Source organism: Lolium rigidum, chromosome 4, assembly GCF_022539505.1.
Source record: "Lolium rigidum isolate FL_2022 chromosome 4, APGP_CSIRO_Lrig_0.1, whole genome shotgun sequence".
Classification (NCBI taxonomy): Eukaryota; Viridiplantae; Streptophyta; class Magnoliopsida; order Poales; family Poaceae; genus Lolium; species Lolium rigidum.
In genome coordinates this window covers 29,960,176-30,032,097 of record NC_061511.1, presented here as the reverse complement: position 1 = coordinate 30,032,097, position 71,922 = coordinate 29,960,176, and the positions used below count along the sequence as shown (strand labels likewise).

Below are 71,922 nucleotides of genomic sequence, written 5' to 3'. Positions count from 1 at the left end.
ACTAGATAAAGTAAATGCAAGTAAACTAATTTTTTTGTGTTTTTGATATAGCAAACAAGATAGCAAACAAAGTAAAACTAGCAACTAATTTTTTTGTATTTTGATTTAGTGCAGCAAACAAAGTAGTAAATAAAACTAAGCAAGACAAGAACAAAGTAAAGAGATTGAGAAGTGGAGACTCCCCTTGCAGCGTGTCTTGATCTCCCCGGCAACGGCGCCGTGAAAAAGAGCTTGATGGCGTGTATTTCACACGTTCGTTGGGCAACCCCAAGAGGAAGGTATGATGCGCACAGCAGCAAGTTTTCCCTCAGTAAGAAACCAAGGTTTATCGAACCAGGAGGAGCCAAGAAGCACGTTGAAGGTTGATGGCGGCGGGATGTAGTGCGGCGCAACACCGGGGATTCCGGCGCCAACGTGGAACCTGCACAACACAACCAAAGTACTTTGCCCCAACGAAACGAGTGAGGTTGTCAATCTCACCGGCTTGCTGTAACAAAGGATTAACCGTATTGTGTGGAAGATGATTGTTTGCGAGAGAAAACAGTAAAAACAAGTATTGCGGTAGATTGTATTTCGAGTAAAGAGAATTGGACCGGGGTCCACGGTTCACTAGAGGTGTCTCTCCCATAAGACGAACAGCATGTTGGGTGAACAAATTACAGTTGGGCAATTGACAAATAAAGAGAGCATGACCATGCACATACATATCATGATGAGTATAGTGAGATTTAATTGGGCATTACGACAAAGTACATAGACCACCATCCAACTGCATCTATGCCTAAAAAGTCCACCTTCAGGTTATCATCCGAACCCCTTCCAGTATTAAGTTGCAAAGCAACAGACAATTGCATTAAGTATGGTGCGTAATGTAATCAACAACTACATCCTTAGACATAGCATCAATGTTTTATCCCTAGTGGCAACAGCGACAACACAACCTTAGAACTTTACGTCACTTTGTCCCGGTGTCAATGCAGGCATGAACCCACTATCGAGCATAAGTACTCCCTCTTGGAGTTAAAAGTAAAAACTTGGCCAGAGCCTCTACTAGAAACGGAGAGCATGCAAGATCATAAACAACACATAAGCATAACTTTGATAATCAACATAACAAGTATTCTCTATTCATCGGATCCCAACAAACGCAACATATAGAATTACAGATAGATGATCTTGATCATGATAGGCAGCTCACAAGATCCGACAATGATAGCACAATGGGGAGAAGACAACCATCTAGCTACTGCCATGGACCCATAGTCCAGGGGTAGACTACTCACTCATCACTCCGGAGGCGACCATGGCGGTGTAGAGTCCTCCGGGAGATGATTCCCCTCTCCGGCAGGGTGCCGGAGGCGATCTCCAGGATCCCCCAGATGGGATCGGCGGCGACGGCGTCTCGATGAAGGTTTTCCGTATCGTGGTTCTCGGATGCGGAAGTTTCGTCACGGAGGCTTTAAGTAGGCGGAAGGGCAAGTCGAGAGGCGGCACGGGGGGCCCAAACCACAGGGCCGCGCGGCCAAGGGTGGGGCCGCGCCGCCCTAGGGTTTGGCCACCCCGTGGCCCCTCTCCGTCTCGTCTTCGGTCTTCTGGAAGCTTCGTGAGAAAATAGGCCTCTGGGCTTTTATTTCGTCCAATTCCGAGAATATTTCTTTACTAGGATTTCTGAAACCAAAAACAGCAGAAAACAGCCAGCGGCACTTCGGCATCTTGTTAATAGGTTAGTTCCGGAAAATGCACGAATATGACATAAAGTGTGCATAAAACATGTAGATAACATCAATAATGTGGCATAGAACATAAGAAATTATCGATACGTCGGAGACGTATCGGTGAGGTGCTTATTTATATCTCTTTAAGATTGCAATATGTTTTGTATCACAATTTATCTATGTGCTACTCTAGTGATGTGTTATTAAAGTAGTTTTATTCCTCCCGCATGTGTGCAAAGGTGACAGTGCGTGCACGTGTTAGTACTTGGTTTATGCTATGATCATGATCTCTTGTAGATTGAGAAGTTAACTATTGCTATGATAATATTGATGTGATCTATTCCTCCTACATATGCATGAAGGTGACGGTGGTGCATGCTATGCTAGTACTTGGTTTAGTCTCGTTGATCTATCTTACACTAAAGGTTGCCAAAATATGAGCATTATTGTGGAGCTTGTTAACTCCGGCATTGAGGGTTCGTGTAATCCTACGCAATGTGTTCATCATCCAACAAAAGTGTAGAGTATGCATTTATCTATTCTGTTATGTGATCAATGTTGAGAGTGTCCACTAGTGAAAGTGTAATCCCTAGGCCTTGTTCCTAAATACTCGCTGAGTTACTACCGCTTGTTTACTGTTTCTATCGCGTTACTACTTGCTACAATACCACCACCATCAACTACGCGCCAAGCACTTTTCTCGGCACCGTTGCTACTGCTCATATATATTCATACCACCCGTATTTCACTATCTCTTCGCCGAACTAGTGCACCTATTAGGTGTGTTGGGGACACAAGAGACTTCTTGCTTTGTGGTTGCAGGGTTGCATGAGAGGGATATCTTTGACCTCTTCCTCCCTGAGTTCGATAAACCTTGGGTAATCCACTTAAGGGAAACTTGCTGCTGTTCTACAAACCTCTGCTCTTGGAGGCCCAACACTGTCTACAAGAATAGAAGCTCCCGTAGACATCAGGGATATAGCTATATGTTGTCCCGGTTCCATTTAACTTTGAAGTAGCTCACCCCAGCCATGTTACTACCCTGCTAATCACCCTTAATTTTGGCGGTAGATAATGCAACTCCAACCCTAACTGTTTGTCCGGGGTTCCGACTCCGCTTAAATTGGATAAATTGCATTGCACCATATTTTCCATATCATGCATGCATATCATATACGGAGCATGCCGATTCTTCTTCCGTAGTAGTAAGACTTGCATGTGTTGTGTGTTCCGAGCATTTGCTTCTTCCGGATAGGATCACGAAGCTGTTGATGTGAGATACGACGAGTTCTTCGACAAGTTCTTCATGCAGCTTTTCACGAGGCGAGCCCTCTCTCTTCACCTATTTTACTCTCTCCTCGCAATGCTACCCTTATGTTGCGATTCTTTATCGAGTCACGTGTCCTATTCCACTTGTTTACCATAATAATCCTATATGTATCATTCCTTACCCTCGCTCGTTGATTGATGTTTGAGCCTTGCGAGTCGTAGGCATGTTTAGGTTTCATTGTTTATCTCGATCTCGTTATCGGGATATGTTGGGTTGTTGGGAGGTTATCACATGCTATATCAGTGGTTGGAGATACACATGCTTTACTTATTTGTTAACAACTAAAATTGTAAGCAGAGGCATCTGTGATCCCCTTTGCGAAAGCATCGGAACTTTGACTCGCTAATGTCCCCTAGGACCCGAGTTCTTGTTATCTGTTCCGAGATTGAGCGCTCTACCCATGCGTGGGGACGATTATTGGGACTCCCCCTCACCCATTACCTTTTCTCAAGTCAGTTGAAAAGGGGGGCACAACCTTGGTTTTATTTGCCTATGCCATGTATGCCATGCTTTACTTCCTGTTGCCTTCGGGTGTTTACTTCCTGTTGCCTTCGGGTGTTTATATTCATGCTCGTACCCCGCGGGACGTTTAGCGAAGCGTGTGGTTCGCACGCCTCAGCCGCCGTCGCAAACCACGAGTCCGCTTCGAGTACGGCCGGACTTCGTTACGGGTAGCTTAGTCGGGTGGCCCCCTAGACTTTCTTGTTGAACTGGGAACGGTCTTGTTGTGAGACATCCACCTGTCGTAAGTGGGTTGAGCATGCGTATGGTTACATTTGGGCAACCCCTGCAGGGTGTACATCTTATCGATAAGCCGTGTCCGCGGTTATGGACGACTTGGAATTGTATAGCTTGATCATAGAACAACTTACACCGTTATCTTGTTGCTAATAACTTGCGTAGTAATATAGCATTATTACAATGGCTACCTAATAAAACTTGTCCACCGTTGAGTGCCTTTTACATTGCCTCTTCGCAATTGTTGAAGGGGATATGTGTAATTGGCTGGGTTATGTTTGTGTAGTATTTATCTGTTACCTTATGCGCTCTCTTATCTTATCTGAGTAGACGGATGTTGTAGTGTGTCTCTATTGGTTATAGTTTTGCTGCCGCTAAACCTACCATATAGCCCTGTGCGATATATATATATACTCGCTCGGCGAGCATAGCCATTTCTAGTCTCGCTAAGTACGTGCCGGAGTTCGTTCCTTGGTACTTACTCTCGCCTTTTCCCTTTCTCTTTGCTTCCTCCCTTTTGTCTGCAACCGATGGCCCGACTTTGACAGTGTACGAGATGACGACGTTAGCAAGGTTACCCTTCCGGCTTGGCCTGGGCAGGGTTATGGACGCCATCGGTTATCTTCAGGACTCTTAGTCCAATTTGTATCTTGTCCGTACTCGGACGCATTCGATCTTCTGTATGATTTGGATCTTTGTATTGTATATTTGTATCTTGACTCGTTGGAGTCGTTGTTGTAATATATGTATCTTGTGGGCTCTATTGTAATCCTGTTGTAATGTTACCGCTCGTGTTAATTCCTCTGGCATCATGTGTGTGATTCTTCGCGCACGTCGTGTCGGAGGGCGTCTCTGAATCGATATCGTGCGGATTTCGGCGGGATCGCTGGAATCCTCATGGTACCGGTTCCGGGGCGTCACAGCAGATCCTGCTGCACCGGTGCCTCCGGTGAAGGGGAAATCGACGCCATCGACATACACACTCCTCCTTGGCTTGGGAAGAGGCATCTCCATCAACATCCCCATCAGAACCATCACCACCATCTCCATCTACGAGATCGACGTCTTCCCCCTCATAGTTTGTGTTGAATTGAACCCCAGATATTGTTTATAGTGCTATTGCATGTTCATGATTGGTACTTTGTGATTATTTTGTGGGAATATTATATATTCAGATTGTGTTGAAGTGAGTATGGCTCTGGTCCATATCATATTTGACACTTGTGAGTATATCCCCACATTCCCGAGGGCATAGGATGATCTGGCTATGATTCTATATGATGTGCAATGCGTATTTAGTCATGTTTTATATCGTTTATGTTGTTCTATGATGGTTTTATGCGAACGTTGACTGGATATTACTTCACCTATATGGGCTCATAGGGCTGCACTTTAATGTAATGCATAAGTTTTGGAAGGAACGTACTGACATAAACCATTTTCTAATACTATGAGTTGCATTAGAGGAGTTCATGTCGGGGACCAATGATCTTATTGCTATGATAGGACATTTATGTCTTAATGATTCCTATACTTGCTCATGGAAATGGTTCTATGATCCATCATAAGGGGTGTGTTTGCACATATCCATGGTTGCACCTAAATTAGGCTCCACCCCTAATTGTATTAAGCTTGACAAAATATTTACCATGTTGTTTAGAACTCAGATGCTAGTGATTTCATGCCGCCCTCGGGAATTTTTGTCTCATATAAGCACACACACTTGAGCTTGTCCTCTTGCCGCATAAAGGATTGGGATTTTCTCTCATCGAGAGCATTTACTTATTTGCTATTTACTTTCTGCACTTTATTTTTATTGCAAACTATACACCGAAAAATAAAAAACTGCTACTTTATTATTATTGTTTTCTTGTCGATTCTGCTAACCAATACCTTTAGCTCCTCGTGGGTTCGACAATCTTTCTTATTGAAAAGTACTACAATTGATCTCCTACACTTGGGTGTCATATGTCGCCGGTCTCGATGTCGACCATCTCGGCCTCTTCCTCCTCTTCTACATCGTCGTCCTCCTCATTGCCGTATTTGTCATCGTATTCATCCTCATCCTCGTCGTCGCCGATGACAGGCTCGATGTTGTGGCCGCGGTGGATCATGTCGCTCAAGATCTCAGCGCCGATCACCTTCACGGACAAGAAAATATTCAATCATTTACACACAAGAAAATGTTGAAGCAATAAAACTATAAACTTTACCTCGTCCTCGCCCATGCGCGCGTCGAACACATGGCGGCTCTGGATGCCATCGTTGCAGAACAGGGAGCGAGGCAGCTCAGTGTCATCGTTCATGTGGCCACCGCTGCTACTGGACCCACGACGCATGCCTGATGAGTCGTTATAGTCGTTATTTAGGTCCAGCCAGTGGCCGCGACGTCTTGGCACAGTCACCAGCGAGAACGAGGCGTTCGGGTCGACGATCACGTCGCTCTCGCCGAATTCGGGGGAGTAGGCCGCGGCTGTCCATCTTGGAGAACTGCATCCGCAACACCAACTGTGGTTCCGTGAAGAACGCCGACGATGAGGGGGGGAGCTCATGCGTATGGTGGTTGGGTAGCACCCGCTCGCAACTTCGGAGTACTGCTGCGTCCTGCCGAAGCCGAGGCATACCTGCGATATAGCTGCCTCAGCCGCCACCATGACCTGGTTCACGTAGTCGGCATGGCGACACCTCTTTTGGTCCATCGTCACAACGGCTCAGCGACGCATGTACCCATCCCACTCCTCCTCCGGCATGTGCGCCGGCTTCTCCTTCAACGTAGCCTTGCGCGGCTTCCGTGGAGCCCTTCGCAGTTGCCTTCTTCTTCTTCTCCGGATGCATGCTAGAAACGGTAAAGGCGTAGCAGACGCTCGCTGGAGAGGAGGGCGGGAGCTCGAGTGATGGGACGGGATCTAGATAGGAAGGTGGGAGAAATGAAGTGGTGGGCGAGAGGTAAGAGAATTGGGAAATAGAAGTAGAACGTCTGGGCCTAGTGTCTGTCAGGTGGGGCCGAGGGATGAAATCCTACGCGACGCGAGGCGCCGGCGGCGCGCCAGTTCAACGCCCCGGCGCATAGGACCGACACGTGGTTACCGGCGATTGTATTGAGCTCTAAAACTAAGTTTTAGCACGCCGAACCCTCAAATTACTATTGGGTGAAGATGAAGTGGAGGACGAAGTCATTTTCGTTGGTTGCAATACGATGATCGTTGTCGTTGGTTTATGCAAAGTGGAGTCATACTTCAACTTGCATGGAAATCATATAATTGGCGTTTGAGAACTGTTGTTGATGTTTTGTGTGATTCTGTGGTATAGTACTATGGTCCTGGTGGCGGTAGTGGGCATCATCTTCTACCGAGGCCACGTAGCGCCCATAGTGGCACGCCACGCCACGCCACAAAGCACCGCTCCCACTCATCGCCTTTCTCACTTGATCCCTCCCCCCACTTGCCCGCCCGCCTCCACCTCCTAAGAAGAAGACCACGCCGGCACTCAGCTCAGCCCAGCTCACTCGACGGCGACGGCTGCCATGACCATGGCGACGGTGTCAGCTCTCCTGCATCGTCTGGCGCAGGAGGTGGACCCATGGGCGCCGGGGTTCTGGCGCGACTTCGGCATCGGCATGCTCAAGCCGCTGGCCGCCACGGCGGCCGTCGCCATGGCCGTGGCGCTCAGCTCCACGCAGCGGCTGGGCATCGAGGCGGAGATGCTCTACGCCATCGCGCGCTCCTTCCTGCAGCTCTCCGTCATCGGCTTCGTGCTCCACTTCATCTTCACCCAGAGCAGCCCGCTCTGGATCCTCCTCGCCTACCTCTTCATGGTCACCGTCGCCGGGTACACCGCGGGGCAGCGCGCCCGCCGCGTCCCGCACGGCGGGTGCATCGCCGGCGCGGCCATCCTGGTCGGCACCGCCGTCACCATGTCCCTGCTCGTCGTGCTCAGCGTCTTCGAGTTCACGCCCCGCTACATCATCCCCGTCGCCGGCATGATGGTCGGCAACGCCATGACCGTCACCGGCGTCACCATGAAGAAGCTCCACGAGGACGTCAAGTCCCAGCGGAACCTCGTACGCAACAAGATTTCGCCGCCATCTTCTTGCAGAAAACTCAGAAACAATCAGCCTGTTTATGATTCTGAATTTTGCGTTGCCGTGCACTGCAGGTTGAGACGGCGCTGGCGCTGGGCGCGACCCCGAGGCAGGCGACGGCGGGGCAGGTGAGGCGGTCGCTGGTGATCGCGCTGTCGCCGGTCATCGACAACGCCAAGACGGTGGGGCTCATCGCGCTGCCGGGGGCCATGACGGGGCTCATCATGGGGGGAGCGTCGCCGCTGGAGGCAATCCAGCTGCAGATCGTCGTGATGAACATGCTCATGGGGGCCTCCACCGTCAGCAGCATCCTCTCCACCTACCTCTGCTGGCCGGCATTCTTCACCAAGGCCTTCCAGCTCGAGGACTCTGTATTTGCCGACTAGAAAATGGATGCAGAGAATTCTTCTTACGGTTTTCGTGTGACGAGGAGCAATAATTCTCTGAAATTTAAGAATGTTTCAGGAATGTTTGTTTGGGTTGAGAGGCCGCATGTTTTCATGCTCATGCTGTCATCCGTACATGACTCAGCAGACCGATTCACCAAGGCCTTCCAGCTCCAAGACTCTGTATTCACCGACTAGGGCAAACATAAAGAATCTTACAGTTTTTGTGTAATAATGGCAGTAATTCTCTTCAACTTTTATGATATGTTTGTTTGGTCTGAGAGCCCAGATGTTTGACATAGACAAACGGTCAACCAAAGCACGAAGCGACCAAAACAACAAGCTAATTCTCTAGAACCATTTCAGCAAACTTCTTTTTAACGTGTAGCGAAACAGCACTGCATGATGAAATTCATAAGCAACAGGTTGCCCAGTATGCACAACAACAATATATTTGCTCTAAGATATTGGTCAAGTGCACATCCTAGAAGCATCAATTGACCCAGTAAAGAAAACCCACCATCAATTCAGAGAATAGATCTCGTCCAAAAATTCAGAGAATCTCTGAATATGTGATTCAAAAGAAAACACAGTATGAACAGCGTCACTTCAAAAGAATTTGCTCAATAGACCGATTCTGGACGTGTTTGGAAGACGTGCTCGTCACATCGCACATATAACAATCTTAGGAGATGCCCCCGTCACGTTACAAGGTTATAGTTCTGAAACTTTATATTTCGTCTTCTGAGAGAACTATACTTGAACAATTCTTCAATCTGTTACTTAAAAAGATCACAAGATCGTCACATGGCTATGAAACGTCGGTCAAGTGCACAGCCTTGGTGCATCACCCTAGTACAGAGAATGCACCATCAGATATCGTTCAAACATTCAGAGAACATATTTCCAAAAAAGAACATATGATCTCCATCAGCACAGAGTAAGCATGGCAACTATAGTTGAACTGTTCTTTTCAAGATGACGAATTACAATAGTGTCACGTGATTCCATTAAAATGTTCTCTATGAGTACATCTATTGGTAACATGAATCAATTGCCTGAACCAAGCCAATGCACCGTAAATTTTCATAGAATGTGTATATGTTAGAAGAACATAAGAACGGCATCAGCACAGGGTAGCTGAAGAGTAGAGATTGCACACACGCACACACATTTCATTCCTCTGGTGCCAGTACATATACAACAGCCGTGAGATCGTGCAGGAGCAACGATCGGGAAGTGGAGCTCGTGGAGCGCTAAACCAGTTCCTCCTAAAGACTAGGTCCTATCTGTTACAGATTAACGTTACACAAGTGTACAGCTATACATGACTGAACCTATACTTCAACAGCCCCCGCAGACTGAACATCGGGTGACATGATGTTCAGGCTGGATCTGAAATCAAGAAACAAGGGCGTCGGCAACCCTTGGTAAAATTGTCTGCAAACTGGGACGTTGTGGGAACATGAAGGACCTTGACTTCACCTAGTGCCACCCGATCGCGAATAAAATGAAGATCGATCTCCACATGTTTTGTGCGCTGATGCTGAACAGGGTTGGAGGAGAGATACATCGCACTGACATTGTCACAGTAGACGATAGTGGCACGGTGGGGTGGACAGTGAAGCTCCGTCAGTAGTTGGCGCATCCAGCAGGATTCAGCAATGTTGTTGGCGACCGCGCGATATTCTGCCTCGGCGCTGGATCGGGAAACAGTGGGTTGCCGTTTACTGGACCAAGAGACAAGGTTTTGGCCGAGAAAAACGCAGAACCCGGAGGTGGATCGCCGCGTATCAGGACATCCGGCCCAATCGGCGTCACTGTAAGCAACGAGGTCATGGGAGGAGGAGCGGTTGAGCTGCAGACCGAGGTGCGTTGTTCCTCTGAGATAGCGGAGCACTCGCTTGACAAGCTGAAAGTGAGATGTCCGGGGAGAATGCATGAACAGGCAGATTTGTTGCACTGCATAAGCGATGTCGGGTCTGGTGAGGGTGAGGTATTGGAGGGCGCCCGCTATGCTGCGATAGAAGGATGAGTCATGAAAGGGAGCACCATCAGCAGCTGAGAGTTTGGAGCGAGTGTCGATTGGCGTGGATATAGGGTTGCAGTTGAGCATGTTTGCACGGTCGAGGAGCTCAAGTGTGTACTGTTGTTGTGAAAGAAAAAGGCCAGCTGTGTTTTTGTGAACATTAATCCCAAGGAAGTGATGAAGCTCTCCAAGATCTGTCATGGAGAATTCGGACTGCAACGATGTGGTGATGGTGGTGAGGAGAGTAGTAGTGTTGGCTGTTAAGATAATATCGTCGACATACAATAGTAAGTAGGTAAGGGAGGCACCCCGACGAAGGATGAACAAGGAGGAGTCACACTTGGAAGACACAAAGCCGAGCGAGAGCAAGAATGTGGTGAATCACAGAAACCAAGTGCGAGGAGCCTGTTTTAGACCGTACAATGATTTGTTGAGGAGGCACACATGGGAGGGAAAATGTGGGTCGGAAAAACCAGAAGGCTGTTGGCAGAAAACCGTCTCACGCAGCTCACCGTGCAAGAATGCGTTCTTGACGTCCAGTTGGTGGATGGCCCAATTTTGAGAGGTGGCGATGGAGAGGACCAGACGGATGGTCGTCGGCTTGACGACGGGGCTAAACGTGTCCCCGTAGTCCACGCCGGCCTGCTGATTGAAGCCACGCACGACCCAACGCGCTTTGTAGCGCGCTAGACTGCCATCAGGGTGGAGCTTATGCCGGAAGATCCATTTGCCAGAAATCACGTTCGCACCTGCAGGACAAGAAACCAGCGACCAAGTGTTATTCCGCAACAGCGCATTAAACTCATCTAGCATCGCAGCATGCCAATTGGGGTCCTTGAGGGCTTGTTTGTAGGATGCTGGGAGCGGAGAAATAGCGGTGGTGGTGGTGTGAAGGTTGAAGAGACGACGAGGCATGAGATAGCCATATTTGGCTCTGGTATGCATCTGGTGTGCGTTTTGGGGTGGCTCTACTGGTTTGGCATTGGGCGGGAGATCCGGCTGGCGTGGCGCGTTCGGAGTGGAGGAGGGAGGATCTGGTGGGTGGGGAACAGCGTCAGGTGAGGGCGGGTGGGGTGCAGGCGAATCTGCCGGTGCGGATTCGGAGGTGGATGGACTGGTGGCCAATGATGGCGCGGCAGACGGTGAAACAAAGGGAATTTGGGCTGATCCCCAGGAAGGTGCGGCTGGCGAGGCAGGATCGGATCGGACGCGGATCCCGTAGTGGATCGGGTTGGGATTTTCTGTGGCTGCGACCTCTGGAGCTGGTGGTGTGCCGGATGTGGGAGAAAAATAGGGAAATACTGATTCATCAAATGTGACGTGTCGGGAGATAACTACACGACGTGAGGTGAGGTCAAAGCACTTGTATCCCTTGTGTTCGCGCGGGTAGCCTAGAAAGACACAACGTGTAGATCGAGGGCTAAGTTTGTTGGATGTGGTGGCATAGAGATTAGGGTAGCAGAGGCATCCGAAGACACGTAGGTGGGAGTAGGTGGGGTGTTGGCCGAACAGGAGGAGGTGGGGTGTGGCATAGTTAACTACACGAGAGGGCCGTAGGTTGAGGAGGTGAGTAGCAGTGTTCAAGGCTTCGACCCAAAATTTGGCAGGAAGTTTGGCTTGTAAAAGAAGGGTACGGACAATGTCATTGGTGGTACGTATAAGTCTCTCGGCTTTTCCATTTTGAGGGGAAGTATGGGGGCAAGACAGGCGATAGGAGATGCCATTGGCAGAGAAGAAGGACCGGAGGTCAGTGTTCAAGAATTCTCCACCATTGTCACATTGAAGGCAGCAAATTATGGCATTAAATTGAGTCTTGACATAGGTAAAGAACCGTTGCAGAGTAGGGCTAGTGTCGGATTTATTTTTGAGAGGGAAGGTCCATGAGTAGTGAGAGTAGTCGTCCAAAATTACAAGGTAATAATCATAACCAGAAAAACTTGTAACAGGCGATGTCCATAGGTCACAGTGGATAAGCATAAATGGAGATGTGGTATAACTAGAGGATGAAGAAAAAGGAAGTCTAGGTTGTCTACCCAGCTGACATGCCTCACACAGGGAGGAAGCGACTGGTTTATTACATGAATCAGGGAAACTAGAGGAAAGCTTGGAGAGACAATCGGCGCCAGGATGTCCAAGTCGACGGTGCCACAAGTCGCGCGTGGTGGAGACGGTGAGAGCAGTGGCTGTATTGGTGAGATCGCCGAAGAAGGGGTAGAGATCGCCGCTGCTACTGGACCTCAGAATTAGCTGCCGCGTAGCCAGATCCTTCACAGAAAAACCATCGGGGTCAAACTCAACTGAACATTTGTTATCGCGGGTGAAACGTCGGACAGAAATCAAGTTTTTAATGACAGAAGGGGAATAGAGGACATGATTTAAGTGGAAGGGATGATCGGTGAGGGTGGTAGTACCAATGGAGTAGATGGGGATTGTGGACCCATTACCAACTACGATGCCATTTGAATTCAAGTGTGCTGGGGAATAAAACGAGGTGAGGTTACCTTGCTGATTGGTGACGTGCGTGGTGGCGCCGGAATCCAGGATCCACTCTGGTTGAGGCTGGTGGTGGGTGAAGCTCGGCGCGCTCTGGAACATGGCGCTGTAGTCGTACGACTGTTATGGCGGTGGCGCGAGGACCGTCTGCTGGGCTGGAGCAGTGTGAATCACCGGGTACACCTGCGTCTGGGCACCAGGATGAGGTCCTAGGACACCACTGGCATTGGGCGGCACCCAATGTGGACGAGGTTGTTGTGGTGCTGGAGGAGCACCACCGTGCAGAGCGCCGTTCTGGACCGGTGGCTGGCCGTAGCCGCCGCCGTAGCCTTGCTGGTGCCCGTACCCGCCGTGGCCTTGCTGTTGTCCGTAGCCACCGCCGTAGCCCTGCTGGTAGCCGTACCCGCCGCGTCCACCTTGATCACCACGGCCGCGACCGCGGCCGCGACCGCGCCCACGGTCGCCACCGCCGTTGTAGCCACCACGGTAGGTGTTCTGCGGCCCCTCGTAGTTGTAGCCGCCACCGGCCACCGCCATAGCCTGGCTGCTGGCCATAGCCGCCGCCGCGACCGTTCGGCCCGCGGTCACCACCGCGGGGGCAGTCACGGGCCATATGTCCGGGAGCGCCGCAGGTGTAGCAGTTGCCGCGGAAGACGAAGTTAGGGGCGGCGTCGGCGTGGAGGATCTGCGGAGTAGACTTGGCCTTGGACAGCAACTTCTGTTCGGCGAGCTGAAGTCGAGCGCGGGCGTCCATGAAGGAGGGGAACGGCGTGGCCAGCTCGAGGTAGTCCTGCTGATTCTTGAAGCGGTCGACGTCGAGGCCTTCAATGAGCTGCATGGTTAGTTTCTTCTCTGTTACCGGGGCGCCAACGTCAGCGAGTTGGTCGGCGATGCTCTTGAGTTTGTTGCTGTAGGTGATGATGTCCATGTCGCCCTGGACGGTGTTCTTGAACTGCTTGTCGAGGAGGGTCTCGCGGCTCTCGGCGTTGGAGGTGAAGAAGTGCGCCAGAGCCTTCCACGCGGTGTAGGCGGTGCCGTCGGCCTGGAGGATCACGTCCTGCAGCTCGTCGGAGATGGACCCGTAGATCCAAAGGATGATGTCGACGTCGGTGGAGCGCCACTCCGCATCGGCGAGGTGAGGATCTGTCTCCTCCTCGACGTGATCGCGAGCGTTGTACTTGGTGAGGACGGTGAGGAAGAAGTTGCGCCACTTGTGGTAGTTGCCCTTGGCCGCGTCGAGTTTGAATTTGATGTATCGGGAGATGTCGATGCCACCAGTGGTGAGAGGGGAGGGAACAAGCTGGATGGAGGTATTGGAGAGATGGCCAGTCAGGGGAAGGGTGCGTCGCTGTTCATCATCACTGGAGGAAGAAGAGGGAGCCATGGGGAGGAAGGTAGAGGAGAAAGGGGATAGCTCTGATACCAAGCTGAAGAGTAGAGATTGCACACACGCACACACGCACACACGTTTCATTCCTCTGGTGCCAGTACATATACAACAGCCGTGAGATCGTGCAGGAGCAACGATCGGGAAGTGGAGCTCGTGGAGCGCTAAACCAGTTCCTCCTAAAGACTAGGTCCTATCTGTTACAGATTAACGTTACACAAGTGTACAGCTATACATGACTGAACCTATACTTCAACAGGGTAAGCATAGTAACAACGGGTGTTCATTTACTTATTAGCATCCTCTCCAGACTCCAGTCTCCACCACCTCTGCTGGCCGGCCATCTTCACCAAGGCGTTCCAGAGGGGCATGATAACAAGATAACAGTAATCAACTTATCATACATGATCGCAAGATTGTCACATAGATCATGGTGAAGCGACACCCCAGTAAAGAGAATGCAACATTAACTCAGAGAATATATCCCATTCAAAACTTCAGAGAAACTATGTTTCAGAAAGGAAGACATATGTACAGCATCAGCATAGGGTAACTGGGTAAGGATAGCAACAACCGGTGTTTAGTTACTTATTAGCAAACCATCTCGTCACTCAGATGCAAAGCGGAGTACCAAACAGTAATAGTATGTAGAGGACAGGATGGAAGCTCGGAGGAAGCGACCAAACCATGCCTATTTAGATACATCGCAAAGGCATTCCTAACCACACCAGTTCTGGAAGCCAACACAAGAGTTCAGCTATATCGATCCATCAGCTATGAAAAGCTACTGGCAGATTACTTCCACTTCTTGAACTTGCCGCCGCCGAACATGCCGCCGTGGCCATGCTTGCCGTGCTTGAACTTGCCATGGCCGTGCTTCCCGTGCTTGAACTTGCCGCCGTGGTGGCCTCCGTAGCCGCCGTGGCCGACTCCGTAGCCTCCATGGCCCATCATGCCTCCTCCCATGTGTCCACCTCCCATGTGCCCACCGTGGCTGCCAGAAATCTTGTGTGCTCCATAAGCCATAGCAGCAGCTGCTGCGCCTCCAGCGAGCATGCCGCCCATGCCAGCTCCATGGCTACCACCGTGACCTGAAGAAACAACATCAGATTAAAATGGAATGATCAAAAAGAATACAAGTTTTGATGCAAAAAGAACTTGGGGCTCATGGCATCAAAACATAAAGCACTACTTATATAGTAGTAGGACTGAAATTAGCTTATTGTTGAAGATGCAGCACATAGCACACATAAACACATCTCAATCATCAAGTTATCAATTTCAATGCAAATTGCAGTAACTACTGAATTTCCAACACAGATAGTACTATGATAGCTATGCACAGATCCATCATACCAACAGCATAGAAGTGGTGAAGAATGAGCTATATACATACCAGACGAGCCAGGGTAACCTGCAGGGGGGTAGCCACCTTGCTGAGGGTAGCCATGCTGCTGTGGAGGGTAACCCTGCTGCGGGGGGTAACCGTGCTGCTGCGGAGGGTAGCCGCCAGGTGCAGGCGGGTAGCCATGCTGCGGGGGGTATCCCTGAGGTGGGTACCCTTGCTGGGGAGGGTAGCCCTGCTGTGGTGGGTATCCCTGCGGCGGGTACCCGTGGCCACCAGCACCTGCAACGCCGTGCATCAGGTTGGACATGAGCCCCTTGTCCCTGTCGTCATGGTTGTCATTGCCTCCTCCCATCTTTCGCGGTGAGCTGGGCTGCACAATTGCGATCAGACAAATGTTAGAACATGATAGGGAAATCTTGGTGCATCCAAGCAAATGAGTTGCGGTCAGAACATGTAATGTAATGTATGCAGATGAACTAGTTTTCCTGTCAGTTCAGAGGCAATAGCACCGCATTGAGGTGTTTATGTCAGCCCATGTCCATACATAACAGCCGCTTTTGTACAGGAATCATATGCTAGAGTTACTGGGTGCAAGGTATTACACCTTTTCTTATGTAAGTAGTCAAATGTTAAGCGATAACGAAATCTTGCAGTCTGCAGGCATTTGAATAGACATGTATGCACAGGAAGTGATTTCTAGTCAGTTCAAACTTGAAACTAACAAGATCACAATGATGTGCTTATGTCAACAACCGTGGTGGAACTAGTCCCTCTGCTTACGGAATATATATTTTGACTTGGTAAGACAATCATATATATGGTGCCCTCGCTGGCACTTGTGCTTATATTAAACAGTTTGCTAGTTCCTCCTAGACGGCCATCGATTTTTCTATACCTGAATCATTGTCCACACTAGCACTTGGTCCGTACGTATGGCCTAATTAGTGTGGACACTAGTACCTGGTCAGAATTCCAAATCCAAGGACACGCGAACAGTGCACATCATGCCTAGGTGTTGTGACCCAATTTCATCCGAAAAGACTAGATCGTGCTCTTGCAGGACATGCGTCAAGATCATAGCCGCTCTAACTAACAACGAAGCGCCTGATCAACAAATAGACGAATTTGGGGGTTGTTGTACTAAACTCTAGGGGAGACCTCAAGGGCCTGATCAGGCAGACGGACATTTCAGAATACCCTATCTGCCAATCAATCGCAATCCATGAGCAGGCGAGAGAAATCTACTAGAAACCAGAAATTCCTCCGGAGCCGACCAAGCGATCGAGCTCCACGCGCGGGGCCAGCCAGATCCAAGGGGATCAGCCCGCTCCACGACCTCCAAAGAAAAAAAAAAAAAACCAACCCACAAAGCATAGATGCCGGAAGAAATTCGTGGAAGCACGGGGGATTATTACCTAGAAGGAAGACCAGCGATAATCGCCGGAGAGGAGGAAGAAGCCGATCTGGAAGAAGCTGCTGATGACGCCGGATGATGATCTTCCGTTCCGTTTGTGTTGTGTCCTGTGGCGGACGGTGGGGAGCTATATAGGAGGCTTCACGCGCTTGCAGGTGGGCCCGGCGCGGAGCCATTCGTGGGCTCGTGGGTCTGGCGGGTGGATGGATAGGCTTTGACCTCCGTGCTGCGCCGGGTCGCTGGCAGGTGGGCCCCGCTGACGCCCGGCTCGAGGCAAGCGCGGGGCGAGCGCGTCGTGGGGCGCATCAACGAAGAAAGCAACGCGGCGAAGGAACCCCACTTTTTTTGTTCGGGCAGATATTTATTATCTCTCGCGTTGAAACGACGACGCGTCGACACGTGTCGGCTGCTTGCTTTTTGGCTAGGACCACGTGATTCGGCCCATGGTGGAAGTGTGGCCCGCTGGGCTCGGTCTGGGGCCATCGAATTCGTCAATGCATGGCTCGCTGGCTGGGCAATTCCTATACACCGATCAGGTCGGCCGTTACTGCGCGCCGCACACCCCCTGCGCGCGGTATCGGCTGACCTGGTCGGCCCATTTCGCTGTCTATTTCTGTTTTCTGTTTCTTTTTTCGTTTTTAATTTTTTTTCCTTTTCTGTTTCTTTCTTATTTTGTTTTTATTTTCTCTTCTTTTTGTTCAAATCTGAAAAATGTTCAAAGTCGAAAAGTGTGCAAATTCGAAAATTGTTTAAATTCGAAAATTGTTCAATTTTGAAATTTGTTTAGATTCGAAAATCGTTCAATTTCAAAATTTGTTCAAATTCAAAAATCATTCAATTTTGAAATTTGTTAAAAATTGAAAATATTCAAATTTGAAAATTGTTTAATTCAAATTCAAAAATCATTCAAATTTGAAAATTGTTTAATTCAAAATTTGTTCAAATTTAAAACTGTTCAGATTCAAAACAGAAAAAAAATGGAAAGAAAAAATGAGAAAAGAAAAAAGAGGAGAAAACTGCATGGGCGGTCCTAATTCTTTTCATGTGCCTTCACTTTGATCCTTATTCTTTAAAATTGAACACCTAGGTCCTAATTTTTTCATAACTGATTCACACTAGGTTCTAAATTGGTTTGACCTCGACAATGGGTCCCAGCCAGACATGTATATTTACGAAATGGACCCTCAATTGTATTCCTTCCAAACCACATGTCCCAGCGATGGCGCGGGGCGGGAGCCTGCTGTACTGCCGGAGCTTGCTATGTGCCACCCCTAGCTCGTCGCGGCGTGGCCCTCCTCCCAAGCTCGCGCAGCCACGCACGTACGCCTCTGGCCGCAACCACCGCTCGCGTACGCCCGCACCCGCTCTGGCCGCCGCCACGCGCGCACGCCTTGGTCGTAGCTGCTGGTCGCGCGCCCGCACCCACCATGGCCACCGCCGCTCGCATATGCCCTCGGCCGAGTACCACGCGCGTACGCCCACGGCCGCAGCCTGCGCCGGCCGCACGCACCCGCACCCGCCCTGGTCACCGCCATGCGCGCACGCCCACGGCTGCAGCCGCCGGTCGCGCGCGCCCGCACCCACCATGGGCACCTCCACTCGCGCATGCCCATGGCTGCAGCCGTTGGTTTCGCGCGCGGCCGCCATGGCCGCGCATGCCGCTGGCCGATGCCACGCGCGCACGCCCTGGCCGCAGCCGCTGGTCGCGCGCCCGTACCCGCCATGGCCACCGCCACTCACGCATGCCCCTGGCCGACGCCACGCGCGCACGCCTCTGTCCGACGCCACCGGTCGCGCGCACCTGCACCCACCCTGGCCGCCGCCAAAGCTCACGCTTCCACATCCGCAGCTCGCAGGAGACCACCTCTGGTTTCGATGGCCCTGGCCGTTGGCGGCCCTAGCACTTGCCCCGTTGCCTGGCCCCGACCGCTGCCACCTGCACCCGGCCGCCGCCATAGTTCACGCACGTACGCATCTGGCCATCGACGCAGGTCGCACGGGCCCCTGTTTGGTGCGCGTCAAAGATCTGAAGTGGGGATGGAAAGGGACCGTGCTTTGAAAGAAATACCAAATAGTGGGCATTTTTGTAAAAATGCTAGTCCAGCCGGTACTCTTTCAGGGCTCCACTGTCGTCGTGGCAGTGGTCAAACGCCACACAGATAGGTCAACGTTGGTCAGACCGATTTAGGACCTCCTATGAATCATTTACGAAAGATTTAGGACCTAGACGTTCAATTTTAAAGAATAGGGACTAAAGTGAAGGGACGGAAAAAGAATTAGGACCGCCAGTGCGGTTTACTCAAAAAAGAAAAACAAAATTGGGCCGGCCCAACATACCTGGCCTGGGTGTGCGGTGGGCTGTCCGCACGCACGGCATGGCCATGCTCCACGGCCTCAGGCCATGAAGGCTCTGATACCACATGTTGGGGCTGGCCTCGGCGACACACGCCGAACCAGCCCCTCCGGCGACAAACGCCGATGCCCTCTCTCTCTCTTGCAGACCGAGGTAGAAGAAGAAGTGGACAACACAGAAATTTTCCCGGCCGGCGCACGAACGCCACCGTGGGCGCACCAACGCCCTAGGCTTTTTATTTTCTGCTCGTCACAGTTTACATCGATGCACAGGAGGTTCTTATACACAGGACCTGCTCCACTACACGCACGCACACACCTCAGCATGCGCACGATCTGCCCGCACAGAGCGCTCACCACGCGCACGTCCTCGTGACCCAATCTCCTTCAAACGCGAGCCATCGCTGCTTATCCGCAAGACCTGGGCTTCTTCAGCTGCGCTAGCTACCTCCTTTATCTATGCATGCAACTAACTAACCAAACTAACTCATGCGACACACACGAGCTGACCTGGAACAAACCAAGATCAGAATTATGCTAACAAACTCCCCCTAATTCTGAACTACAAAAGACGACTGTTGACGTCGGCCAGAAACACCCTTTCTTCGTCTCCGGCGACACCGCCGTCTTCTCCATCCCCGGCGACCTACGCCGATGCAGCAACACACGTCGAGCTCCTCGGCGACGCACGCCGAGCTCCTCGATGACGCCACGCCCTGCAGGCCCCGACTCGCGCACACGATCACGCACTGACGTGATCGACGCAGCCGTCCTGCGCTCCGCTGGACGCGTTCTCCGGTGATCCGCACGCCCTCGGCTCACGCACATGCCGCGCCCTGACGCAAGCAACGTGGCCGCTCGAGCTGCCTCACCCGCCGCACGAACGGCTTCTCCTCCACGCTTCCGAGCCACGCCGCGCCACCGCAGCCTCTGCGCCACCACGCAGGTCCGCCGCGGCCGCCGCGCTCCTGCACGCACGGCATGGCCATGCTCCATGGCCGTTGTGCTGCGCCGCTGCAGCCTCAGCCGCAGCACAGCACCTCCATGCCGCCACGCAGCCGCGGCCACCACGCAGCGCCTCCGGGGCTTCCACGCTCGCCGCACGTACGGCGTCACAGCGCGCCGCCTCCGCGTCCGCCGTGCTCGTCGCGGACTGACCACGCGCCACGGCCTCGAACCATGAGGCTCTGATACCACATGTTGGGGCTGGCCTCGGCGACACACGCCGAACCAGCCCCTCCGGCGACAAACGCCGATGCCCTCTCTCTCTCTTGCAGACCGAGGTAGAAGAAGAAGTGGACAACACAGAAATTTTCCCGGCCGGCGCACGAACGCCGCCGTGGGCGCACCAACGCCCTAGTCTTTTTCTTTTCTGCTCGTCACAGTTTACATCGATGCACAGGAGGTTCTTATACACAGGACCTGCTCCACTACACGCACGCACACACCTCAGCATGCATAGATAAAGGAGGTAGCTAGCGCAGCTGAAGAAGCCCAGATCTTGCGGATAAGCAGCGATGGCTCAGGTCCACTAACGCAACAGGGGCCGCCGCTGGCGACTGAACATGAAACAACCAAGACGAGGACCTAGTCTTCTCCATCGATCCAAATATATATTCTACTGGTGCTGTGCTGCAGTGTAAGTGTACTACTCTACACAAAGCAAGAATTCAGGAAGTGGATAGCTGAGGACGGTAGCCGCGGTGCTTCTAAACTAGGAACGGAGAGGACGAATGGGTGACGAGCATAATGTATTATGGTCTATGGAGGTCAAACTCGATGGAGCTAAGAATGAATGCAATATTTCACGAAAAAAAAATCCACGGAGCTAAATGGTGGGGTAACGGTCGTTTGGCCATGTCATCATTGTGGGACCATGACGGCTAAAAACCCTATCAGTCGATGATTTGCGCGATTTGTTGTTGGTTGTCGGTACTGAACTGAAAAAATTATCAAAATGGTACCGACCTATAATCTTGGAACCCAAATGTGGTAGTTTCTTGTAATGTACTCTTTTCTTGGCAACACACCCAGATATTTTGGCCGCTGACATTTTGTATCACTTTCACTGTTTGTCTTGGTAGAGGCTGGCACCATCTTCGCGCCTTTGATCTACGAGTGCTGGTGTGCGTGTGCACCATGTCAGCCCGATCAGCGACTGTGCCAGCGCAAAGCCAGGAATGTGGGCCACTCTCGTTCTCATGGACGCATGGGGCTCTCTTGCCTACGGCTAACACGTGAAACTCAACCTGTGCCGCGAATGCGCCGCCGTGGCACTTGAAGTTCATGCTACAAGGAGGAATTTATCTCAAGATAAAGTTTGATATATTATGATTCAAATTCAATAAGCCTGGGGGGCTTGCCCCCCCCCCCCCCCCCCCCCACAGTCACACATACGGATCCGACCCGGTACTAGGTAGAGTGATGTGAAACTCCTCCACCCTAAACCTTATACTCCCTCCTTCCCAATTTAAGATGCATATTACATTTGATCAAAGTCAAACTTTATAAAGTTAGTCCCACTATATATGAAAATATATTAACTTTTATAATACTAAACGCATATACTATGAAAATATATTTCAGGATGATTTTAATAACATTCAGATAATGTTGTAGATATTACTATAACTTTCTATATATTTGATCAAAATTTTCAAAATTTAACTTTGACCAAAACTAATATGCATCATAATTTGTGAGAGAGGGAGTACTAGGAGTATCATGTTTGGAGTAGTATGGATTTCTTTGACTGTTGTTTGGTTCTTGAGATGCTGTCGGAGATTATCTGGGAATAAAATAACACGTCTTCATTTCGTTGGTTCAGGTTGTGTGTAATAACTATTCCTTTGAAGGCATTTCTCCGGTGGAGCTACCATTCGTCAGTCGTCACCCCATCTTCCATTTCATTCAGGTTAATGTTTATGCTAGATTTCAGGTTTATGTTTATGCTAGATTTCAGATTTCTGAGGTACTCCACGCATAACATGGACCATGAGAGACTTCCTTTTTCTAATGGGAAAGGCAAAAAAGGTTTGCAAAATATGATAAACTTTCAGCACAAATAAAACAAGCATGCCATCGTTTTTCACAGTGAAAAGTTTCGGGGTTATTTTCAAATTTCAACAAACTTTTCATCCATATATCATCTCAGGATCATGAACCAATAAACCAAATTGTGCGGTCAGAGATTATTTGGCAATGAACCAACACTTCTTTTTTTTTTTTTTTTTTGCGGGAACACAAGCTGATTATATTATCACAGGGATCTTACAGGGATTATTTCTTTGACTCTCTAAAATTGGTTTTAACTTGTGCTTTCCCTTTGTGCTTTGCATGCCCACGTGAATGCTCAAACAGGACCGAGTAGATAGACATGCATTGGGCCACAAATTTTTCATGGAGATTAGAAACGACTAGCACAAAGCTCTTGCATTGCTACGGTGACATAATTTACCATGGTGGAATGGAATTTAGTTATGTATAAACATTATGTGCCCATTTAGTAGTACTCTATTGCTTTCAAAATCGATGGTTTTTTCTCTCTCTTGGGATACACCGTTCACCGGTGGCCCCATGGGTAGTCAAATCTCACTTCATATTAATACACCATATAATTTCAACACAACACAACAGTTTACAAAACAATAAATAGTATCCACTCGAAAACAATATGATACTTCATAATAATTACTGAAACAAATACCTTTCCACACGGGCCTAAAAACCAAAATTAGCAATTTTTGGTGCATATTTCTTGCCCCTGCTTGATTTTTTATCAGAGTTGAAACTTGTTAAAGATCCACGCCGCGGAGACGTTTCTCTATGGCAAAATGCATGTCCAAAGCAAAGTGAAAATAGACCCTTTTTTCTTGGGGCAAACATATATCGCTCCTATTTTCAAAGGAATTGGTGATATATTTCTTTTTTATTCTCTTCAGTAGTACTGCATTTCTTTGCACACTGTTTTTTCTAATCTAAAATTTGGGGAAATTTTACTTATCAATAGTTTATATGGGATAACTGAAATCCTGAATACCAATTTTGAAAGAGACGACTATCTTTTTCTTTCCTATATGCTCTCCTATAGCAGCTAGCTAGCTTATCACGTCCAGGAAGGGCCGATCACGCCGATCACGCGCCCTCCTATATGCTTTCCTATATGCTCTCCTATATGCTCTCATATAGCGCATACTTACCCACGGAAGGCGCGTGATCGACGTGACGCTAGCTAGTTTTGCTACTACAGTACTTTCTGAATCAATGTTGTACTAAGTAATATGGTATTGATCTCTTTCTTCTAACTTCTTAAAGAAGTCTTAAAAAGATTAGATTATTTCTGATCAAGATTCTTTTGGCAAGAAAATAGTGAGAACCGTAAATATCGATTGGCTAATGGAATGTGCTTTGCCGTTCCAAAGACCATGGCAGACTTAGAATCCAAGATTTCCAGGTCAAGAATAGAACTCTACTCGGTAAATAGATGTGCTTCTTACCAATGATAATATTTGGCAAACACTTCTAAGAAGAAATTACATTGGCTCAAAGACGTTGTTGCATGTATGTTGGAAACCTAGGGACTCGCATTTCTAGGCAGGTCTTACGGAAACAAAGAATTCTTCTTTCCATGCGGATCTTTCTCTATTAAGGATGGGTCGGAAATTCGGTTCCGGGAGGATAAATAGCTAGGTAATGCCACGTTTCGAGAATAATATCTGGCGTTGTACAATATCGTGTGTCATAAAGGCGACACTATCACTAAGGTGTTGGAAACTTTCCCGCTGAATGTGGCATTCAAAAGAAGTCTCATTGGACATAGACAAGACTATTGGAATGCCTTGTTACAGCGTCTTGCTTCAGTTGAAATGGGTCTGATGAGTTTAGATGGATTCTTAATGGGAGTGGTTCACTCTTTGTGGCTTCTATGTACCTAATATTTCAGTCGATAATAATTCAAAATTTTGGAAGATGAAGATATCTCTTAAAATGAAGGTGTTTGCGTGGTATCTTCATCATGGTCTCATTCTCGCCAAGGATAACTTTGCCAAAGCCAACTGGCATGGAAGTAAAACGTGTGTCTTTTGTCATCAAGATGAAACCATTAAGCACTTATTAAGTGTAAATTTGCTAGATATATATGGTCAGCCATCCAGATAGGTTCTACCTTATATCGCTAAGGAATGATGAAGCGGAAAGGAAGAGACTAAGGGAAAGAGGGGAAATGACAAACTAAAACTGATATGAAGATACAAAGCCAGTACGACAAATCACTATACTTTCCCTGCGGCCAACGTGGCATTTTCCGAACTTGTCTCCACGTTCTTCCAGCAGCCTCAGCAGCTCTTTCCCTTAGTCTCTTCCTTTTTGCTTCACGGACCTCCCTTCGCACCTCTTCCTCTGCAAACCTACGTGCAACCTCATCATCCATCCTCTTCTGATTCACCTCGCGATTTCAAGCTTGTTCCGCCCTTAATTTCTGGATCTACCTCTCTCGCTCTGCTTTATCATTAGCACGAGCCTTTTCCTGACGCTCCTCTTCAAAGAATCTTACTCACGCATGCCGGTGTTTCTCCTCAACCTCCTCCCGCGCCCAATCTGGCTGCTCAGTGTCTATCCAGTGAAACCATTTGCATAGGGGAGGGGGAGACTGCAACACAAACAGTAACATTAAACCACATACATAAACACATACGAATATGCCTAAATAAAATTTTGTCAAAACATACCGGCGGCCTGATGAATGACGAAACTGAACTTCAGGATGGATCATGATCATAGTTCGCACACATGAAAAATTTCATGCCAAACTGATCAGAGAAATCCTCCACTTGCTTAACCTTCGCAAGACGGCCGCACCAACACCACTCCGCTGTCACACCCTGGGGCAAACTTGCAGCCTTAGCCTTCATCGGCCTAGACTCATGGTCAGAGCACGACACACTCATGGTAGCTAAGCGTGAGACGGCAGGAAAAATAGGGGTAGAAGCACATGTGCAACGAAGTGTGTCGGTCCCTGCTTTTTATAGGGAAAAATCCGAGAACGTGGCGGCAAAATATGGCGGGAGAGCGGTGACGGGAGAGGGGGAAAATATGGCGGGAGAGCGGTGGCAGGAGAGGGGAAAAATATGGCGGAAGAGCGGTGGCGGAAACATATGGCGGGAAAGCGGTGGCGGCAAAAGAATGGCGGGAGAAGTGCCCAGAGATATCACCCCTAACCCTAAACCAAAACCATGGAAACCATTGTCGGACATTGGTAGGCCGGTCGGTCTGTAGCTGACCAATTGTTCAGCTATCAACCAACTAGTGCTGACACTGACATGGAATCAACGGCCAACGTGCAGTCGGTTTTCTAAAGTCCGATCGATCAGCTGCTGACAGACCGAGTCACACTTTTGAAATTATTTGAAATCCCGTGCTATTTCTAGAATTAAATATTTAATTCGTATTATTAAAAAAAGTTCGCTCACTACATAGGAGATACAACGAGAGTTTTAGTAAGATTCAACACCTAGGTACGAATGGTCGTGGTGACAATTCTGATCAAATTTCGAAAAAAACTATATCAGAAAGTAAAAAACCCTCTTTGGAGTTTACACTACACGGGGCGGTTCCATGATTTTGTCGATGATATTATTTGTTACTTGTGAACCGTGGCTGTGTTATCACCAGAATTTGACCAAGTCAGAGGTGGGCCGCGATCAAGATGGTTTGAAGAAATATATATATAGAAGGAGTGCGTGGATCGGCCTTTTATACCAAGTTGGGCTTAATTGCCCGGATATCTGTAATATATTAGATCGCATCTTAGTTTAGAGATAGAATCTTACTCGTGCACGGTTTAGTGCACGCCCACATTAGAGAGTCCCTTGGACTATAAATATGTACCTAGGGTTTATGGAATAAACAACAACTCACGTTCAACCCCAAAAACAAACCAATCTCGGCGCATCGCCAACTCCTTCGTCTCGAGGGTTTCTATCGGGGTAGCGACATGTTGCCTAGATCGCATCTTGCGATCTAGGCAGCACAAGCCCCACGTTGTTCATGCGTTGCTCGTATCTGAAGCGCTTTTGATGGCGAGCAACGTAGTTATCATTAGATGTGTTAGGGTTAGCATTGTTCTTCGTTTAAGCATGCTTACGTAGTGCAACCCTTGCATATCTAGCCGTCCTCACGCCTATCTCGGGTGTGGGGCGGCACCCGCTTGATCATTATTTAGTAGATCTGATCCGTTACGATTGCTCCTTGTTCTACAAGGATTAGTTTAATATCTGCAATAGTTTGGCCTTACAAAGGGGGAGGATCCTGTGGCACGTAGGGTGGCGTTCGCAAGTCCTAAACGGGATGTTCCTAGGATCAACTTCATGTTGGTTTTTTGGCCTTGTTTAGGATCGGCTTACGAGCACCGTGCGTGGCCATCCGGCCCAACCCGGAGTAGGATGATCCGATTATGTGGTGAAAACCCTAAATCGTCGTAGATCTCATTAGCTTCATCTTGATCAAGCAGGACCACCAAGTATTCGTACACCCCGTACGGATCATGGGTGGATCGGCTCTTTGAGCCGATTCACGAGATAACCTCGAGAGCCGATCGAGGCTCGTATTTAACGTTTACATGTATGCCCTGGCAGAAACTAAGCGAGGCAATCTCATCACCTTCCCGACCGGGTATAGGTCGGGTGGCACGCCCTTGCACTTCGCAACGCCGCGTGTGACCGGAAGAGCATTGCGGGCCGTCGCTCGGAGGGGTCTCAGCCAGCCGCAGCTCTAGGCTCCCCCGGCTCTACGGTGTTGACAAGGCCGCTGCCCGCCGGTGGGTTTTGGCGATCAACACATTCTCGGCACGCCCGGTGGGACAATCGTCTACATCAACCACATCGCCATCTACATCCGAGATGGCGGACGGCACGCCAGTCACCTACGAGGATCCGCCCGACGACCTCAAGAAGCAATACAACGAGATCAAGGCTACCCTCGAAGCCGACCTCATCGGCTCTTTTCGGAGAACCCGTTCGGTGGCATCGGATGGAAGGGGTTCTCACCGGAAGGTGCACTCGATGGGGTAGACCTTTCTTCCCCGTCGGAGGAACGCACCAGGGTCCGGCGGCAAGAGATCAACTACCTGGTGGCTCACTCGCTACACCGCCACTCTGAGAACTTGGTTAACGTGCTGGAGCGTGTCGCCCTGCGCGTGATCCAGGAGATCATGAGCCACCAGTACTCGCCGTCAGGACCAGCTCTCGGGACGCATCAAGGAGAATTGCCATTCCGAGTCCCGTCCACCGCTGCCATTTGCATTGGCAGCACTTCGCTGAAGTGCCGACTACACCGGCATTCCTCGTCTACGAATTGGTGGCGACCCCGGTGACTACCAGTTCTTAATGGAGGCGCCTAAGGAGATCCCTCATGGGTACGCATGCATGTATGTGCCGGATTGTGGTGACTCGGGCACTCACAAACCAGGCCACAACATCGGGGACTCCGGCGAAGACAGGAGGAACGTCGGCGACAGAGCGGACGTGGCTAACTAAATACGCCACACCGACGAAACTCCCGAGCCCAGCTCCCGCAGCTGGCTCGTAGCCGGAAAAGCAAACGTGGCAGGCCAAGTACGCCACCCCGGCGAATCTTCGTAGTGCAACTCCCGCGGCCAGCACGGCGGATCAGATCAGTACCATACTGAGAGACCGGTTCGGCATGATGCCGAAAAGAAGGGCGGTCGGCTATTCCAAGCCGTACCCTGACGATTACGAGATGATCCCGCTGCCACCAAAATATCGGCTCCCTGACTTCTCCAAATTCAGTGGATCAGATGGCTCCAGCTCCATCGAGCACGTCAGCCGATATTTGGCTCAACTAGGACCGGCTTCGGTGTCGGATCAGCTACGCGTGAGGCTCTTTTCACAGGTCCCTCACGGGATCGGCTTTTGGATGGTACACCTCTCTACCAGCGAACTCCATCCAGTCTTGGAAGCAATTGGAAGAACAGTTCCATATGCAATACCATTCGGAAGCTTCCGAGTCTGGCATTGCCGATCTAGCACAATTACGTCGAAGCGCGGGGAAACGGTGACGAATACATCCAGTCGCTTCAGGAATCTTAGGAACCGATGTTATTCGGTTCGTATAACTGAAAAGGAAGCAATCGAGTTGGCGTAGGCAGGCCTTGCAACACAGCTCAAGGACATGGCCTCCCAAGCAAATTATCCCTCACCGGCGCACATGGTTCAAAAACTATCGGCATATGAACAGCGCCACCCCGACTCGTACCAAGACAAGTTCAAGCGTGCAGTAGTCATGGTCGATACGGAGGAGGATGAAGTGCCCGCGGGAGGCCAAGAGATAGCAAGTGGCTGAGTGGACTCAGTGGAGGAACCCCGTGGCCTCGCAAATGGGTAAAGCCACCAGGGCCGCCTGTGGGATTTGATTTTGACGTGACCAAGACCGAACAAATCTTCGACCTCCTCGCTCAAGGAGAAACAGCTTGACGGTTCCCGAAGGTCTCAAGTTCCCCACGGCAAAGAGCTAAACGGAAAGCCGTACTCGCAAATTCCACAACTCGCTTTCCCATGCCACCAACGACCGCCGGGTGTGGCGTCAGCACATCCAAGCGGCGATAGAGAAGGGGCGGCTAATTTTCAACCGAGTACGCCATGAAGGTCGACACCCAACCCTTCCCCGCCGTTAACATGGTAGGAATCACCTACCCCGAAAGTTGCCAGCCAGGCCCCTCGTTCAAGCATCAACATGGTAGGGCCCGGAAACCACTCGGCAAAGATGGAGATGAGGGCAGCTGCTCTCACAAAGCAAGGATACGGATGAGGCCGCTCCATGCGATCGGCTCCGTCATGATGGCAAGCGCTATGTCACGCGAGGGAGAGGTGAAGAATATAAGATATCAGCGACCCTCTCTCGATCACCTCCTCAACAAATATGTTAATCAGTATGGTCAACGCCGGCGACCCTATTACGGTGATAGAGAAGATCGTTTGGCTAGAGAAGCCGGAAGATATCGTCGGCAGGATCACGATGAGGAGGAGCATGAGCGCTATGCCACGGAAGCATCAAGGGAGCAAGACGACAACGCCAGGCATTGGGACTGCCCTTCTTCGTACACCGCTGGGATTCAGGAATGAGCCGATTGCCCACAATCGGCAATTGCCCGGAATGCAATCGTAAAAGAAGGAGGCAGCCAACGTGTCCGTGTTCGAGCGCTTAGGGCCTCTCCCACCACAAAGCAAACGCGCTGAGTCACCTCGTTGGGCAGATCTTGAAGATTCAGAAGACGAGGAAGAAGTGGAAGAAGACAGGTATCACCGGCCAAGGTGGTGCCCTGACGGACTCAGCCGTTCCCAGAAGCGCAGGGTTCAGCGATTGCGCGGCCTGGAGGAAGCCGAAAGGTTATACCTGCATACGCTAAGAAAGGCACGGCCCGATCTGGCTGCAAAGGTTCAGCGAACCCTGGATGAAGAGGGTCGTCCACGGAAAATGGAGTGGCGCCCTAAACAGAGGAAAGCCGATGATGAGACATCGGGTGGCACAAACATGGTACTCGTCTTGCCGACAGAGCGTAGCGCTCCACGACTCTACGGAGCACACAAGGTGGACGACGACGGGCGCATCAAGTCGGAGGTTGGGTTGGTTTCATCCAGCCTGACCAAGTAGCAAGATCAAACCAATGGGAAAATCAGGAGAGGCTGATCCTTGTGATCGGCCCCAAAAATTTACGAAGGGAACTTACAAAACCTTCAACGAACAAGCAACGTGGAGGCCGATTCCAGCAATCGGCCAAAATTATCCTCACCTACCTCTCTGCCTGGGTTCAACATGTTATCCATACAGAGCCGATACCATCAATTGTCTTGACAGAATCGGCTCGGGGGGGCACCCAGGTATATGGAAATATGAGGGTATACAACAGAAGCATCTCATCTTTTGTTGATGGTTATTGGAATATGGGGGCCGATGCACAGGTCGGCCGTAAAAACAAAAGAAAAAAAAGAAAAAAAATGAAAATTCGAAAGTTTTCGAACACAGCCGATGCAGGGCCATCGACTCAAGGGAAATTTCTTCAAGGACAATGTCGGGAGCAAGCATGTCAAGAATCAAGAAACAGCCGATGCGTAGCCATCGACTCGGTTGTGCGAGGATTATCCAATCTGTGGGGTTAGTACAGCTGGAATGGAAGATTATCGGCTGTCAGAGGAAGAAAGAGCACATTCTCGCCTCGAGTAAGAACTCGGGGGGCGGCTCACCTTGAAGGCTTTCCGCTCAGAGAGGCCGATTTGTGTTCAAATCGGCTGACGCTACATAAGGAATTTCCCCGCACACAATCAGGCCCAGGTCTACACAGTTCATGCGCGTATTCCTCGTCTCTGTTTTACATCGGCTGAGACTCGGGGGCAACAGCCCGGTAGATCGCTCCGTTGAAGGGCCGGTGCGTTGTTATCGGCTCATCACACATTGGCAAAGTGGGCAAATCGGCAAGGTCGAGTAGGAGAGGCAAATCGGCTCAATCAAACTCGGAAGAAATCGGCAAAATCAAAGTGGGGAACAATTCTTCATTGATAAGCGGGATTTCTTACATAAAGAACTGAATTGCTCTCAAAAGGAAATACGAGGGGATACATTGCCCCATCTACCACTACTGACCCTATGACAGGGGTCCTATCTACGGGCCGTCATTGCCCTCATCGTCATCCTCCGAGCTCTCATCGGCACTGCTGCCGATGGGCTCCTCGTCGCTACTCCCGTAGCCCTCCACGGGGCTTCATCCCCGTCTTCGTCGTCCACCGCCGTCGTCGTCCCACCACATGCGGAGGCGCTTCGCCGGCGGGTAGCCCTCGAGGGAGTCGTCGTCGTCGTCGTCTTCTTCTCCCTCTTCTTCGGAGGTGGGGCAGCCGTCCCGAGAGAACCGGGTCGTCCTCGCTTTGGGCTCCGAGCTTCCCCATCGGCAAGGAATTGGAGATCTTCGTCCCCGCTGGTCAAGGACTTGTCGTCCTCGGACCAAATGGAGGAGGCATGGCTCTCCTCGTCCCGGTCTTCCGGGGCACGAACTTCGGCGGCGTCTCGCGGGAGGAGTTGGACCCGTAGGAAAACTCGGAGGAAGAGGAAGAAGACATGGCGGCACCGAGGGTTTTTGGTGCCGATGCGAGAAGGACGAAGGGGACGCAAATTGTTTAGAACGGTTAAATAAAGGGGATATGGGAGAGATTCAATGCCACAGCAGTTTCCGAGGAGGTGTTGCCCAACAGGAAAATTTTACGGCCACGTGGAGAAGTGGAAGGGGCAAGGCATCATGATGCGGATTCTCGCGGCAGCTCAGCTCCGCCATGACATGACCCGACGAAAGAAAGCGTAATGATTTTGGAAATGTCATTTCCAAAACCAGGGGGCATGTGTTATCACCAGAATTTGACCAAGTCGGAGGTGGGCCGCGATCAAGATGGTTTGAAGAAATATATATATAGAAGGAGTGCGTGGATCGGCCTTTTATACCAAGTTGGGCTTAATTGCCCGGATATCTGTAATATATTAGATCGCATCTTAGTTTAGAGATAGAATCTTACTCGTGCACGGTTTAGTGCACGCCCACATTAGAGAGTCCCTTGGACTATAAATATGTACCTAGGGTTTATGGAATAAACAACAACTCACGTTCAACCCCAAAAACAAACCAATCTCGGCGCATCGCCAACTCCTTCGTCTCGAGGGTTTCTATCAGGTAGCGACATGCTGCCTAGATCGCATCTTGCGATCTAGGCAGCACAAGCCCCACGTTGTTCATGCGTTGCTCGTACCGAAGCGCTTTTGATGGCGAGCAACGTAGTTATCATTAGATGTGTTAGGGTTAGCATTGTTCTTCGTTTAAGCATGCTTACGTAGTGCAACCCTTGCATATCTAGCCGTCCTCACGCCTATCTCAGGTGTGGGGGCGGCACCCCGCTTGATCATTATTTAGTAGATCTGATCCGTTACGATTGCTCCTTGTTCTACAAGGATTAGTTTAATATCCGCAATAGTTTGGCCTTACAAAGGGGGAGGATCCCGTGGCACGTAGGGTGGCGTTCGCAAGTCCTAAACGGGATGTTCCTAGGATCAACTTCATGTTGGTTTTTTGGCCTTGTTTAGGATCGGCTTACGAGCACCGTGCGTGGCCATCCGGCCCAACCTCGGAGTAGGATGATCCGATTATGTGGTGAAAACCCTAAATCGTCGTAGATCTCATTAGCTTCATCTTGATCAAGCAGGACCACCAAGTATTCGTACACCCCGTACGGATCATGGGTGGATCGGCTCTTTGAGCCGATTCACGGGATAACCCGAGAGCCGATCGAGGCTCGTATTTAACGTTTACATGTATGCCCCGCAGGAAACTAAGCGAGGCAATCTCATCACCTTCCCGACCGGTATAGGTCAGGTGGCACGCCCTGCACTTCGCAACGCCGCGTGTGACCAGAAGAGCATTGCGGGCCGTCGCTCGGAGGGGTCTCAGCCAGCCGCAGCTCTAGGCTCCCCCCGGCTCTACAGTGTTGACAAGGCCGCTGCCCGCCGGTGGGTTTTGGCAGTCAACAGGCTGATCTGATGATGTTTTCTCTCCTCAAGTTTACATATTCTGTCACATCCCATGTTTGTCCTAAATTACAGTTGCACCCATGAGCATCAGATGAAACTCTCTAAGAAAAATTGCTTTTAAATAAAGTGGAAACAGTAAAATTGAATACATCTTTCCTCTACTTCGAAATGTGTTCAAAATGTTTCAACTTTAAAAAAATTATGTGGACCTTCTAATATATGTTAGGAAGGCCATTGGGTATTTACAGTATGTTTGAAATCAGTTCGAATTTTCAAAACATTTCAGAACAGCAAAAGGTTTGGAAAACATAAAATTTTCAAATGAAAAGATGTTTCCTTTTCTCTATCCCTATTGGAGTCTTTCTGGTCCAAACCTGCTCTTCTTTTGTCCAATCTGACGTTCATGCTATGCTTAGACGAGGGTTCCTCTTTCTTCGGCGGCAGCGAGTCCTCCCTCTTCTTCTAATGCGCCGGAGATAGAGGAACCCCTGAGGGAGTACTGGGTCCTCCTTCTTGGAGACGAGGGGAGCCTAACATGATGACGAATGCTCCAGAACATAATGTCATGGTGGAGAGGCGTGGTGGCGGCGAGGGCTCTATCTTGCGGATGAGAGGAGTGTGACGCGATGACGAGGGGCTGCTTTGCGATGACGATGAGCGCGATGCGGACCTCGACGCACCCGTCGAGGTGGCAACAATGCGATGAAGGGTGCGTGCCACGGCGGAGGGCGCATGCACTGGTGGCGTCGGCCTGTACCCATAGCGCGTGAAGACCTCATTGTGTTGCGGTGTTCGTAGCGTGTGGAAACCAAAACAATTGCACGGCCATAGGTGGTCGTGAGCATCGTCTCGCGTTCCGCCACGGACAATGTTTGCCATAGCTCGTTGTCGGAGGCCCAATCCGGGCCTGCCTTCGCCTCCGACGTCAATCCTTTCGTTGGTGCTCGATGTCATCCTAGAGGTTCGTGCGCTACGTGATGGGCCATCCGTGTTGATCTTCCTGCCTATTGGCAAGTGCCAATCCAGCAGCACCAACATGTGGATCTCGTGGACAACGCACACCTCGCTGATGCAGAGACTGTGTGGTCTATTGCCACCGAAGCCTTCGACTTCATCGTTATCCACCATCTTCGAGGCGAGGAGAGGATGTAGGAGGTGGAGAGACGGGGATTGCTGCGAGAGGCGAGAGGTAGGTGTGCGGTAGTGTGGATGCGGGGCGAGACCTTTTATAGCTGGTGTCGGGAGGCGATCCACCCTACCGACACGATGCACCCCATTTTTTTTGTCCCGGTGGAGTTTTTTTTTATATGGCACTTCTCACACAGGAGGGAAAAGAAAATGAAAATAGAAATGGAAAAGATGGAGCATGAACGGAAGCCGTTAGTTTTGAACGGACGGCTGACATTTTCGCGCGAGGGCGAACGGCAAACTCGCCGCTCACTCCATAGTCAGGATCTTCTCCGGCTCCGTTATCCATTTGCCCCTCCCCTCCCCGCGTAGCAGCCGACAAGTCCGCTTCAAGACTCCCTTGGTCTCCGTCGCCTCGAGCGCGGCCATGGGCGCCGCCGGCCTCCCGGCACCGGTACTCCAACCCCTACTCCCCTTTTTTCTCCCCGCAGCTTCTTCACCACTTCTCCCACTAGACGCCCTAAATAAATGGTTTCTTGTGTGGAACGCGGGTTGATTTTAGTTGGATTGGAACTGTAACGATTATTGAAGACAGCTATACAGTCAGTAGGCTTTGATGTTCGTCCATTTATTTCCGCTAATTTCATGTCGCGATGGAGCCATTCCGATGTTAAATTCGTTCACCACAGGTAGTAGCAATTGCTAATACAAGCTTTTATGAATCCCTTGCTGAACCCTTTTGCATTTATCTCCATTTTGGGGTAGAAAGTTAAAAAAAATAGTTTGGGCAAAGCAGGTTGCTAAAACTCATATAGTAGAATAAACTGCTTTGCCCAAACTAAATGAGTTTCAGCAATCTGCTTCGCCCAAACTAAATTCTATCTTGATGATGGTTTCGATTGCAGAATTTGACAGTAGTCCACTTCGAACACAAGCTTATTATTTGTGGTATGTGTCTGTGTTGTAGGGGTGCTTGCAAAAGGTTGGGCAAGGTGCTGTGTTGGACATGTTTGGACTGAAGACGGTCAGCTATAGAACACACAAGACGTTCAAGTTTCAGTGCGTTGCATCCAATGGGCCTCGATTTGGGACTGATCTTTCTAATAAGAAGAAAGTAGGTTCCATCAGTCCTCTGTTTTCCTTTCACCTACTTCTGTGCAGGTGCATTGCATTCCATCTTTGGCCACCATTATTGTTTTAAAATGGAACTGGAGATACTTTCTAGCCCCATAGGAGGTTGTTGATTGTATGATTTTTTCTTCACTGGATTCCTACATCTTGTTCAATGACTAGAATTGTACACTTGCTTGTCTTAAAAGGTTTGGTTCCATAATTGTCCACTTTGCATTGTCATTTCCATAGATTAAAAGCAGGAAGAAGGCAAAGGATGTTGCACTGGATAAAAGGTAAAACATATTCGAACTTCTTGTAGTCTGATTTTTTTTCCCGTCGCATTATGAAATGACAGAATCCTTGTTTTTGTTTACGGTGGTTGTTGCCACATTTTGCTTGCTGTGTACCTCTTCTATAATACAACACCGAAGTGCATTTCCAAATTCAAATCTAAAGAGGTGTGTGATTGAATAGTGATGCAACTTCCCATCGAATGTTTTCGTTCAGTTTAGTTCTCTGCGTAAGTGTTAAATTGCCACCATAATTATGCCATATGATATGGCTCTTAACACAGCAGTGTGCAATGCTACTACTATTTTATTTTACACACGGCTAAACACCACAGCCTTTGCAAAATTAATGTGTTGAAAATTTCAGTTTCATTCCTTGTTATTAGTTGCTTAAATATATTTATTAGGTTGGTGTTGAGGATGTAAAGATGGGCTGTATTATACTTTTATCATCCAACACAAATGAGTCACAGAGGCACACAAAATCATGTGAACCCACGACCAGGCCTCAGCCTTAATCACATCGAGTAGGTTACAGGCCATAACTGTGGTCCCTATAAGTTCTCGTTTTGAGTTTGGACATTGCAAAGATCTCTGGGGCACAACTTGGGGCACTATTTCTGTCACAATATACTTATAGATCCAACAAAACAATGTATTGTGGAAGTACTTCTCGAGAAAAAACCCATATGATTTTCAAATATCTAGTCTAAATATTTTTATTTTCTTAATGATGTTAGTAATCAAAATTTTGGAAGTTTGATTTTACCTATAGCGAAACAGATAGCTTTAGGAAACCAGAGGGAGTAGCCGTGATTCAGCTCCTAGCATTATTCTTATCTGAAACATTGTTGGATAATCTGTAAAACTAAACTGTTTTGCTATCTGCAATCATATAAATATCCTGGTAATTCAAGGTCATGAACTCATGATGTATGAAGCTCCCATGCATTATCTTTCCTTTTTTGCTCTAGCTATGCCTTACTTGATGGTTCTTTATGTTGACATTATTGGCAGCTCTAAAACATTATCGAAGAAATTTCAGTAATTTTTATTCATATTGTTCTAAAACATTAGTTAATATTTTCTTAATTATCTTTTGCTTAGTTTAGTTATCAGTTCTTTTGTTTATCTATATTTGTTCTTAAAACATTCCTGAACAGTTTCACCAACAAATTTGTGTTGCTGCAGCAAGGTAGCATCTGGAGACTCAAAGAACGAGGAACAGTGTAAGTGCATAACTTTTAGTTCACTATAATTAGATTATGTTTAATTATTTTCTTGTATTGTAAGGATGGCAGTTTATGCTACCGAGATTTCTAAATTTTCTTGTTTAGCAACTTACCATTTGTGTTAGTTTTCTCTAACCACACCCTCCTTCCAATTTTGTTTACTTGGTGGCCCATAAATTGTTTCCTCATAGCATTTGATGGCCTTACTGTCATAGATAGACTCACAGAATAGTTATTTCTTAGAATGTAGTACTAGTGTACTGGAAATCTCATATGGTTATACTGCAACTTCCTAAGGCGTAGTATTTTGTTACTAGGTTTACTTTTGTGGAAGTTCCTCGTCATAGAGTTTTTTGGGGCGCTAGCATTCTTTTATTAATATTTCGGAACTGGCATTTCCAGCTTTAAACCTTCAATCTATCTCTCTTGCCTTCAGTATAAGCTGAGTCGTTCTCGAAAAAATATAAGTTGGGCGATTGTTTTGGGTCTATATATAGGACTTTAAACTAATTTTATGCATTTAGCTTATGATATCTGTTAGATGCGTTTTTGTTACTTGAACTATTTTTACTTTTACCATTGACATGTCTCATTATTTGGGCATTCACATTTTATAGGGGCACCAGAATTAGGAACTGGAAGAGAAAACAAATCTGGTAAAACAGTCATGGATAAGAAATTTCTGGAAAAAATTGAAGCTGTTCGAAGGTACTGAATTATTATTCATGCTACACTGATTGAAACAATAGATCCATTTGTTTTAGGACTATGTTTAAGTAGAGGTCTAGTTATGCTACTCATGGAAACCTTGTGAGCAAGTTGTTCTATACATGAAATATGGGGACTCGATATGGTACCAAATCAAAAGATTCATAGTTTATTTAACCTATGTGTTAAAAAATATAAAAAATGTATGTGCTCTGTATTTTCCTGACCACAACAGATTTGTCCAGTGTGTTGTTAGCATGCTGTATTTTTCCGTGACTGCCCTTTGTACTGTGAGAATCTACAGTACGCCTTTACGTCCATCCTGATTTCTCACTACACACCTATATGATTGCTATCATTATGTATTGCTAGAATTTTGGCTGAAATCACTATCCGGTGTAGCTGTGTCCAAGAATAATGACATATTTACTGATGATCAACAAGAGGCGGTAGTAGGAAAATTGTGGAGAGCCACACCCGCTTACATAGAGTGTACTCCAAGTTCGTATTAATCCTCAATGTGAATTTGACAAAGTACTCATTTCTCCCTGAGTCTTATACTGCAAACCTCTAGTGTCTAGAATTACCAAAATTAGACAAATGTAAGAAATCCTTTATGGGGCGGAGGGAATAGCAGAACAAAGAATTACTGAAAGGTAAGTATTTTGATCGGCTCAAGCTTAGCTCCAATCTCAGCTTTCCTTTAGATAGAATACTCTTCTTATGAGGCCAGCCTCATTCATGTCTGCATTTCAGTTAAGCTCGTCATATGTCATGGTTGTTTCGCATATTTACTTAGGCTTTACATATATCAAGCAAAGAAAGACCATGCTTCAATCTAATCTTTTAAACTCGTCCTTCTGTCAGTGTAAAATAGTCCTCTCCGTTTCTCTAAAAAATAGTCCTCTCTTTGTTCTAAGAAAGTCAAGACAACTAACCTCTCTGAAATCAATCTTGTTATGCCACCTCCATATTAAATATTTATTTAGATTCGCTAGTTTGCCAACTTTGTTCTGCTGCCTGTGGTACTTCCTTTATTTTATCTGTTAAAATGACAAGACGTCTTAGGATGCTTCTTGAACGTTTACCGTGGCTATCATGTCAGTGTGTTGCTGGACTCTCTTCGTCTGGAGCCGATACCATGCTCTTTTATTAATAAGGTTCATTTATTTTTTCAGTTCAACAAAACTTTATTTGTTTGGAGTTATATATTACAAATGCGGTATGTTAGAATGAGTACATGACACATCAATGTGCAACAACTGCACCTAGCTGATGGTGAATTTACTAATAACAGAAGTACCCAATACAGGTTACTTGTACCTTTCCTCAAGATGATATATGAAAAATAAAAAATACTTTTCTTGTGAATAGCACAAAACATCTACCCCTTTATTAGTGTTTGCCCTTGTTACCTTTAGACTGATCGAAGTTTATAGTTGCCAAATTTCAGAAATGCGCAATCAATGTCTGTAACATGTAGCTGACTTTGGTGAGCCCAGATAGCAAATTAGGAAGATATCCTGTGAATCTAATTGCTGTATAGACTCCGTGAATGTTTAGACTCCGTGAATGTTTCCAAGCCGCATTACCTCGTAAAGTTTGGCTACAAAGCTTCAAATTTTATTCTCATGCATGTGTGTATAAGATGTTGCCATGTTGTATTAGTTAAAGTGTACATAATACTGGTCAACTCTTGATGAGATATCCACCCTATGCACTAAAAATTGATCATTTGGCATATTGAAATAAATGGTTTATTTTACTTAAATGTTTTTATTCATGCTCTCAACTAGGGGGGCTCTTTCTTATTATCTTTTTTACAGGTCTGCACTTGATAAAAAGAAAGTTGAGGAGAAGAAAACTTATCAAGCTATTGATTATGATGCTCCAATTGAATCAGATAAGAGTACAATTGGCTTTGGTACAAGGGTTGGTATTTCTATACATCGTTATCGTGTTCTCACTATTTGGTAGATTCCTTACCATATATAGCATAATTTTTTGTGGCAGGTTGGAATTGGCATAGCTGTTGTGGTCTTTGGACTAGTTTTCACTCTTGGGGATTTTCTTCCTTATGGAAGGTGACTTTACATCTAGTGCGCTAACAGACGACTAATAGTTCACTCTGTTTTTTCAGTTATTTGAGCTAGAGTCCACACGTGACATGCCTTTTACTATTCCTATTCATACTGCACTTCTTTCTAAAATTCCTTATGCGTATAAAATAGACAAGTAGTTAATTTCACAAAACTAAGGTATTCTGTACAAACTATCACAAAACTCCACTCAACCATCATTGGCAATTTTCTGTTCTTTCATACTGAGCATTCCGAGTTTTATCAGAATCTTAAATCTTATATGTACAAATTAGAGTCACTTTAGGAAAACCTTAACTTTCTCGCATTCCGAGTTTTATCAGCGGCACTGCGTGTGGCTGATAGCTCCGGCATGACACTTTATTTTGTAATAATTTACTGTGTGCATCCTCAATGTCTGGAGTAACTCCTGACATTGTGTTGTTGCAGAGGCTGGATGTACTTAATTTCAACTTGATATTAATAATATTGCCCATTATAAAAAAATATACGAATTGGAGGGTTTTTCTAAGTCTCCATAAGTCGCCTAGGAAACACTCCCTCAATAATTTCAGGGTGAGGATCAGAGGAGAGATTAAGCTGTCCTGCTGAGATACGACAGGGTTTAACCGGCCGATAATTTACAGGACATATCTAAGTATAGCCACCTACTACCTCCGTTTCAAGGAATAAGGCGTCCTTGTTTTACGAGTTTTTTGTTTGACCAAGAATTACATCAAATATATAAAGATTGTTTGTATGAAATTAGCATCATTAGAAAGTATTTTTCAATACGAATCCAACGGTGTTACATGCATATAATATAATTAAGATTTTATTGCTTAATTTTTGTGGTCAAAGTTCGTCTTGGAATGCGCGTGCGCCTTATTCCTTGAAACGGAGGTAGTACTATGTTAATAAAATGAATATATCCTAATACAGGATAAGTGTGACCTAGATCAAGTATTACCATGTAGGAGTTGATTTCAGATGCAATAATGATTTCAGTTAAGATTTTCATACATCAGATCAAAGTCTGAAGCCTTATGCATGTCCAACTAGGTCATCACAGATATCTAAGTTTTGGATAATTCTGAGTCATATTTGGAAATAAAACTAATTGATCATACATGCATCACCAAGAACACTGAGAAACTAATTCAGTTTTGTAGGGATTACTCAAGGCTACTGTGTCATTTTTGTTATCTATGTGACCACTTCCTTCTGCAATTGCGGTATTCACAAAATAGAGAACAAGCTCACCCACAGAAAATGTTGTGATATGTCATATATGTGTTACTTTCTGTGTTTGGAAATGTAGTGATGAATTTATTGGAAATGCAATTGTACCTTATATTATTTTTCTTTTACATGTGATGTTGGTAACTAAATTGATTCATGCTTTGTAACTAAATTATAGGTCACAGGAAAATTGTAATGATTCTGTTTTGCGATTGAAAGTTGACTTTATGTTACATTATGTGCATGATTATTTTTCTTATACTTGTTGGGCTTATTGGTTAACTCTACACTTCCCTTTTACAGTGATAGTCCTAGCAAGGAAAGCACGGTGGTCAACAAACAACTTTCTGCAGAGGAAAAAACAAATTTTAAGGTGCCATTATTTTTCCCACAGAAGTATTGCAGGTTTTAAAAATATATTAACTACTTGAATTACAACGAATGAAACAAGGTGCATGTGACACTGATCAAAGATTTTTATTAATTATTTTCTTTAAGGGAAAAATAAATATAAACCCATGCCTATATTTATCCCTTGACAAGATTGTAACCTTGTGTACTTTTTTCGTCTGTCCTCCTTAGAAAGACTCAAGAAGTAATAGAAAAAGCTTGACAGCCAGCACTTGTGCACTCAAACTGAAAACTATAGTATATTATTTCACAAGAAGGTTATTGTTGTGAAGTGTATATGTGGATTGCCTAGCCCTTTCCATCAGTTCGGACTTTTGGTTCAAGTGGCTAGTGCATGAAGCTTAACATGGTATCAGAGCCCCAGGTCTCGAGTTCAAATCCTGGTTTTCGCAATGAAGCCTAAAAATTGTTGTTGCCCCCCTCTTTAGTCACCGCTGTTTCGGTGTGCTCTTCTTCTTTCACGTGTTGACTTTCTCTTCTCCCGTCACACGCGAGTGGGGGTGTTGTGAAGTGTATATGTGGATTGCCTAGCCCTTTCCATCAGTTCGGACTTTTGGTTCAAGTGGCTAGTGCATGAAGCTTAACAGTTATGATCACTTGTAAATATGTTTCCCCAGTTGGGGAATAATGGAAGCTTTGTTACCTGTATTGCATAGTGGTCACAACCACTATCTAAGTATTCAGAATCACAGGAATAAAACGGTATGCTTAGTCACACTGTTGTTGCTGAATGTGGTTGCTCACGAGTTGTTTTCTACCTCTGACCATATGTTTGATTTCCAAGGGGAAGTGCAACAAATGTCTAAGATATATTTGTTTTGAACAAGAGTTTGCTTTATATTTGGTACTTTGGTATCGTATTAAGATATTGTTAATTGTTTGGATTAGAGAGCACTTGAAGGGTTCGAAGAAACATTGACGAAGTCACCTAATGATCCTACTGCTCTTGAGGTGAATTTCTATTTCTTTCTATTTCTTTTGTTTGAGTTACATTCTTAAATATGGTCTCCTAGGACTTTCTCCTCTTAATATGTTCTTTGTGTTGACATATTGGTATTTATCAGTTTATATCTGCTGCTGCATATTTGCATAAAAATCTCATTATGATTGTCCATGAATGTTCCATACTTAGGTAGTGAAAGTTCTATTGGCCACTGGCAGTTACCAGCCTTACCACTGTGTCCTGGCCAGCCATATATCCGGGTCAGTTGTCCTGAATGGCCAACGTTTGAAAAGCGGAATATGGTTTTACTGTTTTCTTTTCCTTGTTGACAGTTAATGTCATAAAGAAAGTTTTCAGAATAATAACATGCATATTATAAATAATTGAGCTTTCTGGATTATTTTATTTTGAGAACTGCCATTCTAGTTCCACAATGTACCTATTTACTTCTGACATGGCCCCACAGGGTGCAGCAGTATCATTGGTTGAACTTGGTGAATATGAGAAGGCATCCAGTCTACTTGAGAAACTAGTTAAGGTATGCTATTTGGTGCACCTTGTATTTATCTGGCGTTCCTGTCGATCTTGTGAACTTATTATCTGGTAGAAACACACATTTTACTTGATGTAGGTTATCCCTGACAAAGCAGAAGCCTATCGTTTGTTAGGTGAAGTAAAGTTTGAGCTCAAGGATTACAAGGGGAGTTCTTCATCATATAGGAACTCTTTATCTGTAAGGAAATTTGATAGCACATCTGTATTATGCAAAATATATGTTCTAGTTAACTGGTTACCATAATACAAGTTTTCTAAAGCTAACACATTGTTCAACAGGCATCTGACGGCATTGATTTTGAAGTTCTTCGTGGTCTGACAAATTCATTAGTTGCTGCTAAGAAGCCAGATCAGGTCTTTAAACAAAATTGCGATGATGATACCTTGCATAGTACTTGTTTGAAGTTTAACACTAGTTTTGACTGCATCATACAAATAAAAACGCATGACATATTATTTGAATTTAATCGATCATAATGTGTGATAGGCAGTTGAAGTAATTCTCTCTTGCCGCCGGAAGTTGAATGAAAAGAGTCAAATACCAAGTGCTGACCTAAAGGCTGCAAATGACAAAGGTGCTCAGAAGTCTCAAGATATTGATCCTATCCAAGTAAGTTTTTTTATTCTTTCCTCAAAAAAAATTATGCTGTTTCTTCCCTGACGGCATTGTTTGGGTTACTGATTGTTCATATGAGAGAGAGTGAGCTCCAATAGTTTGTAATTTGCGTATGCTATCACGTACAGATTGATCTTCTTCTAGGGAAGGCCTATTCTGACTGGGGCCATATCAGTGATGCTGTTACAGTTTATGATAAGCTAATCACAGAACATCCTGAAGACTTCCGCGGTTATTTGGCGAAGGTATTCATAAAATGCTTTAAGTTTTGCTGTAGCTAGGATTTTCAAAATTTCAGTGGCGCTTGCTAGGACAACATCTAGGACATACAATGATTCAGCTAGTGGGTTAGCACTAAATTTTGATGTTGCTCTGATATTAACTAGCTATGTGTTTCTGTTGTGAAGTGATGGTAAATATGTTGAATCCATTTTCTCAGGGAATCATACTGAAGCAGAATGGCAAGGCAGGCGATGCAGAAAGAATGTTTATTCAGGTACGGTTTTTGTGTGCGACCCAACATACAAATCTGCTTACAGTGGTTGAAAATTTATCAAGTCTTCCAAAGTTGCACCCTAAAGATACCCGGTTTGTGTGCAATTAAACTATGGGCATTAGGGACTTGAACGTTGATATGCTATCTGTACGTAGCAGTAACCAGAAATGAATTTGAGCAACAGAGTTGCGTTCTAACCAAGTAGGGTCATTCAACAGATCCAACGCCTTCTGTCTACAGAATGTCATATCTCACTTCCTTTCATGCAGGCCAAATTCTTCGCCCCAGAGGCAGCGAAGGCACTTGTTGATATTTATGCACAGAGATAGAGGTACAGAAGAAAAGCTTTTGGTTAGAACGACTTTTTTTCCCTACTACTATGGTAATGCCTAGATTAAGTGCACAGTAAACAAAGGGATCAAAGGTACAAACATATGGCATATCAGGTTGATTGAAACACACCGCCAAACTCAGGCTATCGTGGACCCTATACTGGCCAAGAAAATGTAAGCGAGGGCTACAATCCAAGTTGAGGAAGGGAAAAGGCAACAGGAGAAGAACAGAGTTCGAAGGGAAGGAAAGTAGTTTGAGAAGACTTTGGTTTAAAATGCCAGGATAGTGTTCAATTTTGTTTAAGTCCAAGGCTGGCATTGTCGCTGCTATTCCCTTTCTGTTTCAAAGGGGCCTGGTCTGAAGTTGCATGAAAACTATGAATGAAATGTATAAGGGGGCGAAAGTTTGCTCGCCTTGCTTCTCCACGCGACTCATCGCTAGCCTCGATTTGGTACCGCTCGCGCAGCCCGCACTGAAACAATGCTTGAGTACACGGCACACTCTAATGTCATGCCTGTGTTTTGACCGGTTCGTGTGTGTTTCCATTGATGTAACAATTCCCCAACAATTAAACAATGTCAGTTAGAGCGACAACAATCTGTCTATGTACATCTCCCCATATGGATCATCATCGCTAAGCAGTTCGTCCACATAAAAAATGCAAGCAGCGGACACGAAGAGCCCCAGGCAAAGCAAGAGGTACCCGACGAGGAGACCAAGGCAAGGGCTCGTTGTGTGCTCCAAATTGATCATCTGGCACGCGCCTAGGCAGTCAAGGGCCACCGCCGCGCAGGCCAGAAGGCCAATCACCGCCCACCTGCTACACTCTTGGGGCTCCGTCCTCGCCACCACCAGCTGCTCCTCCTCGCCGGCCATTGTGCGCCGCCGCCTGGCCTCCGGTCGATCTATCTAACCGACTTGAGGTTTCGTCTGCTGGTCTGGTGTACGAAAGAAAAGAAACAGAAGATCGATGCATGTATTGACCTAGGTGGAGCTAGTATTTGTTTGTTTGGGATCGGTCGGACTATCCGTTTGTTTAATCAGTAATGACTCTCAATTCTAACAATTTAACATAACTCGATCAGTACTGGATCCAACAATCCAAGACCAGGCAATTTAAACTAGCCAATATATCCACCATATCTCTCCGATCCATCTGGTCGCAAGCCCAACAATTTCCATCGAAACAAGTTACACATACATCCACATTTTTTTTTCTTCGATAAAGAGTTTATATAAATATCACGGAGAGCCTCTGCAACAACATCATGCTCTAATGATATAAAGGATGCACACATCCAAAAATGAGAGAAACATTACAAAAAAAAGTCCCGCTACATAGATCGAAAACCTGAAACAGCAGCACTCACACCACCAAGACAACACCAGAAGATCAGCTTCTCCATAAGCGATGTCTCCAAGAAGGAAACAGTGCACAAACGTTGTCGTCGTCCGATCATAGATCTTAGATTTTCACCCTGAAAAAAGCCCTCACTCTCAAAACAATGCCTTCAACAAGAATATTGCCAGGCACAACCAATTAAGACCAGATTTTGGATTTTCATCCTGAAAGATAAAACTCTGAACTTCTCCTGTGCAGTCGCCTCCACATACAAGTCGGTGTTTGAAGTCACGAAGCACCAAGCCAATTCCACCTCACCACCAAGATTCGACCACCATTGCTCGTCCATCGATCTCAGCTTTCATGACCTTCTCCGCCAGCACCATGGAAAGAAAACGAGTTCCATGATATTAACAACCAGTAGAGTTTCGAAGCGCTCCCTCTAAAACCAAACGACCAGATAAAAAACATGGGTGCGCATGACCGAAAACACCTAATCCAGCAATCTTCAGGCATTGATCGCACAATGAATTTTGCCGGTAGGGCCTTCCGAAACACGGCAATCCAGCTAGCCCGGTGGGAAGAAGCCTCCGACCGATCTTCACTTGGCGCAAGAGGAATCCGAGGACCACCGCCATTATTCGCAAGACTAGCAGCCCCCTCACCACCGGTCAACTACCAACCAGATCAGAAGACATGGAGAGGGCAGACCAGTGCAGGCCGTCGGCGTGGCAAGGACCAACACCAGGACCACACCTGCCTAGGTCCACCCGGTCGAGATCTTGTTCCAAGACCTAGATCGGATCGAGGCGACCTAGGGCACCACCGTGTGGGCGGGTTCCCGACGGTGCACCATCCCCTCCTCGTCTCCGCTCTGGTGGAGGCGCTCAGACCCCGGCCAAGACCAGCCGCGCTGCCCAAGGCCCTTCACCGACGCCCACCAACCCCCATGAGCCACGGTCGAGAAACTCTTGGGCGCTGACGCCCACCTAAGCGTTTCGGACGGTTAGGCGCCACCATCACCGCCGCCGCCGGCGGCAACAGCGGCCAGGAGCGGTGCGAGGGAGGGGGACTTAGGGTTGGGTAGGCGGGGGACCTCCGGAGTCGCCCGGGAGGGAGGTGGCTGATACTTCTCCAACGTATCTATAATTTCTGATGTTCCATGCTTGTTTTATGACAATACCAACATGTTTTGTTCACACTTTATATCATTTTTATGCGTTTTCTGGAACTAACCTATTGACGAGATGCCGAAAGGCCGATTGCTTTGTTTTCTGCTGTTTTTGGTTTCAGAAATCCTAGTAAAGAAATATTTTCGGAATCGGACGAAATCAAGACCGAAGGCCTTATAATTCCCGGAAGCTTCCGGAGCACCGGAGAAAAGTCGAGGGGTGTCGGGGGGCCCACCCCACGTGGCGGCGCGGCCCAAGGGGGCGCCCCTATGGTGGCGTCACCCCGTGGCCCCTCCGACTCCGACTCTCGGCCTATATAATCGTCCCCGACCTAAAAACATCGACCAACAAGACGGAAACAGAGAAAACCATCCGGAGCCGCCGCCATCGCGAAAGTCCAATTCGGGGACAGAACTCTCGTTCCGGCACCCTGCCGGGCGGGGAATTGCCCCGGAGTCATCTCCACCGCCGTCTCCACCGCCATCTTCACCGTCATCGCTGTCTCCATGATGAGGAGGGAGTAATTCACCCCTGGGGCTGAGGGCTCTACCGTAGCAATGTGGTTAATCTCTCTCTCTGTACTCCAATACAATGATCTCGTGAATTGCTTTGCATGATTGAGATCCATATGATGAGCTTTGTATCGCTACTAGGTTATGTGCTACTCATGTGATGTTATTAAAGTAGTCTATTCCTCCTGCATGGTGTAAAGGTGACTAGTGTGTGCACCGTGTGGTTCTTGTCGTAGGCTATGATCATGATCTCTTGTAGATTGTGGAGTTAATTATCATTATGATAGTATTGATGTGATCTATTCCTCCTTCATAGTGTAATGTGGACAGTGTGTGCACTATGTTAGTTCTTGGTTTATTTTGCAATGATCTATTATGCTCTAAGGTTATTTAAATATGAACATTGAATTGTGGAGCTTGTTAACTCCGGCATTGAGGGTTCGTGTAATCCTACGCAATGTGTTCATCATCCAACAAAAGAGTGTATGTAGCACATAAGAGAAAGAGTTATTTATTATGCGATCAATGTTGAGAGTGTCCACTAGTGAAAGTATGATCCCTAGGCCTTGTTTCCAAACATCGAATCTCCGTTTATTTATCGATTCCGTTGCATGTTTACTCGCTGCCATATTTTATTCAGATTGCTATTACCACTCATATACATCCATACTACTTGTATTTCACTATCTCTTCGCCGAACTAGTGCACCTATACATCCGACAAGTGTATTAGGTGTGTTGGGGACACAAGAGACTCCTTGTATCGTGATTGCGGTGGTTGCTTGAGAGGGATATCTTTGACCTCTTCCTCCCCGAGTTCGATAAACCTTGGGTGATCCACTTAAGGGAAACTTGCTCGCTGTTCTACAAACCTCTCGCTCTTGGAGGCCCAACACCGTCTACAAGAATAGAAGCTCCCGTAGACATCAAGCTATTTTACGGCCGCGTTGCCGGGAGGAAAGGTAAAAGGTACTCACACTCCGGATCTCGGCTACTAAGCTATTTTCGCCGTTGTAAGTACTCGAAGCTATTTCCTTTAGATCCTGCAATTGCATCTTTTTGTTTCTTGTTTTACACTAGTAAGGCATAATGGAAAACAACAAAAAAATTGGTGAGCTTTTTAATCTTTTTCCTGATTTAGAATTGTTTGATGCGAAAATTAAAAACCTATGGAACCTTATTTGCATGCTAGTAGCGATGTTATTAGTATGAATGCAATTACTGCTAATGCTATGGAGAAGTCTAAGCTTGGGGAAGCTAGTTTTTGTGATCTTTTAAGCTTCCCATCTTTAGGGGAGAAAATTTGCTCTGATAATACTTTATCTCCCTGATACGTCTCCGACGTATCGATAATTTCTTATGTTCTATGCCATATTATTGATGATACCTACATGTTTTATGCACACTTTATGTCATATTCGTGCATTTTCCGGAACTAACCTATTAACAAGATGCCGAAGTGCCGGTTCTCGTTTTCTCGCTGTTTTTGGTTTCGAAATCCTAGTAACGAAATATTCTCGGAATTGGACGAAACGAAGACCCGTGGCCCTATTTTTCCACGGAGCTTCCGGAAGACCGAAGAACACACGAAGTGGGGCCACGAGGTGGCCGGACTATAGGGCGGCGCGGCCCAAGCCCCGGCCGCGCCGACCTATAGTGTGGGCCCCTCGTGACGCCCCTTGACCTGCCCTTCCGCCTACTTAAAGCCTCCGTCGCGAAACCCCCGATGCGAAAAACCACGATACGGAAAACCTTACCGAGACGCCGTCGCCGCCGATCCCATCTCGGGGGATTACGGAGATCTCCTCCGGCACCCTGTCGGAGAGGGGATTCATCTCCCGGAGGACTCTACACCGCCATGGTCGCCTCCGGAGTGATGAGTGAGTAGTTCACCCCTGGACTATGGGTCCATAGCAGTAGCTAGATGGTTGTCTTCTCCTCATTGTGCTTCATTGTTGGATCTTGTGAGCTGCCTAACATGATCAAGATCATCTATCTGTAATTCTATATGTTGTGTTTGTCGGGATCCGATGGATAGAGAATACCATGTCATGTTAATTATCAAGTTATTATACATGTGTTGTTTATGATCTTGCATGCTCTCCGTTTCTAGTAGAGGCTCTTGAAGGAGATATGCCCTAGAGGCAATAATAAAGTGGTTATTATTTATATCTTTATGTTTATGATAAATGTTTATATATCATGCTATAATTGTATTAACCGAAACATTAGTACATGTGTGATATGTAGACAAACAAAGAGTCCCTAGAATGCCTCTTAACTAGCTTGTTGATTAATGGATGATTAGTTTCATAATCATGAACATTGGATGTTATTAATAACAAGGTTATATCATTGTATGAATGATGTAATGGACACACCCAATTAAGCGTAGCATAAGATCTCGTCATTAAGTTATTTGCTATAAGCTTTCGATACATAGTTACCTAGTCCTTATGACCATGAGATCATGTAAATCACTTATACCGGAAAGGTACTTTGATTACATCAAACGCCACCGCGTAAATGGGTGGCTATAAAGGTGGGATTAAGTATCTAGAAAGTATGAGTTGAGGCATATGGATCAACGAGTGGGATTTGTCCATCCCGATGACGGATAGATATACTCGGGCCCTCTCGGTGGAATGTCGTCTAATGTCTTGCAAGCATATGAATGAGTTCATAAGAGACCACATACCACGGTACGAGTAAAGAGTACTTGTCGGGAGACGAGGTTGAACAAGGTATAGAGTGATACCGAAGATCAAACCTCGGACAAGTAAAATATCGCGTGACAAAGGGAATTGGTATTGTATGTGAATGGTTCATTCGATCACTAAAGTCATCGTTGAATATGTGGGAGCCATTATGGATCTCCGGATCCCGCTATTGGTTATTGGTCGGAGTGAGTACTCAACCATGTCCGCATAGTTCGCGAACCGTAGGGTGACACACTTAAAGTTGGATGTTGAAATGGTAGAACTTGAATATGGAATGGAGTTCGAATATTTGTTCGGAGTCCCGGATAAGATCCCGGACATCACGAGGAGTTCCGGAATGGTCCGGAGAATAAGATTCATATATAGGATGTCATTTTATGTGTTTGAAAATGATTCGGAAGGTTCTATGGAAGGTTCTAGAAGGTTCTAGAAAAGTCCGGAAGAAACCACTAAGGAAGGAGGAGTCCCGGAGGGACTCCACCTCCCATGGCCGGCCAACCCTAAGGGGGAGGAGTCCCAAGTGGACTCCCCAAGGGGGGCCGGCCACCCCCTCACATGGAAGGGGGGAATCCCACCTCAAGTGGGATTCCCACCTTGGGTAGGTTTCCCTATCACATGGAAGGTTTTGGGTTCGGGTCTTATTCGGAGACTTGTAGTCCAACACTTGGGGCTTCCACCTATATAAAGAGGGACCAAGGGGAGGGGGCCGGCTACCCCAACAACCACCAAGGTGGCCGCACCCCTTGAGGCCGGCGCCCCCCTCTCCCAAACCCTAGCGTCTCTCTCTCCTCCACCACATCCCGCACGCTTAGCGAAGCTCCGCCGGATTTCTCCACCACCACCGACACCACGCCGTCGTGCTCGTCGGATTCAAGAGGAGCTACTACTTCCGCTGCCCGCTGGAACGGGGAGGTGGACGTCGTCTTCATCAACAACCGAACGTGTGACCGAGTACGGAGGTGCTGCCCGTTCGTGGCGCCGGAACCGATCGTGATCAAGATCTTCTACGCGCTTTTGCAAGCGGCAAGTGATCGTCTACCGCAGCAATAAGAGCCTATTCTTATAGGCTTTGGAATCTCTTCAAGGGTTAGTCTTGATCATCCCCTCGTTGCTACCGTCTTCTAGATTGCATCTTGGCTTGGATTGTGTGTTCGCGGTAGGAAAATTTTTGTTTTCTATGCAACGTTATCCTACAGTGGTATCAGAGCCGTGTCTATGCATAGATGGTTGCACGAGTAGAACACAATGGTTTTGTGGGCGTTGATGCTCTTGTTATCTTTAGTTGAGTACTTTGCATCTTTATGGCATAGTGGGATGAAGCGGCTCGGACTAACTTTACATGACCGCGTTCATGAGACTTGTTCCTCGTTCGACATGCAACTTGTATTGCATAAGAGGCTTTGCGGGTGTCTCGTCTCTCCTACTATAGTAAAGATTCAATTTACTCTTCTATTGACAACATTAGTATCAACGTTGTGGTTCATGTTCGTAGGTAGATTAGATCTATATCGAAAACCCTAAACCACGTAAAATATGCAAACCAAATTAGAGAACGTCTAACTTGTTTTTGCAGGGTTTGGTGATGTGATATGGCCATAATATGATGATGAATATGTATGAGATGATCATTATTGTATTGTGGCAACCGGCAGGAGCCTTATGGTTGTCTTTAAATTTCATGTTGAGTAGTTTTTCAAAGTAGTTGTAATAGTTACTACATGAGGTGAACAACCATGAAGACGGCGCCATGAACCTTGACGCTACGCCGACGATGATGGAGATCATGCCCGTTGATGATGGAGATCATGTCCGTGCTTTGGAGATGAAGATCAAAGGCGCAAAGACAAAAGGGCCATATCATATCACATATGAATTGCATGTGATGTTAATCCTTTTATGCATCTTATTTTGCTTAGAACGCGACGGTAGCATTATAAGATGATCCCTCACATTAATATCAAGATAATAAAGTGTTCTCCCCTCGTATGCACCGTTGTAACAGTTCGTCGTTTCAAAGCATCTCGTGATGATCGGATGTGATAGATTCAACGATTCACATACAACGGGTGTAAGCCATGTTGCACACGCGGAATACTTGGGTTTGCTTGACGAGCCTAGCATGTACGTACATGGCCTCGGGACAACGGAAACCGAAAGGTTGAACACGAGTCATATGGATGATATGATCAACATGTTGATGTTCACCATTGAAGCTACATCATCTCACGTGATGATCGGTTTTGGTGTAGTGGATGTGGATCGTGTACCACTTAACAACTATGAGGGATGTTGTATTAAGTGGGAGTTCATTAGTAATTAGATTAAAACATGAACTAATTATCATAAACATAGTCTGAGTAGTATTTTGAATTATTTTTTGTAGTATTGGCATCCGTTTTCTACTATGCGCTAGTCTTGTTATTGAGATAGAAATACTGTTAAAATCTGATAAGAAACTTTACGGATTGGTACCGTATTGTTAATGAATCAAGAAATGATTAAGTCCTATTGCAAACTTTTAGTAAACCTCATTTTTTTGATTCAAAGAGCTATGGTTTCAATTAGTACCTAAAGTTATCTTGTCTCCGTGAAACTTGAAGTTCAAATTTGTTTGAAAAGTAAGGAGCTGAAAATTTAGTTTTCAGAAATAATCAAGGTACGAGATATATGTGATATCTAAGACCTTATTGCAAGATGATAGAATATAAATTTGGTGAGACTACATAAACTCATAAGTTTTATGGGAATGTACGAAGGTTGAAGACGCAAGGCGTCCCAATCCTCCAACTATTGGGGCACTAACAATATTCGCATATCCATGAAGTGATTGTTCTTAGTATGCACCGTTGCTAAGACTCGTCGTTTCGAAGCATCACGTGATGATCGGGTGTTATAGATTCTACGTGTGCTTCCAACGGGTACAAGCCAGTTTTGCATATGCGAATACTAAGGTTTAAACTTTATGAGCCTAGCATGTACAGACATGGTCTCAGAAAGTTATCATGAATTGATGGATAAAATTATGAGTGAAATTGTTCATCGTATTACAAATTTACTAATAGTGAAATCTGAAACACTTGTCATATGATGATCAACTTCAAAGTAAGAACCTCAAGGTTATTGGTATTTGACCAACAAACCTAGAAGTTATTGATGTTGAAATGTTTTTCGAATAATGAGGAAAGCTAAAAGAGAAACTGCAAAAGATATTTTGGCAAAAGAAAAGAAAAGACTAGAAAGTCTAGCTCAGGTGTATATAAATGATATACATGTTATGGTTGTATTCCTAGTTAAGTCACACAATGAAGTTCTTGTGTATTAGTACCATATTGGTTGGTATGAAGTGTCATACAAAAACAACGCAATACAAGAATACAATGGCCTAAGTGACTAACAAGGAATATGATAGAAATGCACGTCTGGAACAAAATAAAGTGTTATTATGTTCGTCGTTGGCATTCTATCTAGCCCTTAGAATTTATAATAAAGAACTTAATAATTGTTATTTTGCTCTGGTCAAATGAAAACAATGAGTTGTTCAAATTATGACATTACTCCATGTACGATGGATAAGTTATTATAAATCTTAATGGTGAAACACACATACATAACACCGACGCTAAAATGCCATAAGGCAAATGATTTGAATTCCACTTATTTGTGGAACCGCCATTTAGGTCATGTTAGAAAGGAATGCATGAAGGAACTCCATGCAAATGGATTTTTGGAGTCACTTGATTTTTGAATCATTTGGCGCTTGCAAATCTTTTCTAAAAAGAATGACTAAAATACCGTTCATAGGCCAAGAGTTGAACGGGCAACTAACTTAGTGGAAACATACATGCTGATGTATGTGGTTCATCGGGCATAGTTGTGTGCGGGAGATTCTTCTACTTCATAAAAACTTCCAACAATGAATTGAGTATATATATATGGATATATTCAATAAGGAAGAAGTTTGAAACATTTGAATGGATTCAAATAAATTTCAGTATGAAGTGGAAATCATCGTAATAGAAATCAAATATATATGATTGGATCATGGTGGAAATATTTGAATTACGAGTTTTAGCGAACATCTAAGAGAGTTATGAAATTGTTCTACAACTTACGTTTCTTGGAGTATCATAGTGATGATGAAGTATCCAAGAGATATATCCAAACTTTGTTGGATCAATGATGAGATAAAATATTGATGCCATTATATTTTTGTGGATTATGCTTTAGTGACTACCGCTTTTACACTGAATAGAGCATCATCATGATCCGTTGAAATGACACCATACAAGTTATGGCATGGGTATAAACCCTAATAGTCAACCAAAATCGGATGAATGTCTTTGTTGGTTATCCCAGAGATTTAATTGGGAATTCTTCCCACGAGACAAAGACAAAAGTGTTTGTCAATGTTTCTTATTTCCGAGAAATTGTTCCGAGTGAAGTATTTGAGTGGGAGGACAATATAATTTGATAAGGTTTATGAACCCGAGCATAATGATCGAGTAGCGCAAGCATCGGAATTGGTTTCGGAAGCGGCCATAACGATCATGGCTCCCATGACTACAAAATGTTTTAGCCATGGAGATCGAAGTACATATTGAATCTCGTAGGTATGGTTTACTTTATGATCAAATAAATGATTTGTGAACAAAGCATTGTTTTTTGAACAAAATGATAAATCAACTACAAACAAAGAAGTTATGATGGGCCCTGACTCCGATAAAATGGCTATACGCCATGAAATCCAAGATAGATGAATACTTTATGAAAGTAAATGGATCTATGAAATTGATAGACTTGGATGAAATATCCTTGAAGAAAGCTTGACTTATTGAAAAATTGTTTACGACAAAGTTCAAAGAGTTGAATACGATAAGATTTGATCTTCCGTAGCAATGCTTATAGTCTATGTGGATTGTTCTAGTAATCACTACATATTTCTTTTATGAGATATGCTAGTAGGATGGCAAAATACACTACTTAACAGAAGTATGTATACAAGATACAACCAAGAGTTTTGCTGGTCCGTGGAATACTAGATATGTATACAAGCTTCAATTGGATGAAGTAAGTATCACGGAGTTGGAATTTTCACCAGATGAAATAGTCAAAGAGTTTTTGATTTCATCATAGACGATGAAGAGGCTTGCATTTGCAAGAAATTAAGTGGGAGCGCTAAGACACATTTATAATACTTTATGTAGGTGACATATAGTTGGTTATAAATGATGTAATTATATACTTGATTAAAAAGGTTTCATTGAGAAATAACTTCAATGAAAGGATATGGATCGAAACAAATTTAGTGTCAAGATCTATGAAGATAGATTGAAACACATAAATAAGTTTAAGTCAAAGTACATATGATGGATATTGAAGTAGTTCAATATAGAAATATTAAGAAAATGTTCTTGTCATGTGAATGTTTAACAAGACTTGAGTGTATCTGACACTCAATGAGTAAAAACACATGAGTGATTATAGATCACGAATAATATGTACACAATCAGATATCATGTGCTATAAAGTATTATGAGCATATACCAGAATGATTCATATGATGATCATTGGACGACAGTAAGAATATCCTTGAGTACTTTAGAAGAACTAAGGATATATAAATATATTTTTGTATGAAGAAATGACAAACAAATCGCTGTAAGGTGTTACACCGATATTGGTTTAGTCACATATAAAATATAATTTCAATCTCAAGTTAGACTAAGTGTTGTTTAAAATGTAGCACAATGAGCTAGAAGTTGTCTATGCTAGATTTAGAAGAGTTCTAAATATTGTGACGGATTCTACAAAAGAAGGCGGAGTATGTCATTATTTTGACAATGACAAAGGATGTTAAGTCAAGAGGTTCTTTGAGAACTTGGTGTAGTTCTGACAGAGTCAGAACTTTGAAGCTATATTGTGTGTGACAATATTAGTGACATATTTCAGACAGCGGAATTAAGGTTCCACCAGAAGATCAAACATATTTAAATGCCAACTCATTTGGAAATGAGTGATGCGTTGAGACGCAAATGAATTACAAAATACATACTTTTCTGAGCGTGTCAGATCCGATGACTAAAAACCTCTCCCGTGAGCAATACATGATAAAGCACCGGAAGGCCAAGGTGTTATATCTTTACAAATGTAAACTAGATTATTGACTCTAGTGCAAGTGGGAGACTGAAGGAGATATGCCCTAGAGGCAATAATAAAGTGGTTATTATTTATATCTTTATGTTTATGATAAATGTTTATATATCATGCTATAATTGTATTAACCGAAACATTAGTACATGTGTGATATGTAGACAAACAAAGAGTCCCTAGAATGCCTCTTAACTAGCTTGTTGATTAATGGATGATTAGTTTCATAATCATGAACATTGGATGTTATTAATAACAAGGTTATATCATTGTATGAATGATGTAATGGACACACCCAATTAAGCGTAGCATAAGATCTCGTCATTAAGTTATTTGCTATAAGCTTTCGATACATAGTTACCTAGTCCTTATGACCATGAGATCATGTAAATCACTTATACCGGAAAGGTACTTTGATTACATCAAACGCCACTGCGTAAATGGGTGGCTATAAAGGTGGGATTAAGTATCTAGAAAGTATGAGTTGAGGCATATGGATCAACAATGGGATTTGTCCATCCCGATGACTGGATAGATATACTCGGGCCCTCTCGGTGGAATGTCGTCTAATGTCTTGCAAGCATATGAATGAGTTCATAAGAGACCACATACCACGGTACGAGTAAAGAGTACTTGTCGGAGACGAGGTTGAACAAGGTATAGAGTGATACCGAAGATCAAACCTCGGACAAGTAAAATATCGCGTGACAAAGGGAATTGGTATTGTATGTGAATGGTTCATTCGATCACTAAAGTCATCGTTGAATATGTGGGAGCCATTATGGATCTCCGGATCCCGCTATTGGTTATTGGTCGGAGTGAGTACTCAACCATGTCCGCATAGTTCGCGAACCGTAGGGTGACACACTTAAAGTTGGATGTTGAAATGGTAGAACTTGAATATGGAATGGAGTTCGAATATTTGTTCGGAGTCCCGGATAAGATCCCGGACATCACGAGGAGTTCCGGAATGGTCCGGAGAATAAGATTCATATATAGGATGTCATTTTATGTGTTTGAAAATGATTCGGAAGGTTCTATGGAAGGTTCTAGAAGGTTCTAGAAAAGTCCGGAAGAAACCACTAAGGAAGGAGGAGTCCCGGAGGGACTCCACCTCCCATGGCCGGCCAACCCTAAGGGGAGGAGTCCCAAGTGGACTCCCCAAGGGGGGCCGGCCACCCTCACATGGAAGGGGGAATCCCACCTCAAGTGGGATTCCCACCTTGGGTAGGTTTCCCTATCACATGGAAGGTTTTGGGTTCGGGTCTTATTCGGAGACTTGTAGTCCAACACTTGGGGCTTCCACCTATATAAAGAGGGACCAAGGGGAGGGGGCCGGCTACCCCAACAACCACCAAGGTGGCCGCACCCCTTGAGGCCGGCGCCCCCCTCTCCCAAACCCTAGCGTCTCTCTCTCCTCCACCACATCCCGCACGCTTAGCGAAGCTCCGCCGGATTTCTCCACCACCACCGACACCACGCCGTCGTGCTGTCGGATTCAAGAGGAGCTACTACTTCCGCTGCCCGCTGGAACGGGGAGGTGGACGTCGTCTTCATCAACAACCGAACGTGTGACCGAGTACGGAGGTGCTGCCCGTTCGTGGCGCCGGAACCGATCGTGATCAAGATCTTCTACGCGCTTTTGCAAGCGGCAAGTGATCGTCTACCGCAGCAATAAGAGCCTATTCTTATAGGCTTTGGAATCTCTTCAAGGGTTAGTCTTGATCATCCCCTCGTTGCTACCGTCTTCTAGATTGCATCTTGGCTTGGATTGTGTGTTCGCGGTAGGAAAATTTTTGTTTTCTATGCAACGTTATCCTACAGCTCTGGCCAAGTTTTTACTTTTAACTCCAAGAGGGAGTATTTATGCTCGATAGTGGGTTCATGCCTGCATTGACACCGGGACAGATGACGTAAAGTTCTAAGGTTGTGTTGTGCTCGTTGCCACTAGGGATAAAACATTGGCGCTATGTCCGAGGATGTAGTTGTTGATTACATTACGCACCATACTTAATGCAATTGTCTCGTTGTTTAGCAACTTAATACTCGGAGGGGGTTCGGACGATAACCTGAAGGTGGACTTTTTAGGCATAGATGCAGTTGGATGGCGGTCTATGTACTTTGTCGTAATGCCCAATTAAATCTCACTATACTTATCATGTCATGTATGTGCATTGTTATGCCCTCTCTATTTGTCAATTGCCCGACCGTAATTTGTTCACCCAACATGCTTTTATCTTATGGGAGAGACACCTCTAGTGAACTGTGGACCCCGGTCCATTCTTTAATACTGAAATACAAATCTGCTGCAATACTTGTTTTACTATTTTCTCTGCAAACAATCATCTTCCACACAATACGGTTAATCCTTTGTTACAGCAAGCCGGTGAGATTGACAACCTCACTCGTTTCGTTGGGGCAAAGTACTTTGGTTGTGTTGTGCAGGTTCCACGTTGGCGCCGAATCTCCGGTGTTGCGCCGCACTACATCCCGCCGCCATCAACCTTCAACGTGCTTCTTGGCTCCTCCTGGTTCGATAAACCTTGGTTTCTTTCTGAGGGAAAACTTGCTGCTGTGCGCATCATACCTTCCTCTTGGGGTTGCCCAACGAACGTGTGAAATACACGCCATCAAGCTCTTTTTCTGGCGCCGTTGCCGGGGAGATCAAGACACGCTGCAAGGGGAGTCTCCGCTTCTCAATCTCTTTACTTTGTTTTTGTCTTGATTTATTTTATTTACTACTTTATTTGCTGCACTTATATCAAAACACAAAAAAAATAGTTGCTAGCTTTACTTTATTTGCTATCTTGTTTGCTATATCAAAAACACAAAAAAATTAGTTTACTTGCATTTACTTTATCTAGTTTGCTTTATTTACTATTGCTAAAATGGCCAACCCTGAAAATACTAAGTTGTGTGACTTCACTAGCACAAATAATAATGATTTCTTATGCACACCTATTGCTCCACCTGCTACTACCGCAGAATTCTTTGAAATTAAACCTGCTTTACTTAATCTTGTCATGAGAGAGCAATTTTCTCGGTGTTAGTTCCGATGATGCTCGCTGCCCATCTCAATAATTTTGTTGAACTATGTGAAATGCAAAAATATAAAGATGTAGATGGTGACATTATAAAATTAAAATTGTTTCCTTTCTCATTAAGAGGAAGAGCTAAAGATTGGTTGCTATCTCTGCCTAAGAATAGTATTGATTCATGGACTAAATGCAAGGATGCTTTTATTGGTAGATATTATCCCCCTGCTAAAATTATATCTTTGAGGAGTAGCATAATGAATTTTAAACAATTGGATAATGAACATGTTGCTCAAGCTTGGGAAAGAATGAAATCTCTGGTTAAAAATTGCCCAACCCATGGACCGACTACTTGGATGATCATCCAAACCTTCTATGCAGGACTAAATTTTTCTTCGCGGAATTTATTGGATTCAGCTACTGGAGGTACCTTTATGTCCATCACTCTTGGTGAAGCAACAAAGCTCCTTGATAATATGATGGTTAATTACTCTGAATGGCACACGGAAAGAGCTCCACAAGGTAAGAAGGTAAATTCTGTTGAAGAATCCTCTTCCTTGAATGATAAGATTGATGCTATTATGTCTATGCTTGTTAATGGTAGGACTAATGTTGATCCTAATAATGTTCCGCTAGCTTCATTGGTTGCTCAAAATTCTAGACCACATCCTGCTAATGGTAATTCTTATGGTAGATATGTTTCACTTAATGAGGAAAAGATATTAGAAATTGAAAGGTCCACCAAGAGATTTATGCAATCACAGTATGAGCAAAATAAACTGTTTACTAAAACTATGAATGAGCAATCTACCTTGTTGAAGAAAATAGGAAATCAACTTGAAAATCTGAATATGGAGATTTCTGGGTTGCAAACTAAACTTGCAAATGCTGAAGACCGAATCTCATACATGTCTGCGTCACAATCTTCTTTAATTAATAAAATGGCTTCTAAACCTGATGATATTGAAAATAAAATTGTTACTACAGCAAATGCCATCCAAGTTAGAATTAATGAGAATATAAGATTAATGGCTGAACTGCGTGCTAGGTGGGATAGAGAAGAAAATGAAAAACTAGCTAAAAAAGAAAATGTAGCTAAAGTTTGGACTATTACCACCACTAGTAATGCTAATGCTTCATATGTTGCTGCACCTCCTACTATCCATGATAAAATAATTGGTGTTAGCAATGCTTCTACTCCTAGTGCAAAGCGCGCAAAATTACCTGAAACTGCTAAAACTGCTGAAACTGCTCGTGATAAAACTGCTGAAATTTTTTCCAACCTTGGGGATGATAATCCCATTGCTTTAGATTGTAATGATTTAGATTTTGATGATTGCCATATCTCTGAAGTTATAAAGTTCTTGCAAAAACTTGCTAAGAGTCCCAATGCTAGCGCTATAAATTTGGCTTTCACAAAACATATTACAAATGCTCTCATAAAAGCTAGAGAAGAGAAACTAAAACTTGAAACTTCTATTCCTAGAAAGCTAGAGGATGGTTGGGAGCCCATCATTAAAATGAGATTCAAAGATTTTGATTGTAATGCCTTATGTGATCTTGGTGCAAGTATTTCGTTATGCCTAAAAAAGTCTATGATATGCTTGACTTGCCACCATTGAAAAACTGTTATTTGGATGTTAATCTCGCTGATAATGCTAAAAAGAAACCTTTGGGGAAAGTTGATAATGTTCATATTATGGTTAACAATAACCTTGTCCCCGTTGATTTTGTTGTCTTGGATATTGAATGCAATGCATCTTGCCCCATTATATTGGGAAGACCTTTTCTTCGAACCGTTGGTGCTACTATTGATATGAAGGAAGGTAATATTAAATATCAATTTCCTCTCAAGAAAGGTATGGAACACTTCCCTAGAAAGAGAATGAAGGTACCTTATGATTCTATCATTAGAACAAATTATGATGTTGATGCTTCATCTTTCGATGTCACTTGAGTTACACTTTCTGCGCCTAGCTGAAAGGCGTTAAAGAAAAGCGCTTATGGGAGACAACCCATGTTTTTACTCCAGTATTTTTGTTTTATATTTGTGTCTTGGAAGTTGTTTACTACTGTAGCAACCTCTCCTTATCTTAGTTTTAAGTTTTGTTGTGCCAAGTAAAGTCTTTGATAGAAAAGTAAGTACTAGATTTGGATTATTGCGCAGTTCCAGATTTCTTTGCTGTCACGAATCTGGGTCTATCTCCCTGTAGGTAGCTCAGAAAATTACGCCAATTTACGAGCATGATCCTCAGATATGTACGCAACTTTCATTCAATTTGAGCATTTTCGTTTGAGCAAGTCTGGTGGCCTAATAAAATCCATCTTTACGGACTGTTCTGTTTTGACAGATTCTGTCTTTTATTTCGCATTGCCTCTTTTGCTATGTTGGATGAATTTCTTTGATCCACTAATGTCCAAGTAGCTTTATGAAATGTCCAGAAGTGTTAAGAATGATTGTGTCACCTCTGAACATGTGAATTTTTATTATGCACTAACCCTCTAATGAGTTGTTTCGAGTTTGGTGTGGAGGAAGTTTTCAAGGGTCAAGAGAGGAGTATGATGCAATATGATCAAGGAGAGTGAAAGCTCTAAGCTTAGGGATGCCCCGGTGGTTCACCCCTGCATATATTAAGAAGACTCAAGCGTCTAAGCTTGGGGATGCCCAAGGCATCCCCTTCTTCATCGACAACATAATCAGGTTCCTCCCCTGAAACTATATTTTTATTCAGCCACATCTTATGTACTTTGCTTGGAGCGTCGGTTTGTTTTTGTTTTCTTGTTTTGTTTGAATAAAATGGATCCTAGCATTCACTTTATGGGAGAGAGACACGCTCCGCTGTTGCATATGGACAAATATGTCCTTAGGCTCTACTCATAGTATTCATGGCGAAGTTTCTTCTTCGTTAAATTGTTATATGGTTGGAATTGGAAAATGATACATGTAGTAACTCTAAAATGTCTTGGATAATTTGATACTTGGCAATTGTTGTGCTCATGTTTAAGCTCTTGCATCATATACTTTGCACCCATTAATGAAGAAATACTTAGAGCTTGCTAATTTGGTTTGCATATTTGGTTTCTCTAGAGTCTAGATAACATCTAGTATTGAGTTTTGAACAACAAGGAAGACGGGATGGAGTCTTATAATGTTTACCATATGTCTTTTATGTGAGTTTTGCTGTACCGTTCATCCTTGTGTTTGTTTCAAATAACCTTGCTAGCCTAAACCTTGTATCGAGAGGGAATACTTCTCATGCATCCAAAATCCTTGAGCCAACCACTATGCCATTTGTGTCCACCATACCTACCTACTACATGGTATTTATCCGCCATTCCAAAGTAAATTGCTTGAGTGCTACCTTTAAAATTCCATCATTCACCTTTGCAATATATAGCTCATGGGACAAATAGCTTAAAAACTATTGTGGTATTGAATATGTACTTATGCACTTTATCTCTTATTAATTTGCTTGTTGAGCGATAACCATGTTTCTGGGGACGCCATCAACTATTCTTTGTTGGATATCATGTGAGTTGCTATGCATTTCCGTCTTGTCCGAAGCAAGAGAGATCTACCACCTTCATGGTTGGAGCATGCATGTTGTTAGAGAAGAACTTTGGGCCGCTAACTAAAGCCATGATTCATGGTGGAAGTTTCAGTTTGGACATATATCCTCAATCTCATATGAGAATAAAAATTGTTGCCACATGCTTATGCATTAAAGAGGAGTCCATTATCTGTTGTCCATGTTGTCCCGGTATGGATGTCTAAGTTGAGAATAATCAAAAGCGAGAAATCCAAAATGCGAGCTTTCTCCTTAGACCTTTGTACAGGCGGCATGGAGGTACCCCATTGTGACACTTGGTCAAAACATGTGCATTGCAAAGATCCGGTAGTCCAAGTTAATTAGGACAAGGTGCGGGCACTATTAGTATACTATGCATGAGACTTGCAACTTGTAAGATATAACTTTCATAACTCATATGCTTTATTACTACCATTGACAAAATTGTTTCATGTTTTCAAAATAAAAGCTCTAGCACAAATATAGCAATCGATGCTTTCCTCTTTGAAGGACCATTCTCTTTACTTTTATGTTGAGTCAGTTCACCTATTTCTCTCCACCTCAAGAAGCAAACACTTGTGTGAACCGTGCATTGATTCCTACATACTTGCATATTGTACTTGTTATATTACTCTATGTTGACAATTATCCATGAGATATACATGTTACAAGTTGAAAGCAACCGCTGAAACTTAATCTTCCTTTGTGTTGCTTCAATACCTTTACTTTGATTTATTGCTTTATGAGTTAACTCTTATGCAAGACTTATTAATACTTGTCTTGAAGTACTATTCATGAAAAGTCTTTGCTATATGATTCACCTGTTCACTCATGTCATCACCATTGTTATGATCGCTGCATCCACTACATATGTTTACAAATAGTATGATCAAGGTTATGATGGCATATCACTTCGAAATTATCTTTGTTATCGTTTTACCTGCTCGGGACGAGCGAGAACTAAGCTTGGGGATGCTTGATACGTCTCCGACGTATCGATAATTTCTTATGTTCTATGCCATATTATTGATGATACCTACATGTTTTATGCACACTTTATATCATATTCGTGCATTTTACGGAACTAACCTATTAACAAGATGCCGAAGTGCCGGTTCTCGTTTTCTCGCTGTTTTTGGTTTCAGAAATCTTAGTAACGAAATATTCTCGGAATTGGACGAAACGAAGACCCGGGGCCCTATTTTTCCACGGAGCTTCCGGAAGACCGAAGAACACACGAAGTGGGGCCACGAGGTGGCCGGACTATAGGGCGGCGCGGCCCAAGCCCCGGCCGCGCCGACCTATAGTGTGGGCCCCTCGTGACGCCCCTTGACCTGCCCTTCCGCCTACTTAAAGCCTCCGTCGCGAAACCCCGATGCGAAAAACCACGATACGGAAAACCTTACCGAGACGCCGTCGCCGCCGATCCCATCTCGGGGGATTACGGGAGATCTCCTCCGGCACCCTGCCGGGAGAGGGGATTCATCTCCGGAGGACTCTACACCGCCATGGTCGCCTCCGGAGTGATGAGTGAGTAGTTCACCCTCGGACTATGGGTCCATAGCAGTAGCTAGATGGTTGTCTTCTCCTCATTGTGCTTCATTGTTGGATCTTGTGAGCTGCCTAACATGATCAAGATCATCTATCCGTAATTCTATATGTTGTGTTTGTCGGGATCCGATGGATAGAGAATACCATGTCATGTTAATTATCAAGTTATTATACATGTGTTGTTTATGATCTTGCATGCTCTCCGTTTCTAGTAGAGGCTCTGGCCAAGTTTTTACTTTTAACTCCAAGAGGGAGTATTTATGCTCGATAGTGGGTTCATGCCCGCATTGACACCGGGACGAGTGACGTAAAGTTCTAAGGTTGTGTTGTGTTGTTGCCACTAGGGATAAAACATTGGCGCTATGTCCGAGGATGTAGTTGTTGATTACATTACGCACCATACTTAATGCAATTGTCTCGTTGTTTAGCAACTTAATACTTGGAGGGGTTCGGACGATAACCTGAAGGTGGACTTTTTAGGCATAGATGCGGTTGGATGGCGGTCTATGTACTTTGTCGTAATGCCCAATTAAATCTCACTATACTTATCATGTCATGTATGTGCATTGTTATGCCCTCTCTATTTGTCAATTGCCCGACCGTAATTTGTTCACCCAACATGCTTTTATCTTATGGGAGAGACACCTCTAGTGAACTGTGGACCCCGGTCCATTCTTTAATACTGAAATACAAATCTGCTGCAATACTTGTTTTACTGTTTTCTCTGCAAACAATCATCTTCCACACAATACGGTTAATCCTTTGTTACAGCTAAGCCGGTGAGATTGACAACCTCACTTGTTTCGTTGGGGCAAAGTACTTTGGTTGTGTTGTGCAGGTTCCACGTTGGTGCCGGAATCTACGGTGTTGCGCCGCACTACATCCCGCCGCCATCAACCTTCAACGTGCTTCTTGGCTCCTCCTGGTTCGATAAACCTTGGTTTCTTTCTGAGGGAAAACTTGCTGCTGTGCGCATCATACCTTCCTCTTGGGGTTGCCCAACGAACGTGTGAAATACACGCCATCACTCCCATATGCGATAACTCTAATGATCACGTTGGTGCCGGAATCTCTGGTGTTGCGCCGCACTACATCCCGCCGCCATCAACCTTCAACGTGCTTCTTGGCTCCTCCTGGTTCGATAAACCTTGGTTTCTTTCTGAGGGAAAACTTGCTGCTGTGCGCATCATACCTTCCTCTTGGGGTTGCCCAACGAACGTGTGAAATACACGCCATCACTCCCATATGCGATAACTCTAATGATGCTTGTGATATTTTAAATGCACCTACTGAAAGTATTCCATATAAAATACCTATGAAAATTATTGAACGTGTTATGGATAACCGCTATGAAGGGGATGGAACTGTCCATCCAGGAGATCATTTACTGTTTTTGCATGAATTATGCGGGTTATTCAAGTGTGCAGGTATCTCTATGGATGAAGTGAAGAAGAAATTATTCTCTATGTCGTTGTCTGGTAAAGCGGCGCATTGGCATAAACTGCTGAAGGATGAGCATTCTCTTTATTGGAAGGATATTGTGCCTCTATTTTATTCTAAATTCTATCCTCCAAATGAAATTCACAAAGACCGAAACCGAATATATAATTTCTGGCCTCATGATGGAGAGAGTATTGCCCAATCATGGGAGAGATTGAAGTCTTTAATGCTCAAATGCCCCAATCATGAGCTTCCAGGTAATATCATCATTGATAATTTCTATGCAAGACTTTCTTTTCAAGATAAGACCTTGCTTGGATACTACTTGTTCTGGATCATTCACGCGCAACAAAGAAGAGTTTAAAAGGGACCTTCTTGATCGGATTAAGGAGAACGCTGAAGATTGGGAGAACGACAAAGGTAAAGAGTCGGTATAAATTATGATTATGAATGCATTGAAACTTTTATGGATACCGATAAATTTCGAAATATGAGTGTTGCTTATGGTCTTGACTCTCAAGTTGCTGCAAATCTTTATAAAGCCTTTGCTTCTCATTTTGAATTGCCTAAAAGGAATTTTGATAAGTATCATGAACCTTTTAAAGAGGCTTGCATGAAGAATGAAATTGTTGTTAATTATTGCAATAAGCATGCTCAAACTCCTAAGAATGCTATTTCTTATAAGCATGTTAATTTTTGTGGAATACATAGACCTTGTGGAATTAATCAAATCAAAGATGAATATTGTATCCATCATGCTAATGAAAAAACTAGAAAGTGGTTTAGGGCTTTAGATGATCTTGGTAAAAAAGTTTGTGCCCTCTATCCTTTTATTTGTGAAGTTTGCCATGAAGTGGGTCATTTTAATTTTCAATGCTCCTCCAATGATAATTTGAACCCAATGAGTGCTGCAAATTTGTATTGTGATGATGAAATTACTCCTAATCAGCATGATGAACTTACTTTATTTTTGGGGTGTGAAGAACTGTCGAGAAAAATCTCTTTGTTACATATGATTGATCTTGATCTTGATGATGTCCTGCATGGGTGTTTTTCTTATTGCATTGATAATAGCCATACAAATACTTACATACAAAATATTTTAGAAGATGACACCTTGCCAAAATATGATAGGACCGCTGTGTGTTTTCAACTAATTAATGAAAAGGAGGGATCCTCCCAAGTTTCTTCTATTGTTTCTGAAAGTAAATCAGGTTATGCGGACAAGCCACCCCTCAAGCCTCTTCCTCCTAAAGAAGGGAACAAGGAGAAGGAAGAGAAGAAGAAGAAGAAGAAAAAGGGAACGAAGAAGAAGAAGAAGAAGGAGAATAAAAAGAAAGAGGTAACGGTGTATCCCCGCGTGAATGAGATAACGCTAGGTAACCGTAAGTATGTTGCTCCTAATGATTATTGTGACAATGAATCTGAATACGATGATCTTCCTATGCCCTTTACATACATTAGCAATCATGATTTAAATGAGCACACTACTTTTGATATTGCAAATCTCGGGAAACTAATTCTGAAAATGATGATGATAATAATTGCCATAGTGTCGGTGCTATCCATGCTTCCTCCCATAATGATATAGAAAGCTCTAAGCTTGGGGAAGAGGTGTTTGAAAATCCTTTTGCTACTGATCATTATGTGTTTGATACATCTCCTTCTAATAACAATGATGGTGTGGACACGGATAAACCGACCGTGAAAGATAACTATTCTATTGATGACAACTGTGCCTCCGATCTTTGATGATTATTATAAAGAATGCTATGATATAGGTTATAACTATCCTTATGAAACTTGTCATAGTCATGATTGGATTACCAAAAACAATTCCCTTAATATGCAACTTGTTTACCATGTTCAAATTCTTGATAATAATCTTACTCCAATTACTATTAATGAGAATAACTCTTCTTATGCCAAATTTAATGATACTTCTATGCATATGAACCATGATAAGAATGTTTTAAGTAATGGGTATACTGTGGATTTCATCAATGATGCTACTGAAAGTTATTATGAGAGATGGAAATATGGTTATATGCATTTCAATAATATTAAGTTTCCCCTCTTTATGTTGAGAATCTTGAAGTTACTCGTGTTTTATCCTCTTATGCTTGTTACTTTGCTCTTCATGAACTTGTTTATTTACAAGATTCCTATGCATAGGAAGCATTAGACTTAAATTTGTTTTGAATTTTCCTCTTGATGCTCTCTTTTGCTTCAACTACTATTTCTTGCGAGTGCATCATTAAAACTGCTGAGCCCATGCATCTTAATGGCTATAAAGAAAGAACTTCTTGGGAGATAACCCATGTGTTTATTTTGCTACAGTACCTCTATTTTATATTTGAATCTTGGAAGTTGTTTACTACTGTAGCAACCTCTCCTTATCTTAGTTTTATGTTTTGTTGTGCCAAGTAAAGTCTTTGATAGTAAAGTAAATACTAGATTTGGATTACTGCGCAGAAACAGATTTCTTTGCTGTCACGAATCTGGGCCTAATTCTCTGTAGGTAACTCAGAAAATTATGCCAATTTACGTGAGTGATCCTCAGATATGTACGCAACTTTCATTCGATTTGAGCATTTTCATTTGAGCAAGTCTGGTGCCCTTTTAAAATTCGTCTTTACGGACTGTTCTGTTTTGACAGATTCTGTCTTTTATTTCGCATTGCTTCTTTTTGCTATGTGGGATGGATTTCTTTGTTCCATTGACTTCCAGTAGCTTTGGGCAATGTACAGAAGTGTTAAGAATGATTGTGTCACCTCTGAACATGTGAGTTTTTGATTATGCACTAACCCTCTAATGAGTTTGTTGCGAGTTTGGTGTGAAGGAAGTTTTCAAGGGTCAAGAGAGGAGGATGATATACTATGATCAAGAAGAGTGAAAAGTATAAGCTTGGGGATGCCCCGGTGGTTCACCCCTGCATATTTTAAGAAGACTCAAGCGTCTAAGCTTGGGGATGCCCAAGGCATCCCCTTCTTCATCGACAACATTATCAGGTTCCTTCTCTTGAAACTATATTTTTATTCGGTCACATCTTATGTACTTTACTTGGAGCGTCTGTATGTTTCTTGTTTTTGTTTTTGTTTGAATAAATGTTTGAGTGGGAGAGAGACACGCTTCGCTGGTTCGTATGAACACATGTGTTCTTAGCTTTTAATTTTCATGGCGAAGGATGAAACTGCTTCGTTAATTGTTATATGGTTGGAAACGGAAAATGCTACATGTAGTAACTGGTATGATGTCTTGAATAACTTGATACTTGGCAATTGTTGTGCTCATCTTTAAGCTCTTGCATCATATACTTTGCACCTATTAGTGAAGAAATACATAGAGCTTGTTAAAATTTGGTTTGCATGAGTGGTTTCTCTAGAGTCTAGATATTTTCTAGTGAGGTGTTTGAACAACAGGGAAGACAATGTATAGTCTTATAATGCTTGTAATATGTCTTTTATGTAAGTTTTGATGTACTAGTTTATGCTTGTGTTTTCTTCAAACAACCTTGCTAGCCTAAGCCTTGTATCGAGAGGGAGTACTTCTCATGCATCCAAAATCCTTGAGCCAACCACTATGCCATTTGTGTCCACCATACCTACCTACTACATGGTATTTCTCCGCCATTCCAAAGTAAATTTCTTCAAGTGCTACCTTTAAATTTCCATCCTCTACCTTTACAATATTTAGCTCATGGGACAAATAGCTTAAAAACTATTGTGGTATTGAATATGTACTTATGCATTTTATTTCTTATAAGTTGCTTGTTGTGCGATAACCATGTTCCTGGGGACGCCATCAACTACTCTTTGTTGAAAATCATGTGAGTTGCTATGCATGTTCGTCTTGTCTGAAGTAAGGGCGATCTACCACTTTATGGTTAGAGCGTGCATCTTGTTAGAGAAGAGCATTGGGCCGCTAACTAAAGCCATGAGCAGCCTACTCCGGTGGTGGTGGTGGTGGTGGTGGCGCAGCCCACGCCGGTGATGGAGGTTGAGCAGCCCATTCCGATGGCGGAGGTTGAGCAGCCCACGCCGGTGGTGGAGGTGGAGGCCCCCACGGGTTGTACGGTGAAGGTGGAGGCGGCGGTTGCACCGGTTGCATGGATGAGTCCTCGAGCGCCCGTCGTATGGCCTCTTCCTCCGTGAGGCCCGGCGGCATGATGACGGTGGCGTACCGGGTCAGCGGCGACTGCACCGGTCGGTCCACCTCCAAGACGAGGACACCGAGCCTCGCGATCTCGTCGTCCGTCATCGTCTCCGGGTACTCGAACTTCTGGCCCTCCGCCAAGGCCAACTGCCATTCCTGAAAAATGTAGGCAATGTAGTCGTCGTTGTTGTCCTTGGCCTCCTCGTTGTGGTAGGCTAGCGCGTCGTTGTAGTAGTCGTCGTCGTCCTGTGCAGGCGCCGGCGGCTGCCGTGTTCGACGACGAGGCGGCGGTGGATGGTCAAACGGGAAGTCCCTGTCGCCGAGGAAGCCCGTCCTCCTCCTCGGATCCTTCTTGGTCTCACGCCAGGTGCGCCAGGTGTCGGAGTAGATGGCGTAGGCGGGATCGGCGCGGAGTTCCAGTGACAGGTACCTCCGCCCCCGCCGGATCTCGGCGCTCCTCTCTGGCTCGCTCGCAGGCACGGGCGGGACAGGCACCCAGAGGTTGCTGAGTGACGTCTGCGCACGCTTCTATTCTTGTAGACAGTGTTGGGCCTCCAAGTGTAGAGGTTTGTAGAACAACATCAAATTTCCCTTAAGTTAATCACCCAAGGTTTATCAAACTCAGGGAGGTACAGGTCAAAGATATCCCTCTCAACCAAGGCTATTCGCAAGTTGAAGGCGTGAACTTTGGCGAGACATTCACACTCGTTGCTAGACTGGAGTCCATCCGTATCCTTTTGGCCTTTGTCGCTCACTATGGTTTCAAACTTCAACAAATGAACGTAAAGAATGCTTTTCTTAATGGTCCTTTACATGAGGAACTATATGTGAAGCAACCCCCATGGTTCGACGACCCCCATTTCCTGGACTATGTCTTCAAGCTTAATAAGGCTCTATGGTCTCAAACAAGCTCCTAGAGCTTGGTATGAGCACCTAAGGGAATTGCTTGAAGACCGTGGTTTTGAATTGGGGAAATTGACCCCACTCTTTTTACTAAGAAAGTCAATGGGAAGCTTTTCATATGCCAACTCTATGTAGATGACATCATTTTTGGTTGTACTAACACAAGGTTTAATGATGAGTTTGCTAAATTGATGACCGATAGGTTCGAGATGTCAATGATGGGGGAACTCAAGTACTTTCTTAGATTTGAGATCAAGCAAATGCGACAAGGCACCTTCATCAATCAAGCAAAGTACATTCAAGATATGCTCAAGCGCTTTGATATGAAGGGGGCCAACGGTATTGGAACTCACATGCACTTGAAGTGTCAACTCACCCTCGACGACATTGGCAAGGCGGTGGACCCCAAGCTCTACCGTTCCATGATAGGTTCGCTTCTTTACCTTTGTGCTTCCCGTCCGGACATCATGTTGAGTGTTGGTATGTGTGCACGGTTTCAAGAAAATCCGAAAGAAAGTCATCTTATGGTGGTGAAGAGGATCTTCCGATATTTAGTTGATACCCCAAACTTTGGACTATGCACTACTAGGAAATGCCTAATCAGTGGTGCACCACTATGGCTTGTCAGTGGCGCACCATGGTGCGCCACTACTATCACGTCACTGCTAACAATTAGTAGTGGTGCACTAGTGGTGCGCCATTGCTATCCGAAGTACCAATGGCGCACTTCCTGGTGCGCCATTGCTAACTCATGTGGTGCGCCACTTTTGTTCAAAGGAGTGCACCACTGTTGTTCCCAAGTAGTGCGCCACTACTATCTATGGTTGGTGCGCCACTGCTGCCTTTTGTGGTGCGCCACTGTTCTCCCGAAGGGGTGCGCCATTGCTGCGTGTGAGGGTGCGCCACTGCTGGCTCGAAGACGTGCGCCATTGCTGACTACAGTGGTGCGCCACTGCTAGTTCCGAAGTGCATCACACAACAGTGCGCCACTACTGTACATATTGGTGCGCCACTACTCATTAGTGGTGGTGCGCCACTGATGATTCATTGGTGCGCCAGTGCTAGTATTTCGAAATTATAAAATTTATTTGTATTTCTGGTATTTATACAGGTTGTAATATAGCACAGTATAACAACACAATATAGGATATATAACGAATATAGACAACTGCACAGTATATCAATACATAGTTCTTCACATTAGCCTCCATGATTCACAAGATTTCAAATATTAGACAAGTTACGGGGTTACAAGGTCATGAGCTAGGTTACAAGGTCGATCATCTAAACTACCATCACATAGAAGAGAGCTAGAGTCACTACTAGCATCATCCCGATGAAAGTGGTCTTCATACGGTTCCTCCTCTGCTCCCTCCTCTCTCCC

General features: G+C 45.1%; 3 protein-coding genes across 6 annotated transcripts; 2 read left to right on the top strand and 1 right to left on the bottom strand.

Moving 5' to 3' along the window:
• Positions 1 to 7,277: 7,277 nt before the first annotated feature.
• Positions 7,278 to 8,531, top strand: LOC124649027 (UPF0014 membrane protein STAR2-like). The gene is made up of 2 exons (XM_047188708.1): positions 7,278 to 7,843; positions 7,939 to 8,531. Exons 1-2 carry the CDS (start codon positions 7,307 to 7,309, stop codon positions 8,248 to 8,250), a joined length of 849 nt encoding a protein of 282 aa, XP_047044664.1. The 5' UTR covers positions 7,278 to 7,306; the 3' UTR covers positions 8,251 to 8,531.
• A 6,192-nt stretch (positions 8,532 to 14,723) lies between these two features.
• Positions 14,724 to 17,034, bottom strand: LOC124706835 (glycine-rich protein A3-like). 2 transcript variants are annotated; one of them, XM_047238503.1, is made up of 3 exons: positions 16,923 to 17,034; positions 15,556 to 15,877; positions 14,724 to 15,250 (listed from the first exon to the last, which is right to left on the bottom strand). In XM_047238503.1, exons 2-3 carry the CDS (start codon positions 15,857 to 15,859, stop codon positions 14,955 to 14,957), a joined length of 600 nt encoding a protein of 199 aa, XP_047094459.1. In that variant the 5' UTR covers positions 15,860 to 15,877; positions 16,923 to 17,034; the 3' UTR covers positions 14,724 to 14,954. The 2 variants fall into 2 exon arrangements, with proteins under 2 accessions (XP_047094459.1, XP_047094460.1); XM_047238504.1 differs by having other exon boundaries at positions 15,556 to 15,872.
• Positions 17,035 to 34,314: 17,280 nt separating this feature from the next.
• LOC124706529 lies at positions 34,315 to 44,418 on the top strand. 3 transcript variants are annotated; one of them, XM_047238193.1, is made up of 17 exons: positions 34,315 to 34,430; positions 34,944 to 35,090; positions 35,339 to 35,382; positions 36,571 to 36,608; positions 37,229 to 37,319; positions 39,146 to 39,251; positions 39,333 to 39,403; positions 40,943 to 41,012; positions 41,939 to 42,001; positions 42,460 to 42,531; positions 42,625 to 42,726; positions 42,828 to 42,902; positions 43,036 to 43,158; positions 43,293 to 43,409; positions 43,604 to 43,660; positions 43,930 to 43,991; positions 44,135 to 44,418. In XM_047238193.1, exons 1-16 carry the CDS (start codon positions 34,404 to 34,406, stop codon positions 43,987 to 43,989), a joined length of 1,263 nt encoding a protein of 420 aa, XP_047094149.1. In that variant the 5' UTR covers positions 34,315 to 34,403; the 3' UTR covers positions 43,990 to 43,991; positions 44,135 to 44,418. The 3 variants fall into 3 exon arrangements, with proteins under 3 accessions (XP_047094149.1, XP_047094147.1, XP_047094148.1); XM_047238191.1 differs by having other exon boundaries at positions 44,107 to 44,418; XM_047238192.1 differs by having other exon boundaries at positions 44,091 to 44,418.
• Positions 44,419 to 71,922: the final 27,504 nt, after the last annotated feature.

Coding starts and splice junctions, on each gene's coding strand:
- LOC124706529 (XM_047238193.1), top strand. CDS start 34,404: ATGGGCGCCGCCGGCCTCCCGGCACCG. Junction 43,159..43,292: donor AAGATATTGATCCTATCCAA/GTAAGTTTTTTT, acceptor TATCACGTACAG/ATTGATCTTCTTCTAGGGAA. Junction 43,410..43,603: donor TCCGCGGTTATTTGGCGAAG/GTATTCATAAAA, acceptor CCATTTTCTCAG/GGAATCATACTGAAGCAGAA.
- LOC124649027 (XM_047188708.1), top strand. CDS start 7,307: ATGACCATGGCGACGGTGTCAGCTCTCCTGCATCGTCTGGCGCAGGAG. Junction 7,844..7,938: donor TCAAGTCCCAGCGGAACCTC/GTACGCAACAAG, acceptor CGTGCACTGCAG/GTTGAGACGGCGCTGGCGCT.
- LOC124706835 (XM_047238503.1), bottom strand. CDS start 15,859: ATGGGAGGAGGCAATGACAACCATGACGACAGGGACAAGGGGCTCATG. Junction 15,251..15,555: donor AGGTTACCCTGGCTCGTCTG/GTATGTATATAG, acceptor TTGTTTCTTCAG/GTCACGGTGGTAGCCATGGA.